The 72,089-nt window shown below is 47.2% G+C and overlaps 2 protein-coding genes across 2 annotated transcripts; one reads left to right on the forward strand and one right to left on the reverse strand.

The window, feature by feature from the left end:
- The first annotated feature begins 26,028 nt into the window (after positions 1-26,028).
- LOC136450226 (potassium channel AKT1-like) lies at positions 26,029-31,899 on the forward strand. The gene is made up of 11 exons (XM_066450593.1): positions 26,029-26,551; positions 27,799-28,164; positions 28,328-28,385; positions 28,473-28,790; positions 28,888-29,133; positions 29,229-29,327; positions 29,437-29,469; positions 29,555-29,740; positions 30,119-30,316; positions 30,405-30,480; positions 30,642-31,899. The coding sequence occupies exons 1-11, from the start codon at positions 26,355-26,357 to the stop codon at positions 31,523-31,525; spliced, it is 2,661 nt and encodes an 886-aa protein (XP_066306690.1). The 5' UTR covers positions 26,029-26,354; the 3' UTR covers positions 31,526-31,899.
- Positions 31,900-32,325: 426 nt separating this feature from the next.
- LOC136452594 (uncharacterized) lies at positions 32,326-37,026 on the reverse strand. The gene is made up of 7 exons (XM_066453199.1): positions 36,478-37,026; positions 35,653-35,960; positions 34,787-35,509; positions 34,103-34,231; positions 33,795-33,998; positions 33,130-33,330; positions 32,326-33,025 (listed from the first exon to the last, which is right to left on the reverse strand). The coding sequence occupies exons 1-7, from the start codon at positions 36,743-36,745 to the stop codon at positions 32,900-32,902; spliced, it is 1,959 nt and encodes a 652-aa protein (XP_066309296.1). The 5' UTR covers positions 36,746-37,026; the 3' UTR covers positions 32,326-32,899.
- Between the last annotated feature and the right edge of the window lie 35,063 nt (positions 37,027-72,089).

Genomic DNA, 72,089 nt, shown 5'->3' on the forward strand with positions numbered 1-72,089 from the left:
AGCTTCACTAGCATTGAAATCAATCAAGTATAGATTCTCATATCGAAAGCCTTTGAAGATCAAATTAGAGCCATCTACACTTATGATCTCTACATCATCTACCCCGAATATGCATTTGAATCTAAGATCACACAATTGAGCCACAGATAGCAAATTGAAGTTCAAGATCTCAACTAGCAACACATTGGATATGCTCAAGTCATTGGATATTGCAATCTTACCAAGCCCTTTGACCTTGCCTTTGCTATTATCATCAAATGTGATACTATCATAACCATTGCTATCATTGGTATTGATTGAGTTGAATATTCTTGCAATCATCGGTCATGTGTTGAGTACACCCACTATCAAGAACCCAATAACTTTCTCTGGCTTTGTAATTGACCTACAAAAGAAGATCAAATCTTTTTAGGTACCCAAACTTGCTTAGGTCCTTGAAGGTTAGTGACTAAGCCTTTTGGCACCCAAATGGTTTTCTTCTTTGAGCCCACAATTAGGAGTACCAACAAACTTAGCATGCACCCCATTAACACCCTTGGTGAGCAAATAACAAGAATCAAGGTTAATTGAGGATATATTTGGTTGCTTGTTCTTGTTCTTGCAATATTGCTCTACATGCCCAACTTGCTTGCATTTATTGCAAAACCAACCATTATTCTTCATAAAACTAGTCTTGTGAGGAGCAAAGGCTATCTTGCCTTTCTTGGGGGTATAGACCAATCTCTCTTTGTTGAGATAAAATCTTTGGCTACCTAAGCACTTTACCAAGTGGGCCTCACCACCATAGGCATTGCCTAAGGCACGAGTGAGCTCATTGACCTCCTTCTTTAAGGTCTCATTCTCAACCATTAGTGAGGCATCACAAGTGAAATCTTAACTACTAGATGAGGTGGAAGTGGATGATGAGCTATATGAAGGGTTAGTGGGAGCAACAACAATAGCCTTATAGAATGATTCATCAATTATGTCACATGTTAAGCCTTTGTCACATGTTACAACATGCTCCTTCTCATTTTGCTCATTAAGTAGAGAGGAATGAGCTTTTTCAAGCTTCTTGCGATCCTTGCCAAGCTTCTCATGGGATTCCTATAGCCTCATGAGATGCATTGAGCTCATCAAAGGATTGCTTAAGGGCTTTTAGTTCCTTACGCAAGTCTTTGCATTCCCTTCTCTTAATGTCAAAATGTTCTTTAGCATCTTCTAACATGTCAATTAGTTCATTTTTAGTTGATTCATTATCATCATCACTTTCACTTTCATTATCATGTTCCTCATCACATCCATCATTACAAGTTTGTACCTCAGTGGCCCTAGCCATGAAGCAAGTCAATGGAGTGTCGAAGAGAGAAGGCTTCTCATTGATGGCAATGCTTTGTCATCATCACTATCATCGTCATCACTTGAGGAATCATCACTATCCCAAGTGATTACATATGAACCACCCTTCTTCTTCTTCTTGAAGGTCATCTTGTCCTTCTTCTCTTTCTTTTCCTTCTTGTCCTTTTTCTTGCTCTTCTTGTCATCATCATCATTATCGCTATTGTATGAGCATTGAGTAACAAGATGATCCTTGATACCACACTTGAAGCACCTCCTTGCTTCATCCTTGCTCTTGGATGACTTCTTCCTTCTTGCCCGATAGCCCTTCTTCACCATGAACTTGCCAAATCTCTTCACAAAGAGAGCCATCTTCTCATCACCATCATCGTCATCCCAAGAAAATGAACCTTCATATTCACTTGATGATTCTTGCTTTGCCTTGCCCTTGGATGATGTAGCTTTGAATGCCACACTCTTCTTCTTCTCATCCTTCTTCTTATCTTTCTTTTCCTTCTTCTCTTTCTTCTCATCATCATCTCTATATATGTCATCGGTCATCACATCTCCCAACACTTGGTTTGGTGTCTTGGTGTCCAAACCACTCCTCACTAGAATATTGACCAATGTGCCAAATCTTGATGGTAAGCATCTCAAGAACTTGTGGGAGAAGTTCTTGTCCTTCACCTCTTCTCCAAGTGCTTTGAGATCATTGACAAGCACTTGAAGCCTATGGAACATCTCCAGCACACTCTCATATTCCTTCATCTTGAAGCTTGCAAACTTGTCCTTGAGGATGTATGCCTTGGCACCCTTCATGGCTTGAGTGCCCTCAAATGACTCCTCCAACTTCTTCCATACCTCATGAGCCATCTAAATGTTCTTGATTTGCTCAAATGTTCTCTCATCCAAAGCATCATGAATGGCACTAAGAGCAATATCATTGTTTTGGAGTAGCACCTCTTCAGCCGTGGTGGAAGCCTCGACATTGGTAACCTCAATCTCAGTCTCCACCACCTTCTACACCTTTCTATTGATTCACTTGATATATGTTGTCATCTTAGTCTTCCAATAAGGATAATTTGAGCTATCAAATTGGGGTGGCTTCTTGGTGTTATTGATTTGAGCCATTTTGACACACGAGGTTGTTAATCCTCAAATCACAGTGACCATGGCTCTAATACCACTTGAAAGGTCCTAATGGCTAGAGGGGGGGGTGAATAGCCTATAAAAACTTCTACAACAACACTTAAGCAAGATGGTTAGACAATTATGAAGCGAAGCAAGTTTTACGTTAGCTACTAAAAATGCAAGCCACCTACCATAATTCTAGTTGCTATAGTCTCTAAGCACACAATGCTATGTCGCTACCTCTAAGTTAGTGAGCTCTCAAAGACTAACTAAAGAGCCTCACTAACCACTAGACACGACATAAGCTAACTCTCAAAACTAATTACACTAAAGAGCTTAGCTACACTAAGAAAGTAAATGCACAAGAGTGGAAGGAGGGTTATACCGACATGGCAAGCGATGATCAATCAATGAATCACAATGAATACTAAGAAATCCTCTGGACAAGATGACACAAGATTTATCCCTGAGGTTCACTTGTTTGCCGGCAAGCTACGTCCTCATTATAGCAATTCACCCACTTGGAGGTTCACGCACTAATAGGCATCACACGCCTAACCCGTAATCGGGTGCCGCACAACCAACATAAGATGGGGATCCACAAGCTACGAGCAATCCACTAGAGTACCTTTTGGCTTACCATTGGGAAAAGGTTAAGAACCCCACACAATCACCATGATCGGAGCTAGAGATAATCACCTTCCTCCGATTGATGAGGCTCGCTGCACCAAGCCATCTAGGTGGCGGCAACCACCAAGAGAAACAAGTGAATCCCGCAGCAAAACACGAACACCAAGTGCCTCTAGATGCAATCACTCAAGCAATGCACTTGGATTAACTCTCAATCTCACAAAGATCATGAATCAATGATGGAGATGAGTAGGAGGGCTTTGGCTAAGCTCACAAGGTTGCTATATCAATGCAAATGGCCAAGAGAGTGAGCTAGAGCCGGCCATGGGGCTTAAATAGAAGCCCCCATGAAATTGAGCTATTGGGCTCTCACTACAGCCCAACTCGGGGCGACCGGATGCGTAGGTCCAAAAGACTAGACTCAGACGCCCCAGCGTCCGGTTATGCGCTGCCATCCATGTGTCCCCCCGCATTCAACGTGGTTCATCAATCTCCAACGGTCAAGTCTCTCCATGCCAGCGATCAAGTAGCGACCGGATGCAGCCAACCATGACCTAACTCTGCGCTACTGCATCTACTCATGTGTTCCACTATAGCCAACACACTAAGACTAGACGCGCCACTGCCTTCACCTAACATCGAGCTGAGCCGCATCAGATAAACTCCAGTAAGCATCCAGAGATGAAAAAACGCGACCTAGAGCCGAGGCTTCACCATCATCCTCATCATGATCAACTCCATTTGCTCCATCACTTGGAATGTACTTCCCTATTCTCATGATAACTAGAGAAAGTAGGTTAGCACATAGGGTTTCATCAATTCATCAAAAACAAACTAGGGCTTTCAGGGGCACAGCTTCCTTCCTCGGGACGATTCCATAGAACGGCACCTTGCTGGGGCACAGGCTGCTCCACGGGATGCCAATCCTATCTAGGTGAAAGGTCCTAATGGCACCATGTTGAGGAAGGAGTCAATCAATCACAAGAATGAATAACAATGAAGACCAATCACCTCAGAATCAAATGACGACACAATGATTTTTTACCGAGGTTCACTTGCTTGCCGGCAAGCTAGTCCTCGTTGTGGCGATTCACTCACTTGGAGGTTCATGCGCTAATTGGCATCACATGCCAAACCCTCAATAGGGTGCCGCACAACCAACACAAGATGAGGATCACACAAGCCACAAGCAATTCACTAGAGTACCTTTTGGCTCTCCACTAGGGAAAGGTCAAGAACCCCTCACAATCACCATGATTGGAGCCGAAGACAATCACCACCCTCCGCTCGACTGATCCTCGCTGCTCCAAGTCATCTAGGTGGTGGCAACCACCAAGAGTAACAAGCGAATCCCACAGCGAAAACATGAACACCAGTGCCTCTAGATGCAAACACTCAAGCAATGCACTTGGATTCACTCCCTAATTTCACAAAGATGATGAATCTATGATGGAGATGAGTGGGAGGGCTTTGGCTAAGCTCACAAGGTTGCTATGTCAATGCAAAATGGCCAAGAGAGCGAGCTTGAGCTAGCCATGGGGCTTAAATAGAAAGCCCCCACGAATAGAGCCGTTGGGCTCCTTACTGCACTGAACATGGGGCGACCGAACGCTCATGGTCATATTGACCAGGACGCTGGACTCCAGCGTCCAGTCGTGCGATGCACGCCACGTGTCTCTACTCTTCAAATACTGAGCGCCCGATCCCAACGGTTAAGTGATGACCGGACGCGCTGCTGCGAAGTGACCGGACGCTGGACCTCAGCGTCTGATCGTTTCTAGTAAGCATCTAGAAGTGAGAAATCACGACCGGACACGTCCAGTCATGCTTGACCGGACTCACCCAGCGTCCGGTCACTCAGTGTCTCATCTGTGCGCTACCATGTTAGTAGGACCGGACGCAACCCTCCAACATCCGGTCACTAAGTGACCTAGCATCCGATCAGAGACCGACGCCAGCGTCTTTGCATCTTCTACTGACCGGACGCGCTGGTCCAACCGAGGCCAGCGTCCGGTCACTTATAGTGGCCTCCATCTTTTCTATATAGGGCGCCGATGGCACCGTCGGACTGTCCGCACTCTAGGGACGGACACTCCGCCGGTGAAGTTTCTAACCCTTGCTCAAATGTGCCAACCACTAAGTGTATCACCTTGTGCACATGTGTTAGCATATTTTCACAAAATATTTTCAAGGGTGTTAGCACTCCACTAGATCCTAAATGCATATGCAATGAGTTAGAGCATCTAGTGGCACTTTGATAACCGCATTTCGATACGAGTTTTACCCCTCTTAATAGTACGACTATCGAACCTAAATGTGATCACACTCACTAAGTGTCTTGATCACCGAAACAAAATGACTTCTATCATTTATACCTTTGCCTTGAGCCTTTTGTTTTTCTCTTTCTTCTTTTCAAGTCCAAGCACTTGATCATCACCATGATATCGCTACCATCATGTCATGATCTTCATTTGCTTCACCACTTGGAGTGTGCTACCTATCTCATGATCACTTGATAAACTAGGTTAGCACTTAGGGTTTCATCAATTTACCAAAACCAAACTAGAGCTTTCACTAGGGTGCTAGCATAGAGTATGCTAAGGCCGCTGCCATCGTCCATCAGCACCTTGGTGAGGCACGTGGTGCCCACGATCGAGCTAACCATGAGCGGGTAGCATCCTGGTTGGGGGACATGATCGGGGTGATCCCCCTGGTCAAAGGTGATGGCCATCTAGGACCACCAGAGTCACATTAGGGTGGCAAGGGTGTGGACGGTGCTCACCTCCTGCTTAGTGATGCGGCGCTGCCAGTGGGACTCGTACGCCTAGGAGCCCCCGAAGATCATGAGGCAGCGATCGGCCTTAGGGAACTCAGCGTCGTCCTCTGGGGTGGCGTCCGGTGGTCCACTGGCCTTTGGGGTTGGCTTCTAGGCCTTGCCCTACTAGCCGAGGGTGCCATGGATGTAGCCCCTAATGGTGGCCTAGTCCTTGAGGAGGTGCTTTGCCTGCCTTCCATGGAATGGGTAGGGGGATGCGAGTGCCTTCTCAAAGTGCTCAGGGCGCGTGGCGCGCCCATGGAGTTGAGGCCTAGCGGTGTGGTTGGCCGCTGCCACCATCTCCTCCTCGTGATGCTTCCAGTCCTTGTTCCTCTTGTCGCGGCGATGCTAGGATGATATAGGGTCATCGTCGCCATCCCCGCCACTGAGGTGGGCGATAGCTTTGACCTTGCACTGAAGTTGGCCTAGACCACCTCCTCGTCGGTGGTGTACTAGGTGGCGATGTCTAGGAGTTCCCGCATTGTGCCATAGATGAAGGCGTTGATCACGTCGGCGTTGGTGATGTTGGGGAGCTCATTGTGCTTCTTGGAGAAGCGCTGGATGTACTCCCAGAGGGTCTCGTCGGCCCTCTTCCTATAGTTGCGAAGGTCCCATGAGTTCTCGAGTTGAGTGTACGTACCCTAGAAGTGACCGATGAAGACAGAGCGAAGGTCGCCCTAGCAGCTTGAACCAACCTCTAGTCGAGCTCGACAGAAGCAGGGGAAGGTACTAGACAACAAAGTCATCATCTAACCCCTAGCCCTCATGGCAAGACGGTTGTCCTTGAGCCAATGGTCCGAGTTGGTCTCACCACCGTACTTGGAGATGTGTATCGGTGGCCGGAACCGCCTAGGGTAAGGTGCCGCTCAGATCGCCACCCTAAATGCCTGGGGCCGAAGTGATCCAGGACGACACCCTTGCCCCTCCGCTCAGGAGTGCAGGACTGCATGTGAGCATGGTGCCTGGCCTCGATGGTGTCATGGACATTGTGGTCATCGCCAATCCGATGGCACATAGGGGGCACTGAGGAGAAGGCTCGCACATTCGCTCCTACCAGGGCTTGGCACCCCTGGTTCGAGAGCGATCTGAGCTGCTGCCAAAGGAGTTGCCACCGCTTCTGGCCACCGGTGGGGCATGCACATTGGAACGATCCCCGTTGGTGGTGGTCATTGGCTAGGACGGCCTGGAGGGCATGGAACGATGTCAGGAAGCAGAGCTCTCGGCCTACTGCTCTAGGGCGACGTGGAGAAGTAGCCTTGCCTTGTGTAGCCGCTCGTTGGTCTTCGGGTCTGGCACGTCAGAGATGTCCTCTAGCCAGCAGGCGACGGCTACCATGTTGTATGTCGCCCAGAGGAAGCGCAGGGTGCTAGGTGCCCCCATGCGGGCGTCGTTGTCCTTGATGGTAGGCTGTGCAGCTTGCTGCTGTGCAAAGTCTTGCCTTTGGCACTCGAACTCTACCTCGGCGGCCTCGAGGTCCACCTACCGAGCATGCAAGCAAATCACCTTCTCCTAAAGGTAGTTTGCATGGTAGCGGGGACTCAGGTCTGGCGGTCTGAGCTTGGGCACCTCATTGGTGGGAACCTCACCATTGATGTAGTAGCACATGTGCAGCAGGGTGTAGAAGTCAATGTCATCAGAGTCATACTCTGGGTCGTTCCCCGAGAGGATCTTGAGGAAGGTGCGCAGCGAGAGGACATCAACCCCCACGGCGTCGGAGAGGACGGCGCTCTATGGCTCTTCATGGCTGACGAGGCGCTCCAGCTCCAGTTGGAAAGTCGCCGCCGTATTCTGGATCCCGAAAGGCAGGTCCGGGAGGTAGTACTATAAGTGGTCAGACGGAGGGAGCACCTTGCCGGTGGTGATCTGGTAGTGGACGTTGGCCAGCATGTAGAACATCTGGCACCGATCTGACATGTTGTGGTGCGGACCCAGACCATGTCGGATCTGCTGGGCCAGGACCTCGAGATCTGCTCCTAGAGGGCCCGATGGAGGGGGCGACGCCAGGTGCTCATTGCCCATCGACGTAGCCCTATCGAGCGGATGAAGCTCGTCGTAGCAGTCGACGACATAGTCTAGGCTCCTAAAGTTGAGGACCTGGCCTGGAGCGAAGGCGGCGGTAGTGATGAAGAACTCACCAGGGAAGCGGACACCGCCGTCTAGGGTAGTGCTGCTTGCTCCGGTGATGAGGCGGGTGGCTCTGGCCACCGTAGAGCCTGAATTGCACTTGACGTTGCTCCCTACCTAGCGCGCTAGCTATCGCGGGGTCGAAACTATAGCAAGCATTGTTGTTCGAGTCGGTGTAAGAGTACGTGTCTTCGGTTACTCGGGTGGACTCAAGAACATAAGAATCACAGAGGAGACGCAATGGTTTATCCTGGTTCGGGCCGATCGGTGCCCTACGTCCAGCAGCTGATGATCCTTATACTCAAGAGCACCCAAAATCGGGGGGGGGGGGGTTACAACAGAGTGTAGAGAGATTTGGTAGGGGGTTAGCTCGGTGCTAATCCTAAGGTTGCATCGCCGCCGGTGGAGTCTTTCCCTCGCCAGAGAGGAGGAAGACCATGGGTGCGGCAGAGGAGCTCTCGGTTCCCCTCTCTGGGTTGCCCCTGCCCTTGGTGCTGAGCAGGAGCGGATCGAATGAGGAATCGAATGATTTGTCTGGGTTCGTCCTCTCCCTCTAAGGTCCGACCTTATCCCTTATATACCGAGATAGGTCGAGTACATGACAGTTTGGGAAGAGGTGTCTACGGTCTACATGTGCCGGAGTCGAGGAGGGTCTTGCAACGGTGCTCTGTGGACCGTGGCGGTGTCGTGGAGCCAAAGAAGCCTTGGGCGTCGTCCGTGTGCTATGTTCTGACACTCTACGTGTTAGGCTGTCTCGGCTTGGACCGGCCTCCCCATGTGGACCTTCTAGAGTCTTCTTGGTAGCGAAGGAGGTCAACTCCAAGGGCTAATGTGCGGGCCCGGGAGCCGCCCAGTCCCTGGAGGCCGAGGAGACTTGCCTTCTTGTGTCACGCCCCGTGCGTGACCCTGTCGCGGGAGCGTCCGGCAAGGTTGTGCCCGGAGTGCAGCGTATGGGAGCCCCTGAGCCTTGATGGCTCGGGGCTCGTCTTCTTGCACCTGGCCCTTGGCTGGTGTCGTAGGCCGGACAGGAGCCAAGGGCTGAGCACGAGCGCGTTATCGATCGGGAGCTTGAGGCTCGGACGAGCCCCCGAGCTCTGAGTGGAGGCTACGGCGTGCCCAGGCTCGGTCAGGTCTCCTCGGTCGGGAACCATTGACCCTGAGGCTTAACATACCCATATGTTAGGATCTCATCAGTAACCCATGGCCACTACATGCCCATATGGGGTTCATTCCTGAGAGCGTGGGATTTCAAGTTTCAAGAAACATTTTTAGCGTGTCTTATGTATCACGCTGTCAATAAGACTTCTCCGATGACAAGTTCTGCAAATTGTGCTGAGTCATATGATAACATGTTCATGTGCAAACATAAGTTAGGTGACACCAGCGTTCCTAAATGTGTGCCATCAGCTGCACAATGGCATAATACACAAGACATATAGATAAATGCTAGGCCTAATCATCCAATCCCGGGTGCTCGTGTCAGACTCCGCTGGACTAACACTTTATCTAGCGTGTGCTTGCACATTATTAAAAAAAAATCTAGCATATGCTTACAACATTATTTCAGCAAGCACGTCACACTCCGCTGGACTAATACCATGCAAGGTTGTCAATATCCCGATCTATATCCTAAATTCTTGTGATACCACGACACTAAGTGGACGCAATATCAATTCTACCATTTATCCCAAATTTTACATAATATCCTACATAAAATGCTATTGTATCCTGATACTACGATCCCATGATATGATACTATATAATAATCTATATAAATGACTTAGGTGTGACAAAAATATTTTTCGAAGTTGAGAGGAATTGAAAATAATGTTAATAATATGTTATCCTGGACATCTCATAATTCTCCATTTTCTGTGTTTATGGATTTAAACTTCACACGATGTGCTTCTGAGTACAGATTTCATGAAAAAGACATGGCACTATACACAATAACTGATATAACTGATTATGAAATGATGCCAAAGTGATATAGTTTTATCTTCATTGCCATTCCATTTGGTGCTATGTTCCACAGGACACAACAAGAGAGGATAAAAATATAAAAAAATGATAGTATATTATCTTATTAACTTCTTGAGGTGAAACTGGAAGGTAAAAACTAAAACGCAGGTGAGGAGATCTTACTGGACACAGCAAAGAGAGAATAAAAAATAGAAAAATAAAGTGAGGAGATCTCACGAGCGGGACAAAACAAAGAGGATAAAAAAATGGAAAATTAAAATAAAACCATAGACAAGAGGAATCAAACGATAGACCAACGCAACCTTTTGTTACATGTTGTTTACATATTTATATTTAACATAAGATAATAAAGTACCTAAAGTATTATGTAAGACTTGGGCTGTCCCACAAGGCATGGTGTGGCCCACCTTGCATACCGATATGTTGTCCTACAAATCTGTTTTTAACAATTGTCGACCAAAATCTCTTTTACATGTTCTATTAGAAGGATCCACTGGCTTCGATTTTAGACCTAATTGCAACGGTGTCGGGATCGACAAGCTCATGGTGGAGGCTTGTCAAACTTTGAAGACCACGGCAATAGAATCTTTACCTTATCGATGGCCTTCATTGTTTAGAATTGGGTCTTGAATTGTTTTTGTGTCAAAGACTTCGTTTACCTAGAACTGTTGAGTTGTAATAAGTTGATCTGATTCCTGATATGAAGCCATATTTTTTTGTTATTATAAAAAAAAACATGGTCAAACCGCCAGCAACCAACCTCTAACTCTGCCGCAATAAGAGCAGGGTACATTCAGCCTGTTCGTTTGGTTGTGGCTTATCGTAAACGATCGTAAATTTTCAAGTCAGAAATAGTATTTTTCTCTCACACAAACTAGCCAGCAGTACTTCTTACGAATCAGCAACGATACGAACCAGCCAACCAAACAGGACTGATTATCTGTTCCTATCCTACCTGGCTAGTGCCAGGTCCAGACATTCCTGGCTTCCCCTCTCTAGAGGTAAGGTATAACGAATTAAATATTCGGAGCGTCATGCAACCAAAATGTAAGGGGGAAGATAGATGAGCATAAAAAACTAGCTACTACTACCGTGGCTTACAGAGTAATCACAAGGCAATCAACCGATCATGGCATTGTAATTAAACACGCCAAACTGAACCATCGGGATACCACCACGGATCACGTTTTCACGTTTCATTCCACACATGTGTCAGCCTTCGCCTGGCTGCCCGCAAAAAGTTGCCAATGCAACTGCAATTTAGCCAACGGGAGACTAGAGTGGGGCGACGAACAACGCCACCAGCCCACTGAATCCCGGTGGGAGAAGTTGCAGCGTGCCCCGGCAACAAAAGAGATAATAATGTGGTGATGGTGATACAGGACCGATCGATCTGCCCGGCCGGGAGCATTACATGTTAGAGACGGCTCTTCAGTCAATCTATCAGCAGTCTCCGGGGATTGAGTCTGCCTCCCATTACATCGGTTAATGCTCGTGTATGCTCTACGCTGCATTATTGATCATCGATACCGGCGGATCAGTTTCTTGCTCCGATCCCAATCACCCCAGCACTGTGAGTGGATTTTTTGTGTGTCTCGTCAAGAGAAAGAGAGTTACAACTCGCTATATATCAGTGGGCGAAGGAGGGGCCGCAGCCCCTACAAAAATTTTATTGAACATAACCAGAGAACACAAACTTAATAATGTTAATTTGTATTCAAATGCACTATCCAATAATTATAAGTTTATAATCATAAACAGTATAATATAAAATAAATGAATAGTTAAGTGTAGAATGGGAGACCGTGCCACATCAAACTTTGTCTTATAAATTGGACCAAAGGGAGTATAGGTGAACAGCCTTAGCAACAAATACATCCACACAACCTGCCATCTATAGTGAGCTCAAGGTAAGTAGCCACCTTCTCGTGACCATGGCACTTGATGACTAGACTAGCGCCTTAATGAAATCCTGACCACAACTTGAAGCACAACTTCTTGCAATTCTTTTTCGACGAAGAAAACCTAGGGCCAGGTAGTGGTAGTAGTGGGGGGAAGGTCGTGCGGCTCTTGCAATCTTGATCCGATGTTGAGGCTTCATGCCAACACCAGCAATTGGAATGAACAATCTAGAGAAAAGACCAATGCTTCAAAAGAACAGTTTACTCTAATCAAACAAGCACCAAGGAGCCATTTTGGAGCATGAGACTAGGTGGAAATCTAGCACCATTGAACAAGAGACCATTTGCTTGCACTAGGAGATGCTTCGACCTAACTTGAGGCTCCAATCATGGCAACCGGTGACCATGAGGAGGTGGAACCAATTGGCAAAAGCGCCTTCTTTGTGACACCTAATGTTGCAGAATAGATGAGTGGCCACAATAGGAGGGACATAATAGAGCTGGCGATCAAAATGAACTTACATAGTTGGGCATAAGGCAATGACATCAAGCACCCTAGCTAACAACGGCCTCAAGCGAGGGCAATATCGACACTAAGTACTCAGTGAGTACAAAACTCATTGGTGGAGAGCACTCTCACCTTGCATGGTATATTGTGGTGAAGAATCACCTACTTTGCACTTTATAGTTGAACATTAGAAGGAGGAAGCCCCTCTACCGAAGGTGACAAGAGGGTGGTGGATAGGGAGGTACTAGAAGGGTCCCTTGCAATGGCAAAGACATTCACCAAGTCATCCTCAATAGTGGCATCTGGTGGCGAGCATAAGGGAATGATTAGTGTAGGAGCTCTACACAGGGAGAGGTGGTGGTGGAAGCGACTAGAAGAGAGGTAGTCGTAGATCTAGATATGGGTGAACCGGTATGAAGAAACCACTCTCCCTGTAATCCTTATCGACTGCTTCTGGTGAAGTAGTGCGAACATACAGAGAAGGATAACAAGCAAAGCGTGACAACCTAGGAAGTGGCACCACATAGGATGGTGTGGTAGTGCTGGCGACTAGCAGAGATGATCCCTTAAATCTAGTCTAAGACGACACCCCACCATAACTAAGTCATCCCTTCCATTAACCCAAATGACGATGACGACTGGAGCAACGAGAATCGGAGGGAGGGAAAGTGTCACTGTTTCGTACCATCAACTAGTGATTTTGTCACATGTTGGTTCCGATGGCTTAGCACTCAGAGACTTAGGGATTATACTAGTTTAGGCAACTGTAACACCCTGGTGTTACGATCTTGTTTAGCACCGTGATTTAGGTCTAAGTAAAATTTTCGAAGCGAGTTTCTCGGATTTTTTATTTAAAAGTACTCGATGTTAAAAAATATTTAGGAATATCGGACAACAATCCTAGCAAATAGATAGCGAATGGCTTGTTTATTTGATTGGGCATGAAAAATAATTTCTATAAACAAAAATTTGTTGAAAGTAAATTACTAAACCTTAGAGCTTTAGTTATGCTTGTACATGCATAAAGTTGTTTTAGAAAACGAATTTTTGGAAGTTAAAATAATATAAAATATAAACGGGAAAACTCATATCATCAGCAGGATACGAACCTTGTGAATATGTTGGTACGCTTGTTTGAGTGTCAATGTGATGTTGTTGGTTTAAAAATAATGACGAGGGTACCGCTGGCCATTCAGCTCGCCTACCTCAACGATACGACGTGCGCGTTAATGAAGGATTTGTCGGGCTGGCTGCCTTCGCGTCCCGCTAGGTTCAAGTCGTCCTGTCTAGGCGCTAGTGCGGCGACGGTGGTGCATCCCCATTCTCTGAACCAGTCGTCCGACTTGTTGCGTCGTCGCGTTGCCTGCCGCGTCGCTATTGCGCATGGCTGCGCGCAGACATATCTTCGTGGCGCTGCACGTAACGGTGGCCCCGGCCACAGTGATGATGGGATGCATCACTGCCTGGCCTGACCCTGCCGGCCACGTTGGGCCAGGACTTCCTGCCACGCTGTGTTTATGAAGTAAGTGACAAAGCCGCTGCTATCTCCTTCCCACTGTTCCTCCCCATCTCTGGCTTGTTGTCTTTCTTTCAATCATGTTGGTCTCTCTCGTGCTCCCGTCCTCTTCATCACCATGATCGAGTCAGTGGGGGATGTGCTGCTGCCGTTCCTTTTTCTCCACCAGACTGCCGCTCCTCCCGTCCTGTAGTCGCTCCCCAGTCCACAGTCGCTGCTTTCCACTCCTCCTTTTTTCTGCTGTCGTGGGAAGAGGCGCCCCTGCTCCTGCGCTTTCCTCCCCGTCCGGTGCCGGCCATCCCCACACGCGCACCCCGCCTCGCCTGGGCCGTGCGTCCGCGTAGGCCGCCGGCCTCCACTAGACCGCCCGCGCGCCCGTTGGGCTGGCCTGTCGCCACCGTGTCCGGGCCGCTCGCTCCCGCGCGGTGGGCCGACCGGTTGCCAACGCGCCTAGGCCGCTCTGTGCGCCATGGGCCGTGCTGGGACCACGCCCGCCATGGGCCGATTGGTGGCCGCTGGCTTTTAAGTTCTAAGCAATTGTCAAATCAGTTTTGGAAATAAACTTGTAAAATTCATAGTAAATCATAGAAAAATCATAAAAATGCCAAACCAAGTTTGTTAAGTTCCTAAAATCATGATCCATCTAATAGTGTATTTTATTCTCATAGGTTCGATATGTTTTTAGGGTTGCTCTAATTATTTTAAGGTACTTAATATTGTAAAAAATATATAAACTTGTAGGAATTTCCGTGATAAATTGGTAATAGTGTTGAATCTAAAATTTTTACAGTAGGCTCCTAGCAATATTAGGTACTCACTGTAATTGTTATAGCTTTAGAATAATTAGTTTGCTAGGTAGATAATGATGTCCTATTGCAAATAAAGATTTAATTGATAGAATAGAATAAAGAAACAATTTGGGTTTATATAACTAAAATAATTGTTGAAAAATAATGTCTTATCTGACAATGTGTATATGTAGCCTAAGTACGGTCGTCGTCAGAACTAGCTCGTCAGCTTGAGTGGCGTAAATCGTATTTTACGAGTCACGGTTGTAGTCGATTAATTATGTCTTTGCATTGCATCGCATTGCATATCATATAGGTACGATGATGGATCAACGGATCAATTGAAGGATGATTGGGAATCCGAAGATGGTGTAATGGTATTCTCTCCAGGAGATGATGCAATGAGTTTTCTATTCAGTTGATGGTGGATGATCTAAAGATGCAGATACTAACTTTTTAATATATCTTACCCAGACAAGCCTTGGTGCATAACCCCTACTTTTCTACAGTTTAAATTATATTTGTGCATTAAGTTTTAAGGAGTTGAATGAAACCCACTTGCATATATATATCTTTATCCTATGAGTCTTACTAGTATGACAGGATCGGGTAGATTGCTATGCTACAGGAACCGGTAGAAGTCGAGTGATTGCCTGTCACTTACGAGATATAGGAAATATGTTACTATATCATTATCACTTGAAAAATATAAATGATGGAAAGCAAAAATGGTGATCGGGCAGGGATATGGTTTGGGTATTGGTGGATGTAAGAGGTTGTGTCGCCGTGGACGCGGGGCATGGCTTGGTTACACTGCTTTCCCTGTCTGTGTCGGTTAAGGACCGGTTGTTGCATAGGCCATCGAGGCAAGTCACAGATTTATTATTCTGAGCACATACTTGTGTATGGGCATTTGGAAGACTTGTTGCTCTCTTGTCATGGGTTCTAGCTCTTTTCGGACTGACTGTCAGGGTTTTGTTTTGGTGGAGGAGGTCCTTGCACCGCACTGAGTCCGGGACTCAGGGGCGGGGGCTTGGAGTCTTAGTTTGGATGGGGACCTAGGACCCCAGGGCAGGAGGGTGATGGGTTGGTCCTGCTTATGCCTTGGGTACAAGCGGGACGTGTGTTTTTGGGTACCCAGCTACGGACATTTATTCGCGAATCGCCGCTGAGTCGGTACGGCTTGTTTCGTGCCTAGCACTGTAGTAAGAATTGAAATATGAAAGATGGAATAGAAAAAGGAAATTTGATTGCTTACCACCTGCTTGAAAGTAGCACAGCTGCTTACATAGAATGGTTAGTTAATGAACCAATGCGGCTATTAATAAAAATCGAATATAAGGACGAACGCTCAGTAATGCTTCCTGCAAATGCAATAAACCCACAAGCCAGATAGCCTTGCATATCCTTGGAGTCTTTTCTTTCCTCCTGTCGGGTAAGTCTTGCTGAGTACAATTGAGTACTCAGGGTTTTATTCCCCCTGTTGCAGGTGACAGGTGGATGCTTGAGCAGACTCTTGTGTGTGGATTCCTCCTGGTGAGCTCAGAGAGGATTTCCTTTACGCTGCGATCGTAGTGTTTATTTATAACTCTCATCAAATGCTTTTATAAATGAAAGTTTCATAATCTGTTGTCGTAGTTTATATATCAATGATTCATCCTGTCATTTATTTCTATTGTAATTCTAATAACCTGTTTATATTCCGCTATTGAATTAAATTGTTCATAACTCTGATAACATGTTCATATTCCGCTATTATAAATAATAAATCCTATACTCTGATAATATTATTACATTCCGTTGTTATACCATAACTATTATACTCTGATGTTGTATTAAAAGTGATGTAAGAAATGGTTAAGAATGATGTAAGCTTTATTCTCTCATTTGTGATCCTGAGGGAAAAATGTGAATTTTTGGGTTCTCCCCTGGGGTGTGCACGACGGAACCGAGTAATTTAGTTTTCTCCTTTGGGCGCTTAGTGTCTAATTGAAGACAAGCACTCCTGGAAGGCATTAGATTAGGCGGTTCTGCCACAGCAACAAGCCCTACATCCAATGGGGGGGGTCAGACATTTAGTCGTGTTCCTGAGCATTAGAGCTTAAAGTTTGCAATAGAGGTTACAAACAGGGGGTGAGAGAGTGTATAAAAGCATCAGAGCATTTGAGATGTGTGGTGCAGGGGTGCCTTAGGCGTGTAAGAAAGCATAACCCAGAGAGGTATCCCCTACCTCTTTTTATATAGACAGGAGGCCGGGGTTACAAAAGGCACTAGGGACCATGTGTCGGTCAGAGAAGGGCTTCCTTTTGCGGGGCATTTACATATTTACCATTATTACGGATGACATCTTACACTGTATCATTGACATGGTACTTTTTATACCACTCACATCATAATGATGTTAAATATGTAAATAATCCTCCTTTTGCTAATGTCGCTGGCCCTCCCCGCTGCTGGGGCATTTACCCAAACAACCATTACTGGGGCAAAAAAGTTCAATTGTATTCTTGTGCAATAATAGTTTCAAACAGAAGCTATTTATTGGTGTAAACAATCACAAAACATCCAAACAGGGCCGTGGAACATTTTACTTTTAGTTTATTTATGTATGTTACCAACCTCTATTTTGTCACTGATAAATTACTATAGCAACTTGTACCGGCTGTTTATCTGAAAAGATTTATATAGATACTTAAAAGTATATCGTACTAATATTTCATGATAAATTAATTTATTAGTAAGTTGCAAGCATTTATAACATTTTTGTTGAATAAAAGATGTGTCGTACCTTGTCAGCGACAAGTACGCCCTCCATCCCTAACAGACTGTCGCTACTAGGTCTGTGCCGGTCAATCTTTCTTAAGTTTGACTATATTTATAGAAAATATTAGCAATATTTATATCTCTAAATAAGTTTACTATAAAAATATATTTAATTTATCTAATCATACTAATTATGCACTATAAGTATTAATATTTTTTACATATATTTGATTAAAGTGGAAAGTGTTTGACTTATCGAGAAACGAGAATGATACTCTTTTAGGGATAAGGGAGATTCATTTGCATTTAATAAGCTGCCACATAAGTGCTTTTGGTGATGTGACAATGTTTTAAGAAGAGAGAAGAAGTGTGTTTTATGAGTATAAAACTATATTTACACGATTACCAACTCTCTATGAGTTATGAAATTAAATGTTTATAAAATTATAGAATAAAACTTTTCATCAAAAATGAGTGTTTCATCTATGTTTTATTTTATTCTACATGACATACAGTTTGAAAACAACGATATAAAACTTCTCGTTGAGATTGGCCTAATGGTAACGGGTGCTATTGTTTTATCTCTCATTGGTGGAATTAAGACACAGGGAGTATAATGGAAACGGGTGCTATTATTTTATCTTCTGACAACTCATTGGTGGACTTGATATCTCTTTAGACTTTATAGCCGAGAAAGAAGCATAATTGAATGCCGCACATGGATTAGTGTGCCATGTCCTTTGGAGTATTGGCTGCACTAGCGGGTACAAGGTCGGACGCCGGGTGAAGCACGTCGTTGAATCCACGACTCAACTTGGCACCTGCCACCTCCAAAGCAACAACCACCCCCACCCCACCCCCACCCCCACCCCCACCCCCACGCACCCCCGGCAGTCGAATGCATGCAGCGTAGCTCCCACTTACCGGCTCGCACACATTCGTGTAGACGCACGGACGGACTGAGCCAGCTCAACGAGTTCAATCGAAACATTTTTAGAAACGACCCACCGAGCCAGCTCAACAATACAACCTGCTTTTGTGCAGCCGTACTTGCGAGTCCGAGCACTTCAATTTGTTACTGTAAGATGGAAAGATAGGCCCCGTTCGTTCCGCTAAAATTTAGCTGCTGTTGATGTTGATGCTGATTTGTTGTGAGAGAAAAATATTATTTCTTCGCTGCTGAAGTAGTGCTGAAAAACGGTACGAGAGGTGGATGGTGTTAATTTGAAACTCACTGCTGCACAAGTGATTTCTAGAACTCCCCTTCTACTATTTTTTGAGACAGTTGACTTAATCAACCATCTCTACATATTCTTGATGCACTATAGTTTAAAAACTGACTCAACGGTTCGTTTAATAAAATTTTTCCAGAAACCTATTTTGAAAGGTGACTGTCATAAAACATATCCCTAGAAATCACAATTTTAGAGACACTTGTTATGTCAACTACCTCTAAAAATGAGTGATTTCTAATGTTAACTGTCGACACCAGAAAATGATTTTCACAAGCCCTTAGAAATTGATTCTCATGAGTGATGCTTAGTCAACCGTCCTTAAAAATAGTTGCCAAATAACTAAATTCATAAATTTCAAAATAAAGTTGGATGGAGACAAAAATGATATCAAAATTATAGAGTTCCAAGATCTAAAAATTTGTAGTTAACAACTTTTTTATTTGAGATAGTTTTCGAGTCTAAATATACATTTTAAATTATCATATTTTAAAATTCAAATCCTCGAATTTTCAAGAGACCTTGGATGGCCTATATCAAAGTCACAGCGCTTAATGAGATCTAAAGCTTTGTAGTTGATTTTTTTTACATTTGAAATATTTTAGAAGCCACAATATTCAATACAAGATTTGTACATATTAATAGAGAAAGATACATCCTATATTTGGCTGTGTGATGGTAGGAGGACGCACGCGAGGCAAGAGATCATAGTTTTAATCTCCGCAGATGCACTTGTGTGGAAAACTAAAATGCTACCCCTCAGACACAAGAAACTATTTTTTCATATATTTTTAAATAAAAACATAAAATTATTTTCAAGAACGGTTGACCAATTTTAGAGGCAGTTATGAATCACCCATAAAAATATATCATTTCTATAATAGATGGTATAGTAACGGTTTTCGAATCAAGCATATGCACTTCTATGAAAAAACCAAACCTTGTTCCTCAGGCATAAGAAATTATTTTCCCTAATCTTTACAGCTTTAAAAACTGAAAATCATTTTTAAGGATGGCCGACCATTTTTTTGTGTCGGTTGATTTAGTAAATCATCTCTGAAAATCATTCTTGAGACGTTTGAGTTTAACAAAACTGTCTCTAAAATAGATTTTATTAGCGCAACACTGGGGGACGAAGAGTCTCCACCTGAATATATTACCATAGATTCCAGACGAGGTCTGGTGGGTGGTGGGTCAAGGACCCCAAAGTTCGGCTTGGCGCCAATTACAACTCGGCGAGAGGGGGAGAGAGCAGAATTACAACACTAAACAAACACAACCTTATTCAGATACGAGCTCTGCCTAGAGACTAAAGCGGGTGCAAGCCCTACTTGCTAACTTGTGCCACCACCAATGACGTATTCTAAAGGACTCTAGCCCATATGCAGTTGTAAGGTATTGAGTTGGATCCAACATACGACAACCAGGGGCCTGTAAAGCATTGAGTCGGAGCCAACAGGCGACAGCCGTGAGTAGCATCTCCTAAGAGCGTATCTGGGCTCCAATCGATGCCCACCAACGCCATTTGGGGGAAGAAAGCCTCAAAGGGGAGGACTGCTAGGAGGAGAACGAGGTCCCCGCAACCTAGCATATGATGAGGCGGAGCACTCAAGTGATCTAGAGGACGACAGAGCAAATCATTGATGGCGAGCACCTATCAGCAAGTAGTGTTTCCAGAAGCCAAGGGGTATGATGGTAGTCAGAGCAACAACAAGAGAGAATGGGAGAGCAACCGGAGAGAGCACAAGGTCATGCCGGGCGCGGCCAAGAAAACGTATGCTTGTGTCGATGCCTTCAAGAAGGGAAATGACGTCTACGGACACCGTCATCGATGACCGAGCACCAGGCTCATAAAGGCTTTCGCCCCGAGACCTGCCCAGTGGAAACGTCAAGCTCGGAATGGCCTTCGCGAAAGAAGGAAGTGGAAACTACAGCGACGCCTCCAGAGAGGAATATGACACCATTTGCGCCATCGACGCCGACCCAAAGTAACGGCCAGGCAGGGTTTTCACCCATATTCCACGTGCCTGCAAAAGCCTATCAAGAGCGCAACACGCCAAGCCGAACCTACCGACGACGAGTCGAGCCCGAAGATTGACCAGGGATGCCGGAGCCTTGCCACGCCACCAGCCTTGTAGACGCCGTGTTCTGGCGGAGCTCGTGGGCACGGCCGTCGAGGACAAGTCCTCCGTGATGGAGTACCTTGGGAGGCACATGGCTCATGTCACGGCACGCGCAGCACGCGCCACAAGCCTACCTTCGGCTCACCACGGCCAAGCCCTGCAGCTGGGCCCTATGCTCGGACCCGCGGAGAGGCCCCGTGGCTGAGACCGCGCCTCTGACCCGCATCCCACCATCCTCGCAGCCGACGGCAGAGGTGCTCAGTCCGCGACGGCGTCCCCAGCTGCATGTACGGACCCTAGCTATAGGTACGAACACGTTGTTGGTGGAGTCGATGTCGAGCCGTAGTGGCTTCTCTGCTCCGGGCAGCAGGCCCGCGGTTGGGAGCCGTGTCGGGGTGAGCGCACGTGCCCTCGCTGACCGGCTCGCCGATCGCTCAAGTCAGTAGCCGCTCGCTCGCTGGGTCAGCCGCCATGGCCGCCGGCCATCGCGAGAGAGGATTCCGATGGCGCGCCGCCTCCGCCACCACTCCCTGCACCTCCTCCAGCCCGCTCCTGCCCCAGGGTGGCGCAGACATGGCCGGGCGCGCCAGGCCTGCAGGTGCCGTCGAGCTGCCCACGACCGCGCACAGGGAGCTCTGCGGAGACGCCGGAAGAGAGCAGGGCACGTCAGATATGGGCAAGTGGTCGCCGGATCTGGAATGTGATCCGAATGGATTATTGAAACAAAGATGTTGTTCTATACGACATCTTACGACAAACACACCATTATGAGTTTAACCGCTGGTCACAGTCTACGAGATTTATATAATTTTTATATATTCATGAAAGGCCCTAAAGTTCGACTTATATGCTCCAACTAGAGGGATGTTTTATAGCCTAGTAGAAGTAAAGGACTTTGGTGAAACTTATTTCACACAAAATTGTTAATTCAAGACATAGTTCAATGTTCGGTTGTGAAAAAGTGTAACATGTGTTCTAGGTGAATGTTCAACTTAACAGTCTTCGTTGAAACACTAGTGTACCAAACAGTAGATAATTGATAGCATTTTATGTGTCCTAGAATCTTGTGGTGATTGTTGGATTTAATTTGGACTAGGGCACCACGCGCCGGCGAGGGTCTCCACCACTTCCTCGAGGGAGGAGCGGAGGGCACGGGGAGAGGGCAGATGGCGGCATGCATGAGGGAAGTCGGAGGAGACGGAGATGTAGCAGCCGGTTGGCTTGGGAGACAATATTTTTCTCTCTAGCCTTAGATAGGGTGACGCACTGACGCGTGGGACATGAATAGTAGTATATGGTGGAGTAAAACTGGACAAACAAAATGAGATCAAACGGTAGAGGGTGATGTGTCTGCTAGTTGCCGGCGGAGCTCAACTCTTTTATAGTTTTAGAGTCTAATTTGGCCCATTTTAAATTTAATTAAAACAAATAAATCCTAACGCCCATATTAAATGCTAGATGTAGTAAATTCTTGGTCTTGTATGGGATTTTGATAAACGTTGATCAACTTAAATAGGTGGTCTAGGTGTGCACTCGTAGTGAGGTTGAGAGAGGCGAAGGGCGTGCCGCATACGTGCGGGCACTCGCTGAGCTGAGTCGTGTTGTGGCATGAGCTTCACGTGCATATGTCGAGCCGCACCATTGCGGGGTGGGCTGATTTTGCCACTTGAGTCAGTTGATGGAGCCATTAATTGGGCAGTTACCTTGAATTGTTACGGGAGTCTCTGTCCGTTACTTCGTGTGAATGCTCCGTCTGATAACATTGTCCATCCAGATTTGTCCTCTCAATTCTCTATCTCCTCCACTCGCACGTACATGAGACCACACCCTCTCTTCTTTGTTCGAGGTGTCACGAAGTAGTCCCATTTCGACATCCTGTGCACATAAGGTGGAAAGAATAGGCCTCCATCTGTGACATCTGTTTAGGTGTGCGGGCAAATCAGGTTTCTGGAGAGTGCACTTTACCACGTGACTACTCCTTGCTCGTGTGGCAATAGTGCGCATATTTGTTGTCACAAACTTATTGATAAATATTTTGGATTAAATTACGTCTAAAATTGCTTAAATTCTAACACTATACATGTCACAAAGAATGACATGTTGGTTGACTATCTATTATATTGCCGAGGATACTTTGTTAGGAGACTAACACCATGTTCGCTTGATGGTTTCAGCCAGTCCAAACCAGCCAGCCAACAGTGTTTTTCTCTCACAACAAACCAGCACCAGCCAGCCCAAACCAGCCCAGAAACCAACCAGCGAACAGGCCGCAACGTGTTGTTGTATATTACACGGTCTCACAATTTATTTTACACTAACAAAAGTGTTCGTGCGTTGCAACGGGAGAGAAAAAATACGTTAGCGGAAAATGAAGACATCAGTGTTTATTCTTTCTATTAAAATTTGAAAGTATAATATTGGTAGTAATATAACAATGTCTTGTTAGATGTATATTGAATTAAAACAAAACCTTGATAATTTTTTCTCATGTTGTAATAAGGCATAGAAATATATTGTAACTTCAATTTTCATACTATCCATGTGTTGGTGGGTTAAATTACGAGTCTTGTGACTTTCTCTGATGCCCCATCAATGCCAGATATGTAATTCTAATATCGGTTTAAATTCGCAGAGAGTTAGTTGTTGTCGTGTCAATAATTACGATGACGAAGATCTCTCTCGATTTCCACATGGGCGCTCTAGTTGAGGATTGCACTGGTATATATGCACAAACATGTTCAAGCATTGTAACAGACGTTGTGCAACCAAACTTAGCAGTTGGTGGGATGAAAGGCTACTGGTCATTGTGCTGGTCGAAAATTTGTTTGCGAAAATTTTGGTTCTTTAATATTAGGTATAGATTAGAAAATATGTTCGTGATCTTGATTTCGAGAAGCAATGCACGTGAACCAATGTATATATATCGTCTGCTAATACACGACCAATTAGTGTTTGGACACAAAGTTTTTCCGTCATTCCATCTTAAGTATCAAATTCTATATCATATCCGGACACGTTGCTTAACTTATATATAAGCACTGCATAGAGCGATGACACAATAGAAATGTTTTCTAGCTACTTTAAGAATGTGTCAAGATATGTGTGTTCAATGTCATCGGCATGCAAATGCTGAACTTGAGCTCGGAAGGCCCACGCTGGTCCACGCATGCTGCTTGTCCCTAGAGTTTTTGGTGGTGCTGTTTGTTGGTGCAAGCGCTCAAGTATGAATGCAAGCAGGCTTGCCCAAGCTAGCTGCCACTGTGGACATGACGAACAGGCTACGTGTTGTTGCATGCAGCTATAATCCCGAAAAAACTTATCGCATCAGAAGCAGTCCTCGGTGTCCGAAGCCGTGGCCCGGCGGCTGTGGGAGGGGACGAGAGGGCGGCTGCGGTGGCCGCTCGTGGAGCGCGCGAGCGACCGGGACGGTGCACTCGTGGATGACCGGGTGGCTGCGGCGGCGAACTCGCGCAGCGCGCAAGCGACTGGGACGGCGAACTCGCGGACGACCCCTCCGCCGTCACCATCGTCGTCGTCGCCTACGCCTACGTGTTCCTCATCCTCCTCTTTTGCTGCCTCCACCTGCTGGAGATTGAGGAGCACCCCCGCCGCTGCAGGGACCAAGACCAGCGCTTGAAGCACGCGCGGCCTCGGCGGGGCAACGGAGGGCGACGACACGGCATCAACGCCTTAGTTAGTTTAGTTTTGATGAAGGCAAAGCGGCTAGCAGTCTGGCACACGCATCTCGCCGACACATCTTCCCTGAGCCCACGAATTTTTTTGTTTGTTTTTTTTTGGTGCAATCACGTATTTATGGTAGTTGTTTTTCTCTATTTCTATTTGGATTCAACTTTCTATCCAATTACTTGCCTAAGTTATGCGTATTTCTCCTTCCTACCCTTGTTTGGCCTGTTATTTATTATTTTGTGCGTGTATGGGTTGTACGTGAACTTTATTTTGAGTCTCCACTAATAATGATTAGGATTAGTAGTCTGTAAAAACGCGTATAATTTAAAAGGTACCAGACCAAAAGGAGGCGACAAAAAAAGTTGGCAGAAATTTTGTTAGATATTTTGCCTTTTTAGTATTAAAAAAAAGGTATAGAAAAAAGTTTATGATCGATCGACTCTAATCGGAACAGGAAAGAACATAAATAAAATTAGGATTAAGTCTACTTTTGGCCTCTCGACTACGGTGTCGGTCTAATTTTAACCTTCAACTACAAAACCGCTTAATACCGATACCCCAACTGTCAAAATCGTTCAATTTTAACATCTGGACGGGGGCAAGGCTGTTTTGACCGATGTTGAGCGGTTTTGACACGCAACCTCCATCTCAGTGATATGTGGGGCCCACGCGTCATCGACTCAATCCCTCCCTCTCCATCCTCACAGCCATGGCTCGCCGGCAACCGGCCAGCTGTGCTGCTCGCGCCGCAGCCCAGCTCGCGTGTCACGCGCGTCGTGCTGCTCGAGCGCCACTGCCCTGCTCGCGCACCGCTGCCGCAGCCTACTCGTGCACCGTCGCAGCCTGCTCGAGCTTCGTCGCCCTGCTCGGCGCGGACGTGGGCACGTCTGGCTTGAGGAGGAGCCCGTGAGCCTATACGCGGCGTAATGCCGGTGCTACAGCTGCTCGGGGACGCAGCGCGGAGGCGAGTCGACCGGCGACGCCGGCACGGATCCCGGTGCCACTGCCGACGGGTGGAAGGAGCGCGGCAGCCGGTTCGCAACCGCGCCACCACCGCCCTTGCGCGCGGAGGGCAGCGTGAGCCCCGGTGACTCGACCGCCTGCAGGTAAAATTTCAGCCTATTTTTTAGTCATCTATTTTTTGTCCGTCTCTTTTTAACTATTAGATAATGGAGAGTTTCTTTCCGGACACTTATATATAATAATCGTGATTATAAGAGTTAAAATATCTCTCGTCAAACGTGATACGGCCGATTCTAAAACAATGTTATTTCCTCTCTGGGCTGCTGCCTTCTGGGTGCTGGCGCCTCGGCCTCGCCGCTGCCCTGTCACGGAGCGTTGGAGATAGGCAGACGCCAGCCCAGCGGCACCGCGCCGCGGCGCCCAAACGATCCGTGGGCACCCCCTCCCGCGTTTCACAGGCGGCCAAGAGTGCGCGCGAGCGGGCAGGCGCGCAGCCGGGCAAAAGGCAAATCCCGTGTCCGGAAAGCCCTCCCGTGTCATCTTACCGACTCCTCTCTCAGAAGCCACTCCATAAAACGGCGCCAAGCGCGCGCGCTTGCTCCCGCACCCAACCCAACTCCGCTGTCCGCTCCAACTCTCCTCCCACGGCCACGCCTCCGCCGCGGCGGCGAAGCTGAAAATAGATAGAAACACGAGGGGAAAGATTGACTAGACAATCCGATCCTTAGTTAATCACACACAGACAGGCTACCAGATTCGGGGGCGCTCCGACTCCGACTCCGACTCCGACCCTCCCCATCTCTCTCCCCGTAACCGTAAACCCCGGGTGGGTTTACCGCATCGCCGCCAGACGGCGAGAGGCGGTGGGGGGCAATGGCAGGGTGGGGATCCTCCAGGGTGGCGGCGTGCGGGCCGTGGGGCTGCCGCGGCGCCGCGCTGGAGAGGGAGCTGTCGCGGGACGGCAGCCACTACAGCATCTCCAGCGGCATCCTGCCGTCGCTCGGCGCGCGGAGCAACCGCCGCGTCAAGCTCAGGCCCTTCATCGTCTCGCCCTACGACCGCCGATACAGGTTCGCCGCGCCCGCGCCCGCGTCCTCCTCGTTACTACTAGTTCCCGTTCGGTTCTGCTTGCCTAGCTGTGTCATCCTGCCTACCGGTTTCAATCTCTGTGGGCTGGATTGAAACGTGGCTTGTTGTCGTTGCATTGTTGGCCTGTTGCTTTTGCATCACCGGTGGCTTGCTCTGCCTGCTCTAATTTTGGTGATGGTCGGCGAAGAGTTGCTTGGAGTATTGTAGTTCTGGATGAAGATAGCGGCCGAGCTTTCTCTTCGTATGTGGTTCACTAATTGTTGAGTTCCAAAGTGCATCACATGTTTCCATGAATTAGAAGGGGTGGCTTGTGAATTCTTTTGTTTTTTGTAGCTCAAAGTTGTTTGTACCCGTGCACTGCTTTCTTTTCTTTTTTCTTTCTTTTTTTGTCTCCAATTCTCTTCGATTGTAAACAGATAATGGATTTTTATATGTTTTTACTGCTTTCTTGGTTTGACCAGGACTGAATAATTATTTTTCCTTTTTGAAGTCAATAATTGATTTGTTTATGTTTTGCTTTTTTTAGAAGTCGCACTTCTGCTTTGATTTTGTTTACTTTGGTTTCTTAGATCGTTCGCATCAGCTTTAATTTTCCTTTAACTCCTAGAGAGACAAGAGAGGCGTGATATCGATGGTGACGTCTCTGCATTTCTTCTATTCACGTTCTGCTCTTCTTTATGCAACGATTCGTTGTCCAAAGTGCTCATTCTCGGGATTCTGGTGGGAAACCTTTTCTGGAAAACCTTTTCTGAATCGTTTTGTAATTTACTGAGTTGTTTAGTTACGGTGGGTGACATGTCTGTGTTTTCCAGGGTAGCTTTTGTTTTGCCCGTTTTTCTTACATGATTGGTCAACTTTTTTGGTGTGCTCTTTAGTTTATTACTTTATTCTAATCAGTGTCGGCTGTGTCCGATTTTTACATAATTTATTTACAAACGTAATATCGTTACAGAAGATTGAAACTCTGATTACATAATTGGTCAGTTTTTCTGCAGTGTTCCTTTTTCAGAAGGTATCATCTATATAGTTAGTAGTAATCATAGTCACTGTAGCACTACTTCAGTAGTAGTTTTAACTGACAGCAATTATGCCTTAATAGTTAACAAAACTAATTTTGCATAGATATTGTTGCTTCACCCTTGCATAAGCAGGACGATTTTGCTGGTGATAAATGATATTTTAGTTACAACACGAAGAAATGGTTCTGATGGTTATTGATTCTATGCAGATGCTGGGAGACTTTTCTCATAATTCTTGTGGTATACTCTGCATGGGTTTCCCCATTTGAGTTTGGCTTCATTCGGAAACCAACAGGCGCCCTAGCTGCAGTGGACAATGTCGTGAATGCGTTCTTCGCAGTCGACATCATCCTGACCTTCTTTGTAGCTTACTTGGATAGAATGACATACTTGCTTGAAGATGATCCAAAAAGGATAGCTTGGCGGTATACTACCAGTTGGTTTGTTCTTGACGTGGCCTCCACCATCCCAAGTGAATTTGCTCGGAAGATACTACCACCAAACCTCAGGTCATATGGATTTTTCAACATGCTTCGTCTATGGCGTCTCCGTAGAGTCAGCTCTCTGTTTGCTAGGTATGTTAACAATGGTGTATGTGCTTTGAGCGCAGGTGTATGTGTATATGAGACTAATGCTTTATTGCATGATAATCAATTTGTATAGTGCCGTTTATCACGATTTTGTCTTGTTATTCAAAAGTCTAGCTAATGTTTTCACTTAAAACTTCTTACTTTTTAGATTGGAGAAAGATAGACATTTCAATTACTTCTGGGTTCGATGCGCAAAGCTCATATGTGTAAGTAAGCAATTCATTTGAGACTCTCCTGTAAATCTTAATATTGTTGACGGATGACAGCTTATTTGCTTACCTCTGATCTTGCAGGTCACGCTTTTTGCTGTCCACTGTTCAGCGTGCTTCTACTATCTTCTCGCTGATAGGTATCCTGTCCCAAGGGATACGTGGATTGGCAATTCGATGCCAGATTTTCATCAGCGGGGTTTGTGGATTCGCTATGTAGTATCAGTGTATTGGTCAATCACTACTCTTACCACTGTGGGTTATGGTGATTTGCACGCGGAGAACACAAGGGAGATGATATTCAACATTTTCTACATGCTATTCAACCTTGGATTGACTGCCTATTTGATTGGTAACATGACCAATCTGGTTGTCCATGGCACCAGCCGTACTCGAAAATATGTGAGTTGTTTTTCACTTTTTTGTTGATGTCAACCTTTATAAGACTCATATTGAAGTTGCACCTAATAGCTTTTTTCTGTTATGTTTTGGATTAAAGAGAGATACAATTCAAGCAGCAACCAGCTTTGCACTAAGGAATCAGTTACCAAGTCGGCTCCAAGATCAGATGATCTCACATCTTAGTTTGAAGTTCAGGACAGATTCAGAAGGTCTTCAACAACAAGAGACCCTCGATTCGCTTCCTAAGGCTATAAGATCCAGCATTTCTCAGTATCAATTTTTCAATCTTGTCCAAAAGGTTTACTTGTTTGAAGGGGTGTCCAATGACCTGATTTTTCAACTGGTGAGGCTATGCAAGTTCCATTTTGTATCCATTTAAAATGTTTTACCACTGCTTCATCATGTACTTATCTTGCTTTGTGTTTTTCCATGGAAAAGGTTTCTGAGATGAAAGCTGAATATTTTCCACCTAGGGAAGACGTGATTCTGCAGAATGAAGCACCCACAGACTTTTATATTTTAGTTACTGGTAGCGCGGTAAGGATACCATTATGCATAAATAAATTTGGGGAAGAAAAGTAGTAGTTTTGCTATTGCGCAGAAACCAAATCACATGGTCATTCTGATATGCTTGTCACTTCTACAGGAGTTGATAGAGTTGCGAAATGGCGGAGAACAGGCAAGTCTTATGCGCTTTGATGCTCAAGTGGCAGTGAATTTATTGATCACATTGTCCTTTTAACATAATATGCTGGTACCTGCAGATAGCTGGAGTGGCTAAGGCAGGAGATGTTGTTGGAGAAATTGGGGTTCTTTGCTATAGGCCCCAACTATTCACAGTTCGAACAAAATCATTATGCCAGCTTCTGCGTATGAATCGCACTGCCTTTCTCAGCCTTGTTCAATCCAATGTTGCAGATGGAACAATAATAATGAACAACCTTATGCAGGTACAGGAACAACATTATTCTTCCTAATTTTCTTTGATGTTGCATATTTCAGTTATATTCGATTTGTACTTGTAGAGTTTTGACATAGAAAAGGTCAAAAGGAAGCTGAACCAACCCATTTACTCATTTAGATCAGGTTTCCATTATTATCCCTGTATTATCTTTCTTAACAATATGTGTAAGTCGACATTTTATTCTCAGGTAATCACTAGGCCGTATATTAGGTTCTTGAGTCATGTTAACTGTGGCATGACTTTTTCGTTTCATGGTCCTGATAATCACCAGCCACAACAATAGTGAAAATGTATTTTGAAATTCCATTGGTTTTAAATCTACTACTGAGATTATGATTTTTTTTCTTTTTTATTGTGGTTGTAGTTACTAAAAGAGCAGAAAGGCAACAGTGTAATGGTGGGTGTTCTGAAGGAGATTGAGAACATGCTAGCGCGGGGTCATCTGGATTTGCCAGTTACCCTCTGCTTTGCAGTAAATAAAGGAGATGATTTTATGTTACATCAACTTTTGAAGCGTGGTTTGGATCCAAATGAATCAGATAACAATGGGCATACGGCACTGGTATATGCATATCCATTGATTCATATGTGTGAGTGAACATATTTCTGTTAAGCAAGAAATTTAACAGTATTCGTTTCATTATTTACAGCATATAGCTGCTTCCAAAGGAGACGAACAATGTGCCAAGCTTCTTCTAGACTACGGAGCTGATCCCAATGCTAGAGGTACGAATAAAACTATAACTGTGATACATCTTTTACAGATTGACCAGAGCTGGTGATATTCTTGCCACCAAGAAAACTAAATTTACTAGTTAGGAATTCATGCTTCATTGATTGCCATGAGTCTTGAAGTTCACCTCCTTTTACCCTTCCATCCATTACAGACTCCGAAGGAAAAGTGCCTCTATGGGAGGCTTTATGTGAAAAGCATAATGCAGTGATAGAGCTGTTAGTAGAGAGTGGTGCAGAGCTATCATTTGGAGACACAGCCTTGTATGCTTGCATCGCTGTTGAGGAAAATGATGCTGAACTGCTTGAGAACATTATCCGTTATGGTGGCAACATAAACAGCTCAACGAAAGATGGAACCACACCGCTGCATCGTGCGGTCTGTGACGGGAATGTTCAGATGGCTGAGTTGTTGCTGGAACATGGAGCTGACATCGACAAGCAGGACAACAATGGCTGGTCAGCAAGAGATCTAGCTGATCAGCAAGCCCATGATGACATTCAGGTTCTCTTTAAATCACGAAAAGCACATAGGCAGCATGCCTCAAGTGGCAGAGTGGCACCTATGCTGATAGGGAGGTTCAACAGTGAACCCTCAATGCCAAACATGAACCATGAAGACGCCGAAGTACGCAGCAAAGTTGTTCCACAGAAGCTCCTCAGAAAGAGGGTCAGTTTCCAAAATTCTCTTTTCGGTGTCATTTCTTCATCCCAGGCCCGACAGGACACTGGCTGTCTGCTCTCGAAAGGCCTTGCTGGAACAGGTGGTCCAAGTTGCCGTCACGACTCCCTCATCAGGGTGACAATCAGCTGCCCTGAGAAGGGGAACGCTGCAGGGAAGCTCGTGCGCCTACCACGGTCGATGACTGAGCTTCTCGAACTAGGTGCAAAGAAGTTCGGCTTCAAGCCTGCCAAGGTCCTGACAATTGGGGCTGCTGAGATTGATGAGGTGGAGCTTATCAGAGACGGTGATCATATTCTTCTCGTCAGTGATGACTGGGTGCCAGATGTTGCGCAAATTAGGCCAAACCATAAGTGAGCCAACTGTGGTGCCCTTATTTCAATTTCACACAATATGGGAAAATATGCCCTTGTGATCCAAGTTGGGTAAGTATATAATAATGATTAAAGTCACCAATGAAGCTCTTCCGCATTGAAGAATTGACGACGATGTGCATGCCCACCATGGTTTTTTTCCCCTAACTGCCCGCCATGTAAATTGAAGTATATCCATGATAGTTTTGAAGCTGTAGGATGTATCTAGCTTGGAAATGAATTTGTAGTCAGTTGGTCCAGTAGACTGTAGTTTCGCCCTCTCTTTTCCAAGGGAAGGGGCCCACAAAATGTAATTACATGATTTTTTCTGTCTTTTGAGATCAAGCGTTCTATGGAAGTGAGTCAATGAATTTGTGAGATACTGATCCCATCAGTTTATTTTAGTTGCTATTTCAAATCGTTTTTTGTTATTTCAGTTTTTATTGGTTTCTGAACGGCTGAGCGCATTAGTGCTCGAGAAGCCGCCTGCAAGTTTCATTCTTGGATGGGCCAGCCCTGTATGGGCTAGAGAAGCGGCCTACAAACGCAGCATTTGAACGAGGCCTGGATGGGAAAAGCCCTAGCCCAATCTTGGAACCTTGCAGTTTGTCAGCATCAATATTCAATAGCATGGCAAATTGGCAATGCTATGTGAACTTGAGGAGTATGTTCAAAGTCATGTTAATTGAGTTCATACGGTTCCATGCTTGCAATTCTGATGAACACACCTCATACAAGAAAATCAATCCCGCGAGTGTAAACAGCCAACTACCAATCTGAAGCCCCACAGGCCACGGTGATCGCCTGTGAAGTTTGATGAACAAACTGCCAACTTCCCATCGCCTGGTGGGTGGCACAACCAAGAGCATTGGGGCTCCCTGCGAATCACAAAGCAGGACCACGTGAGGCGGAGAGGCGCTTGAGTGGAAGGAAGATCTTCAAATTTATTTGCTCAGCTACACCTCTCAACCTCCACCACTTGTGCTCATTCAAAGAACTGTTAGGCATCCCCTGCTGGATCCACAGCACATGATACCAGCCACAAAGCCAATGAGGACATGTGCTGCTGAGTACCGAAAATGCTTCACTTATCCCAGTCCTTCAAATATATAATATCTACCCAGGCTGAGGAGGAACGGAACAAAGCATGTGCTGTACAGATTCAACTTGCTTAATTGAAATCGTTCAGGGGGAAACCATTACATGTGACAAAAAAATCAGGGGAGCTCTAGGAACCCTTGAGATTTTGGGTCAGGCTCCACTACTACTTCGCGCTACATTTGCTCATACAAACTCACCAACTTGGGGTCTACTAAATGTGGAGGACGGAAACACTGGGAAAAAATCTTTAAAAAAAACGAGAAGGAACGATTATATTCTACAGTCTTTGCAACAAATCTTCTGAGGGTACCAATGTAGAGATGAAAGGAGAAAGAGCCGAGAGCAACGCCTTGGGGCACTCCTCATGCGGCAGATGTCCACACCCCGATATAGTTACTATCCTCTGCACAAGTGAAAAGCAGTGGATTGTTAAGAATACCTGCCAGACAAAATCAAGTCCCTACCAAAATCACACGCTCGACTAACAAATGGGAGCAGATTACTTACAGAATTTACAAGTTTCGAAGCCATGGCTTGTGCCGACTTCACAGAAACAAGAGCATCCTCGGAGCCCGCTACCACCAGAACCGGAAGCTCTTCCACTGATCTTAGTAAATCTGCTGCTCTTTTTGATGGTAGGACAGTAGAAAACGAAAGCCGGCCTACTTCATGAAGTGCTTCATCCCAGCCCTCAACAAATAGCGGAGCCTAACACAAAATCAATTCAAGTCGGTCAACAGTTCAATGTCCACAGAATGAGCAAAGCACGTGCATTTTAACATTGCATGTCTTTCACATGGATGGAAAACGAAGGCTACAGATACTAAATAGTTGTCCAGAAATTAGTTATTGAATAGGACTACTTCATCCGTCCCAATTTATAGATCATTTTGGCTTTTCTAAGAACATAGCTTTTTAACACGTACCTAGATATAAGCTGTCTAGATATATAATAAAAATTATGTATCTAGAAAAGCCCAAAATGACCTATAATTTGGAACGGAAGGTATAAGATGTAAGGATACTTTTTTCGCAGGACAAAATAATAGCAGTGCAATAAACACAAGATTATATGCATCACATCTGTACGAAAGCTTCCCAAAACTAGCTTGAAAATCAATGATTTGAAAAATATATTAAAGGGAGATGTAAGAATCACTAGGTGTGCTTACCTTGTATAGGTTAAGAATTTCTGTTGTCAACTTTGTGGCATCATACCATGCCCGCCGATTGATGACCTGAGTGATTTCAGTACGTAGAAGTGGCCGAACCATGTGCTTTTTCCTCAGAGGTGTATGCAGGAGTATACGAGCAAATGCAGGAATGACTTCTCTTGATAAGCTTACACCAATAAGAACTACTCCCTTCACTTCAAACTGCAAAAGCAAACAAATAACATTCACTACAACCTTGCATGATGGTTAACTTCCATCCAAAACAAAACGAGATAAAAACAAGCTAATTTCGCAAAGGGAAGTACCTTTCTATCACCTCCATAAGTTCGCAACTTCTCCGCAACTTTCAAGGCAAGCAAACCCCCATCATCATGACCAACTAAAACCACAGAATGCAAACCCATCTCTGAGCAAAATGAAATAAGAAGATCAACCTGCACAGGATCATACAAAATGTTGTTTGTAAACATGAAATAAGATCAACCTGCACATGATCATACAAAATGTTCTCTGTAAACATGATCTCTTCTCAGCTATATGCATTAGTCGATGCAGAAGCTGGGATATTAATATATTCCCTTTTCTAAAAAAAAACATGATGTCTTCTAAGTATAGAAAGGGAAAAACAATGTTCAGTGCAGGAGGTTTTTGCCCCTGGACTAAATTTAAGACAGTAGTTATTACAATAAAAGGTGTCCTCTTACAAGTCGTTAGTAGCATAAAACACTTCTTACTTCATAGACAATATATACCACCCTGAGGGTGGATGCTAGAAATACACATTCAGGTGATTATACTTATAAAAATGAAAATTAATTCTGACAGAAATGTGGCCTAGGAAGACAAGATTCCTCATGCTTATGCACTATTTTTTAATGCTCTATGAGACCTTTTATCAGTGAAGTATACACTAAGTGATAAAATACAAATTTTGACCAAATGCTGGCTGCAGTTACTAGACTTGCATTTTGAGTGGAGAAAAGGATCACCTGAGACTCCACCTCGTATGGATTCGGTAAGTTCTTATCTTCCCAGTCCTTTCTGCGAGGTCGAGATGTTAATCCCCATCCTGGGCGATCAAAGGCCATCACAGTGCAGCCCAATTGTCGAGCTAGCAAATTGGAAACATGTCTCCACGAGAATACTCCCCCTCCAAATCCATGCACCAAAACTACAGCGAATTTACCCTGCCCTCCAGCCTCAAGGTCAAAGCCCACATGATTCAAACATCCATCAGCATTGCCATCATCAAGACACATCAGAGGGATATCATCCAACAAAGTTGAAGATGCCATTGGTTCTACCAATAGTGGTGCATATAGCGAAGTATGATGATATTGATGGCTAAAGCTCCTATTCAGTAGGCGGCGGGTATTAGAGGAAGCAGATGGTGGACTCTCATGTCTTTGTCTTCTAGGAGAAATGCTTGATGAAATTACATCGTGATGAGTATCTCTCTCTGAAAAGGAGTCAGGGGATGAAGGTAGGCTGGCTGCTGGATCGGAAACTTTGTAGTGTATAGTGATCCCCTGGCAAGGTATGAACATGCTATCACTTTCTGCAAGAAAACTGATTGGCAAATCACGATCGTCCTGGATAAGTGTTTTCCTCTTTGTCTCACTTTCACTCCTTGTAAAAAGCTTTCCACTGTACGGTGTAGGAGACCGTGGAACCTTGTAGCATCCAGAAAAGGCATTCTTGTATGCTAAAATCTGAAAACAGTAGGAAAACAACAAATTCATAAATCATCAAAGTTTACATCAATCGAAGATCAAGCTGTAAAGCAAGAATCACAGCTTATTTATAAATTGATAACAAAGTGAGGTTTATAAGACCAAATGCATGGCAGTCATACCGATTCAGGGTCAATGCGGTGAATGAGAAGCTTCCGTCGAGCCCTGCAGCTTGTTCTGTAAGCAACAATAACATGGCCAAGAGCAAACACCAAGGAAGACAGGAAAAGTACAGGCATTCCCCATAGCTTCTTGAGATTGAGCTTGTGATCTGGTAATGATGGCGAGAGCTCAGGCCCAATGTCCTGCGCCGGACTATAAACAGATGCCTTAATTAACAAGATGAGCAGAGAAGCCAAGGAACAGAAAGTTGTTGTTCCAAGGTAAGGACCATGAGAGAGGCCAGAAGTATCAGACATGAGGTATACACCTGCAGAAGCAGCAGAACATTAGGTTAGTCTTTTGCTCTCAAATAAGATTATAAGAATAGAGCAGAACTTGGTAGACGCGTGCTTGAAACTGATCCGATAAGTTCCCAATTTCTTACAACCAGTCCAGCTAAACAACAGGCTTAGTTTAACTACCTCCCAAGAAAAGAGAGCAAGCAACAGCTATTCTGTGATTAATAACTGCAGATACACGCAGATTTCGCCGAAAGCTCCGTCCAAGCAAAAGAAGACAAGCACAGACGTAGTGAGTACTGTAGCTTTCAGATCACCAAATCCTCATAGAGGAATGCAAAAAGATCTTCTCAAGCTAAGACCTCACCCCAAAAATTTTGTATTCTAAAAATATAAACAGACCCTCTACATCACCAGAGCAAATAATCACAAAGGGGAGAAGTAGAAGAAGAAAAGGAAATCCAACTCAAACGAACGGGTTGGTTCTAGGTCGTTTGCCCTTTTTGAAGCATCAATGAGGAGTTAGCAGGCAGCGGGAGGGCTTACAAGTGATGACGATGGATCGAACGACGGAGAAGAGAGGTATGTCGGCAAGCGAGTTCCGGAAACGGTAGCGCTGGAGGTGGCCCCGCAGGCCGTTGCCGCGGAAGCAGCCGAGCCGCACCTCGAGCCAGAGCGCCACTGCCACGTCGCCCGCTGCCACCAGCGCCGGCGCCGACGCCACGAGCAGCGAGGCCAACATGGCGACCATGAACCAAACGGTCTTCACCCCGCGGCGCACCCGCTCCGCCCAGCCCTTCCCCGCTGCCGCCATCTCCCTGCGTTCCCCACTCCCGTCGTCTCCGGCGCTTGTACAAGCCGCCGCACTGTCCCCACCACAAATTTCCGGTGATCGCCGGCGGCCGAGGCTACCAGCCGCCGCCGCGCATGCGTCGCGGGCGAACCCCGCGCGAGTGCGGCGGGTTTAGGGTCCCGTGCGCGGGCCAAGGGGTTCGAGCCTCCGGGACGGCGGAGCGGCCCGACGGGCGAAGAGAAGAGGGGAGGCAGCACTGCGAACAGCGGAAGCGGCGGAGGGCATACGAGAAGAGGAGAAGAGGGGAGAGGCGGAACGGGAGGGGGGAGGGTACTTATGGAACAGTGGTTTGTGATTTTTTATTTATTTTTTGTTGCAGGGCATGTCAATTATTTATTGTGTTAATTCTGGCTGTGACTGGTTCATTAAATTTTTTGTTAGTGTGGTGAAGTGAGGTAGGAGACGAGGAGCCTCTGGCTTTTGGTTTTGTTGTCTGTATCCCAAAGGTTTTTATTGTTTGGTTTTGTTCGTTTCCTTGTTGCTACTGTTGGTAGAAGCAGGTTTTTTGCGTTGGAGACAGATGGAGTCCTTCGGTTACAAGAGGTCTAGCTTATGTTGGAGAAGAAATCAGCCTGCTGGGCTGTGCTGGCTGCAGCTGCAAGATCTCCGCTCACAAAAAGCTACAGCACTAGCTACAGTGCAATCAAAGTCCACCAATTAATGACTCAACTGCAAAAACCAACTACAGTGAAGCCTCATCGCTATATCTATCTCTCACTGTATATAAAAGATAGCACACATCTATGTTAACCATGTTGTGCTCTCTCTTACACATTTGGTGTGTCAAGAGTCTCATTCCTCAATAATTTGGTTTATACATCATATTAAGTTGAGTTGGCCCAAACGATTTCTACATATAGATTGTGTTTAGAACATTTTATCTTCGTTTGTAAATATATTTGAATCAATATTTTTTAATAAACCATTTGCATTATTCGCTAGAAAAGTACCCGAAGTACTAAACAAATATAGATATGTCTCAGGAGCCTAACTTGTAAACTTTTTGTGGTGGGTGAGTGGATAGGGAAAGGTTTGAACCATGTTAAGTTTGATTGGGTTTCGAAGGCAGTTCAAGTCCTTTTGTTTGAAACAAAATTCTACCTCTATTTATTAAATACGTATAAGGTGGTATAAGTCTTCAGTTTATTATATCAACATAATATACAGTTTAGTCCTCTTAGTTAAAATGCAATTAACTATGAATCTCGCCCCATTTCATGTGGGATCCATACTGATTACCAAAAAAAAATTGCCACGCGGTCATTGATATGAGGGAAGATAGTTACAATGACATGAATTGTATTGATATCTAACTTGTCAATAGACTCATTCGCAAGGGCAATACTAATCGAAAGTGCAATGCTAATGAACCTGGATCATCATCCAGACCATGTATTTATTGATTGTAAAGCTTATGTTAATATGTGCACTTTGTCTGACATACACCATTGTTAGTATGCAAGAATACGAAAATTACGTTTTTAATTTCCCATGAAAGTAATAGGAACTAAACGTTGCATCCCTTCTCTCTTTTCGATAGAGGAGTTCTTCAAAATTCCACCCTACAAGCGGGTGCAAATATTTCATAGAACCTGTCAGAACAAAACCACCCGTTTGCGCCGGCAAAAGGAGTGATCCCATCCCATAGCGACCCGTGGTGCCAATATTACCCCGGCAGCAGCACAGTACCCCCCAGCCACCAACCGGCCCCAACCCCAAACGGTCGGGACTAGCGGGAGGAGGCGCGGCGTGCACGCGATCGCAGCCGTTCGTTCGCTGCTCCCCTGCCGCGGCACGGGTGGCTCCACGCCCGCTGTCCAGTCTCGTACTGCCTGGGCTAGCCACTCCCCAGCTCCCCGTCCCCGCACCCCCATACGCTCCTTTTCCTGCAGATACGGCGCGGGCCCCGCTGCAAGCCCAACCCGGCACATGCGCCTCGGAGGCCCCACTTCCAGCGTGGAGTGATTCACGCGTGGGCCTGGATCCCCTAGAGCAGAGTAGGTGCTGGCGCTGCCTCCTGCTAGTCACAGTGCGTGTTTAGTTCGCGAAAAGTGCGAAAATTGGCTACTGTAGTACTTTCGTTTTTATTTGGTAATTAGTGTTCAATCATAGATTAATTAGGCTCAAAACGTTCGTCTCGCAATATCCAACCAAACTGTGCAATTAGTTTTTATTTTCGTCTACATTTAATGCTCTATGTACGTACCGCAAGATTTGATGTGACGAGTACTGTAGCACTTTTTGGGAAAACTTTTCGCGAACTAAACAGGACGACAATTCACATACTGACAACTGACAAGAAATAGTGTTGGCATTCAGCCCTTGTTTAGTTGGCCAGAGTTGGCGCGCGCCGGATTCCAGTAGCGCACTGTTGACTACTGTAGCGTTTCGTTTGTATTTGGTAATAATTGTTCAATCGTTGACTAATTAGACTTAAAATGTTCGTCTCGCAAAGTACAACCAAACTGTACAATTAGTTTTTTATTTCATCAACATTTAGTACTCCATGCATGTACCGTAAGTTTGATGTGACGGGGAATCTTCTTTTTGCATAGTGTTAAAGTTGGGAGTTGGGGTGAACTAAACACCCCCTCAATAGTGTTTGGATTAATTAGACGGGGGGCCAGTATAATTTGTTCAGTTTTAACCTCAGCTTTTTTTCTTTTTGAGCTCGAATGCTCGATGCTCTGTTCGCGTAGTTTAATCCCGGTTCGAGTAGAGCTTTGCGTCGTAATAATGTCTTGGCGCGAAACCCCCGTTCAACAACAGCTGCTGGATGCATGATTGTCAATTATTCTTCCCTGTTGGTTTTTTATACGTTTTGGGTTTGGTTGGCGACGTGGAAATTTTCTTGATTTGCATGGCTATGTTAAATTATTAGTGTTAAAGAATGTCAATGTTACAGCTTGTGCAGGCAATGATTGATTGATACAAAGCAAATAGTCTCGAGAAAGGAACTCTCTTTTGACAGGACTATAGGCGTTCTAGAAAAGAATGCAATTTTAGGCGCATTCTTGATTAAATATATAGTTAAAATATTAACGCATATAACGCCAAATAATTATATTATGAAAATATATCTCATGACAAATCTAATGATACTTATTTCACATCATAACTATTTATATATAGTTAGTTAAACTCGAGATACTTTAATTTGCTATTATGCTAGAATTTATATTCTTTTCCGGATGGAGGGATGAACTTCAAAATTAGTGTTTAGATCATCAATTGCTTCCTTTTAGAGACGTACGACATTAATATTCAAGAACTACTTTATTTTCAAAGTGGAAAGGATTCTAGAAAATAATTACATAATATACACTAGAGCAAAATTAGAGCCCCTCATGTTTATACAAGCTAGAGTAGTGCGTGTATAAATCTTCAAGCTGCAAGTCATATGCATAGTCGTACAATAGTTGTACGTCCTATTACAATGCATGGATATGTTCGCTAGTTAATACTCTTATCTGTAATGCACTATTACCTTTAGTACAACCAGACGAAAATTCTTATGCTTGGGGAGTGGAGGTACATACTAACCGAAAGAGAGAGTATCAGACAAAAATTTGGAGAAAGATTTTTTCTCGTTTTAATATTGTATGTATACACGTATAAAAGATAGATTAGATGGCACGTACTCTCTTTGTCTCACAGGAGATACCAATGTAAATAGACAATAACCTAATATTTCTATAAAAGTTAGTCTATAGTGTTTTTTTAGTGGGTTACCGTAGAAAGTATCTACGTGTGACCTACATTTTTGTTTATAATAATGATACTATTTGTGGTAAAAAAATCAATGCTATATTTTTTTTATAGGACCGATAGAGTAAGTTTTGAAAAATGAAGTTCATGCATTCTGAGCATATAGGAGTACTATTGTCTCCGTTTTTCTCCGAGCTCCTTCGTCATAAACGTTTTGTGTGTTTTATAAAACACGAAAACGAGAGCTTTCTTTACACATTGGTTCTACGCTTATCATCGGAGACCAAAACACGTCTAAATCATTGACCCTCGGACCTGCACCATAGTCCATAGGTAATATAGTTCTAGCTAACACGTGTGGATCACCAAGCGTTTTGTGTTGGTCTTCCTCTTCCATCTTGTGAGTTGGGCACGCCACGGTACTGACAACTGATGACAGGAGCCTGCGTGGTCAAGTAGGATTTTTTTAACACTTTTTTAAAACTATTTTTAATTCGAATACTATTTTTTTTAACTAGCACTTTTGGCCACGCCTATTCGCATGGCCGGGTGAAATCACGTTGCCGCACTATGCATGGGGGCGTGGTAGGATCAGTGACGTGGCAACGACAGGGCCGCTGAACGCTGACGTGGCCGGGGCTGCCGCGCCGTGGATCTTGGCGCGGCACTGACGCGCCACAGAGCATGGCGCGGCAAGCCCGCGGCAAGACAGGCAGGCGAGCAGAGGTCAGGAGCGGAGCGAGGTCGGTCAAAGATTTGGTCTCGTGTTTTCGGGCGCGACGTCGCGACGAGCTAGCGGCCCCCCTCCCCCCACGCCTGCATTCCACACACGATCAGCAACGCAAGACGTGATTTAACGCATGACGCTGACAGGGTGAAGATTTATACACGCACCGCTCCTACCGCGCCCCCCATGCATGGCGCGACAACGTTAGTTCGCCGCGCCATGCGAATAAGCGCGGCCAAAAGTGTTAGTCTTGAAAAAAAAATAAACATTGTTAGAATTAAAAATAGTTTAAAAAATGTTAAAAATAAAAAAAAAATCTCAAGTAGTAAGGCAAAAGACGAGGGCATATCCGGTACAGTACGTGGGATCGACGAGACGGTGAATCGACCAATCGGCTTGTGCGTCAGCGTGGTCGAATCGCGGTCTGAGCCGAACCCGAAGCCAAGTCGTAGGGCGCAGCTTTTCATGCGCCGCTAGGCACAGGCCCCCTCCTTTGCCCGCTTCCGTGTGGGCTCCTGTTTGGACCCACACGTCAGTCGCCGAAAGAGTTGAAAAAATCCTCGCGTGCACTCGTAGCCCGTAGCCCGTAGGGCCATGCAGCCGAAAGGCGCTCCCCTCCTCGGGGCTCGGGAGGCGTCAGGGATCTAACAGTAACGGCCGAAAGGACGGTGGAACGCAGCGCGGGTTGAGACGCGTTACTGCTGACTTGTGGGCCCACCCGCTGATTCCCCGCTGCTGACTTGTGGGCTCCTCCGCCGATTCCCCGCGCAGCCGCAAGTGGCGTCGTGTCATCCCCTGTTAACTAACGTACCCTTCCTGCGGCCTGCAAGCCGTTAGAACACATGCACATGGCAGTAGTACTGAGCACGGGGAAAAGTGACTCGCCTCCAGCCCTTTTTACTGCCACTGCCCCCCGCGTGAATTGACTTGCGTACTGAGCTACGAGTACTGTACTCCACTGACTGCTGGGACCATGGCCCCGGGCCCCGGGGCGCAGTGCAAGACAGCCAGAGGGGTACGGTACGCACGCGCGTGAGGGAGAAAAGCTGCCGCGGAAGAGCTAGTAGATGCCGTGGCCTGACCTGACAGTGCGATCGGGGCCGTGCGAGTTCTCTGGCACGTCGGGATTCTCACCTACTACGGTGAAACAACAAAGGAATCCAGTCACCAAGCAAGCGCTATGACCGCTCGCTGTCTTGTTGCTTTTAGTAACAACAGGAAAAGCACCACATTCGGCTTGATCGCGTTCACACAACGTCACATTTTCATAGCACACAAACCAGGTGGCAATGCTCGCATTACCTGAAACAGACGCATCATTGGAAGTGCGAAAGGTGCGGTCCGGTGCCATGTGCGGCTCGGCTCGGCGCTTGCGACATTCATGTGACCGCCCCCGGCGCCCGGCGGCACGTTCCCTAGTTTTGGAATACCCACAACACAGATCTGTGTGGTGCCGGTCCTGGGCTCCCGGCATATTATATATATATATATATATATATATATGGAAAATATATTCAGTAGCCAGCTATAAAATAAGTTATTCTGTAGCCACCTCCATTTACGATAATTTTATATACTAATTTACGATAATGTCAATACATATTTACGATAGTTAGGTTACTATAACACATAGGGATATTACCATAACGTTATAGTAAACCACTTAGTAAGAAGTTACTATAACACATAAGGATAATACATATTTTGTAGCCAGCTACAGAGTAGTAGTTCTATATATAGAACTACTATCATGTAGCTGGCTACAAAATAACTTATTCTGTAGCCACTTTGAGTTACGATAATTACTATGTTAATTTATGATATTATAGTAACTCCTTACTAAGTGGTTTACTATAACGTTATGGTAAATATCGCCATGTGTTATAGTAACCCAACTGTCGTAAATATGTATTGACATTATCGTAAATTAGTATATAAAATTATCGTAAATGGAGGTGGCTACAGAATAACTTATTTTGTAGCTGGCTTATGTTAATAACTTATTCGGTAGCCAGCTGCAGAGTATATATATATATATATATATATATATATAGCCAGGACCGTTTGATGCGCGCGCACATGCATGTGCGATCTGGCCACGCGTGCGTACGTGCTAACACGCATGACCGGTCAATGAACACCCTGAGATGTAGATTATCCCATCCCCCACCCCACCCGGGTTCTTCCTTGGGAGACGTACAGTGCATCCATATCTAGATCTTCAGGCGCTCATAACATGTGTTTTTATTTGACTATAAAACGAGATGAAACACATGTAATGATGAACCGGCCATCATGACAATACTTTAAAAACTGGCCCGGCCGGCCGCGGCCGGTCCCTGCCAAGTACGGAGTAGACCCAACGATCGAACGGAATACGAGACGGCAGCATCTAGACGGGGACCGTTGCGAGCGGTACACCCCACGTACGTTACGCCGTTCGACCCGTCCGTCCCGTCCCCGTCGCCCTGGCCGATCCGCAGCGCGTGGCAGCACGTACCAGCAGCGCGGGACCAGGCACCGGCTGCGTGCATGCGGCTCTGCTGTGCGCTAGGCTGAGGCTGCTACAGTTCGGATTCAACGCCTCGGCCTGACTCTTGTCTCATTAGAATTGCAGCACGAGCACTATATCGTCGACTGATCCAGTGCTGCCGCGCGTCTGTGCCACGAATAAACGCACACGTACTGTCAGGCCACACACAGCTCCGTCCCGCGCCACCATTCATTGTTCAGTCAAAGGATGTCGCCAAATTTGTTCTTGTTTCCCGGGCTGACGGGGCGCGCGCGCTCTCTCCATGCGTGTTTTGTGCAGTAATCAAGCTAAAAATGGATCAAACTTGACAAGTGACAGTTGAGGATGTGACGGGGGCTCAATTTTCCATTTGGTTCTCCTAAAAGGATGCAGTTCCAATTTTAGTTAGAGTCAATGCAAAATCGCATTAGCATTTAAGTATATGAATGAATAGAATCATTATCCCTTATTATACATCGAGTCAAATTTATTGGAACGGAGGGAGTGTTACTTAGAATTGAGGTAGTAACTCCATCAGGTTTAGCAGTGACTGCACTTACACTGTACATGTACCAGCACAAAAGTTTCTAAAGTGCGTAGAAATTATCATAGTTTCTACATGTATTTATTGCCCTGCCCGTTCAGCTTTTGTGAAGAGAGAGACAGAAATTTGTAGAAACTGTTTCTTCTCTAGACTCAAAGTCTACATGAAAATCGAGAGGCGAAGAAACGAAGACAACAGAGCGTTGGGGAAGGATCCATCGTCTCTATTCCATGCTTGCAGATCCCGTGCGCCCTCCCCTTCCCTCCCCATCCTCACCGCGACACCCCGGCTCGTGCGAGGACGTCCGGCGGAGCTCATGGCTGCTCGGCAGCGCTCGCTGACGTCCGTCGCCGCTGTCTGCGGAGGTCGCGACCGCCCGATGGGGCTCGCGGCCACGTCCGCCCCGATTCTCCGCGGTCGCCCAGCACATGCGCAACTGTCCGGCACCGCCGTCTGCGGAGCTTGTGTCCGTGTGCCCATGCCCCCCCCACACACGCCGTCGCAGACCCCTGCCCCAGGCGCTGCAGAGCTTGCAGGGGCTGGCGTGGCCGCGGAGCTCGTGTCGCCTCGCTGCCGTAGACCCCCACCCTGTGCGCCGTGGAGCTCGCGTGGCCACGGAGCTTGCGCCGGCTCGCCACCGCACACGGTGCTTGCACAGGCTCGCCCCATGGTCTCCATGAAGTGCTTGGTGTCAGGGACCAATACTAGAGTATCCAAAGAGGGTGAGCTAATAACCATCAATGTTGGTTCATCCGAAGCGGTCAAGAGCGCGACTACACCTTTTGCTGGGCTCCGCCTCGTCTGACCACCGAGGCCATGGGCTCCGCCCCATCCGACCCCAGAGGGTTGGCTCCGCCTCGGTGGACACCGAGCCCGCGGGCTCCGCCTCGCCCGACCCCCTAGGGTCGGCTCCACCTCAGCTGATTCCTAAGGACTGACTCCGTCTCGTCCGACCCCTGAAGGTTGGCTCCACCTTGCCCGACATCTGAGGGCTGGCTCCGCCTCGCCTGACGTCCGAGGGATGGCTCCGCTTCGGCTGACTCCTGAGGGTAGACTCCGCCTCATCTGACACCCGAGGGTAGGCTCTGCCTCGGCCGACCCCCGAGGGTCGGCTTTGCCTCAGCCGACCCCTAAGGGCCGGTTCCGCCTCGGCCGACGTCTGAGAGCTGGCTCCGCCTCGCCTGATCCCTCGAAACACGGTTCCTAACAGAAGCTCACGTCGCCGCCAACCACTACGGCCCAGAAAATACCACTCAAAGTCAAACTTCTGGCATCGTGTAGGGAGTGGTCACATCTCAGCATGACCCGTCCCCACGACATGTCACCCCGGGGAACTCACATTGCCCACAGTGATGGAAGCGTGGTCACTATGCCGCCAACTCCCTGCCTGACCACCGTCCAATGTTAGTCAACCGGCGTCAGTTGACTGGCACTCTACCGCTAGCCCCTCGCATGGCTTCTGTTAGGGGACCCTCTGACCATTCTGTCCTCTCGGATGGGACGGAAGACAAGAATGGCGAGCGACGCCCGCATGTAAGCTGTAGTAGCCAACAGGACCCCGGTACGACGCTGCTGTCACCACGATCTATAGGGCCAGCGGAATCCACGTGAAGAGGAGGACGGCACACCCCCGGGAGCCTTATTTTTCTTTCTTTTTCCCTCTTCCCTTTGGCTGTAACCCCTGCTTTCCCTTGGTCTATAAAAGGGAAAGCAGGGCATCCCACTTGAGAGATCGGCTCACCGCACCGTATAGGAGATCGATTCATCGAAAAACACACCGAACCTTAGAGACTTGGGAAGTACCTCCCTCTCTCGTCAGTTTGTAACCCCCTACTATAAACTCAGTGCTGGTAACACGAGCAGCTCAAAACTAGACATAGGGACATTTGGCCCAAACCAGTGTAATCCTTGTGTCCTTTTAGCACACTATCCGGGTCAGACGCGCAATATACAAATTTACTAGCCGGTGCTTACTCGAAACACAGACAGTTGATGTGCTAGGTAGGGCCTTTTGCGTGTTTCTACGTCAACACTAGGCCTCAGATGGCCAATCGCAACGTCAACTGGGTCCCGTGCATGCGCGTGCGCTTCGGGAACCTAGACTTCGTCATCACGACGGAGGGAGAGTTGGTGCGGTTTTCCGCTACCACGCAACCCCTCCTCTTCACTGGCCTCGATGCAGTCGCTGAGGCGCTCGAGGAGCTGCAGCTACCTACAACGGGAGTCCGCACCCCCGGAAGCAACCAGCCCCTCAACCTCAACTATGGAAGGCCCCACCGCGACGCACGTGACACCCCGATGCTCGTAGACACAAAGCACCCTCTGAACGACCCGACGAGGACGTACCGGTCCATCAGGCCCAACAGGGCGGCGAGCCGCACGCCACGGTTCTGGTGCGGGAGCATCTCGGCCTCCACCACGACGCCCGCAACACCCTCGATGCTCGTAGGCGTGCCTACGGTGACGCGAAGGAGGGGGCTAGCCGCGGTTACCATCTGCGTCGTGGCAAACACTACGACAGCGGTGAGGACCGAAGCCTGAGCCCCAACTTGATGGGACCTCAAGCCTTTGGCCGACATGCCCTCAAGGGCAAGGCAAAGCGGGATGAGGACGCCAACGAAGGCGCCTCTAAACCTCCCAACAAAAGGAAGAACAAGCGGTGGCGCGGTAGCTCGCTAGTGGCCAACGCCGACTGCACGGAGGGCCAGAAGCCTACGGAGGGTACCTTGAGCCACTTCGAGAAGCTGCTTGAAGGGCCATGTCCGAACCATGCTTTCCCCATCAAGCACCTGTACAAGGACTTCATTCTCTTGAAGCGGTTCTTGTCCGGAAGCTCTAACGAGGGTAGCATAGGACGGAGCCTAGCTAAACAAAGCGTGCGATGTCGCCCCCCTTGCTCGACCAAATATGCAAGGACCGCCACAAGCTCTTCCCGCCGTAGGAGGGACCGTACGCCGTCACGGAGATGCTCCGGCCTGGCGCCTACCAGCTCAAGACCATCAACAGTGAGGTCTTCGTCAACGCTTGTAACATCAACCGGCTATGTCACTTTTACCCTTAATAAACGCATGCTTTCTTTTATTATTAGTTTCACTGTTGAACTCCACGATCTTTTGGGACACCCGCCCCTAGCAAATGGTGGGGGTCGGGCCTCATTCAGGGGCTAATAAGAACATATCTATCCATTAGATAACCTCTATGTCAAACCCTTTTTCACGATTAAGACCCAAAAGCAAAGTCTGTGGAAATAAAACCTGAGTAAAACTGGTCGGACTGCGAGAAACCTACGCTCCAGCGGCGACGGTGCCTTTGCTCACCAGCGTAATTAGAGTTTCTTTTCCACACCCTGGGCTTTTTTAGCATTAGCCATGGAAAGGGTTGGTACGCTTTAAAAATATATCTGCCTAGCAAACATTCTCAGTGCCCGACCGCCTTTCACATTAAGACCTAGGCGCTGGGGTTGCGGGAACAAGCTGTAAGTACAACTAGTCGAACTTCAGGAAACCTATGCCCTAGCGGCTACGATGTCTTGGCTCACCAGCATGATCAAAATTGGTTCACCCGCATCCTGAGCTTCTGTGGCCTTGATGACAAAGAGGGTCAGAATGCACTAACCTTTTTATACAAAAAGGGAAGAAGAGCTAAGAAGTTGTTTGCTATAACAAAATTTAAGAGTTTGTCCATTTATTACAAGTTCTCCGCCTAGCTTACCTGCCTAACTAAATTCTTGTGCGGGATGTCCTCATCCTCTATCTCCATAGGAAAACCTTGTCCCAACAGGTAACACAAGTCAATTGGATGGCCTGACCGACACCGTGAAATGGGTAGGGAGCAGCGGAATGCCCCATGCGAGTTGTGCCGACCCCATTGCGAATAACGGACCCGATCCCGCTCAATCATATCCGGTAAGACCTTCCTGAACCCATCACTCTTGTCATCAAGGTAAAACCTATGCCTAGGTCGATCGAAAGGCTCTAGGAAGCAGCCAAAAGATGAGCGCATGCCTACCCAAATCTTCCCCGCGAAGGATTCGCCGAGAGATGGTTCACCTTCAGAGGCTACGGGCTGCCGCAGGTAAGTGGGATACAGAGCTGAAAACGCTCCTACGGTCCATTAACACCCAGGAGTTCAAAGGCTGGTCCACTAGTGGGTTCACGGCCGCTCTAGGGCACCCTTGAGTGAGGGGAGGTTGAAAACTCTAGTTTGGTTTTGGTGAATTGATGAAACCCTAAGTGCTAACCTAGTTTATCAAGTGATCATGACATAGGTAGCACATTCCAAGTGGTGAAGCAAATAAAGATCATGACATGATGATGGTGATGACATGGTGATGATCAAATGCTGGGACTTGAAAAGAAGAAAGAGAAAAACAAAAGGCTCAAGGCAAAGGTATAAATGGTAGGAGCTATTTTGTTTTGGTGATCAAGACACTTAGAGAGTGTGATCATATTTAGGTTTGATAGCCGTACTATTAAGAGGGGTGAAACTCATATCAAAATGCGGTTATCAAAGTGCCACTAGATGCTCTAACTCATTGCATATGCATTTAGGATCTAGTTGAGTGCTAACACCCTTGAAAATGTTTGTGAAAATATGCTAACACATGTGCACAAGGTGATACACTTGGTGGTTGGCACATTTGAGCAAGGGTTAGGAACTTCACTGGCGAAGTGTCCGCCCGTAGAGTGCGGACAGTCCGACGGTGCCATCGGCGCCCTAGACAGAAAAGATGGAGGTCACTGTAAGTGACAGGACGCTGGTCTCTGAAGGACCGGCGCGTCCGGTTAGTAGCAGTAGAAAAAGCGCAGCGTCGGTCATCGACCGGACGCTAGCGTAGAAACGACCGAACGCTAGCTGGCTACGTCCAGTCACACTGACATGGTCACGCACAGAGGAGTCACTAAGTGACCGAACGCTAGGTGTGTCCGGTCGAGCATGACCGAACGCGTCCGATCATGAAAAGTCGTCTCTCGATGCTTACTAGAAATGACCGGACGCTAGGGTTCAGCGTCCGGTCACTTTGAGCTGTAGTGTCCAGTCATCACTTGACCGTTGAGATCGGACGATCAACATTTGAAGAGAGGGGACACGTGGCACGTATTGCGTGACCGGACGCTAAGGTCCAGCGTCCGGTCAATATGACCAGAGCGTCCGATCACCCCGCGTTGTGCCCAGTGAAGGGGTACAACGGCTCTATTTTATGGGGGCTTCTATTTAAGCCCCATGGCCGGCTCAAGCTCACTCTCTTGGCCATTTTACATTGACATAGCAACCATGTGAGCTTAGCCAAAGCCCTCCCACTCATCTCCATCATTGATTCATCATCTTTGTGAGATTGGGAGAGAATCCAAGTGCATTGCTTGAGTGTTTGCATCTAGAGGCACTTGGTGTTCATGTTTCACTATGCGATTCGCTTGTTACTCTTGGTGGTTGCCGCCACCTAGACGGCTTAGAGCAGCGAGGATCGTCGAGCGGAGGGTGGTGATTGTCTCCGGCTCCAATCGTTGTGATTATGAGGGGTTCTTGACCTTTCCCCGGCAGAGAGCCAAAATATACTCTAGTGGATTGCTCGTGGCTTGTGTGATCCTCATCTTGTGTTGGTTGTGCGGCACCCTATCGAGGGTTTGGCGTGTGATGCCAATTAGCGCGTGAACCTCCAAGTGAGTGAATCACCACAACGAGGAGTAGCTTGCCGGCAAGCAAGTGAACCTCGATAAAAAACATTGTGTTCATCATTTGATTCCAAGGTGATTGGTCTTCATTGTTATTTATTCTTGTGATTGATTGGCTCCTTTCTCGACACGGCGGTATAACCTTCTTGCTCACTCTCTTTATATTACCGCATACTAGTTGCCAAGCTCTTTAGTGTAGCTAGTTGTGAGAGCTTGTTAGTTTGGTTAGTGTGGCACTTTAGTTAGCCTTTGAGAGCACATTAACTTAGTGTAGTGACATAGCTATTGTGTGGATAGAAACTATATCAACTAGAATTATGGTAGGTGGCTTGCATTTTTAGTAGGCTAGCGCAACACTTGCTTTGCCTCATAATTATCTAATCGGTTTGCTAAGTGTTGTTGTAGAAATTTTTATTAGACTATTCACCCCTCCTCTAGCCATTAGGACCTTTTAGAGGTTAAGGATGGGCCCGCTAGCGGCCAGTACCCGAGGCGCACGGAGAGCCGTGGGCGTCCTGACCCTCGTTTCGAGTCTTGGATGATGCAAGGTCCATGTTTTCCCCCAAAAAAAAGACATCGAGCCCTCGGACCGGTCGAACGGATCCGGGAACTATATGAACCAGCCACCAAGAATCTAGAGTTAGTCACCAGCTGACCTCAAACTGGGCCCCGCAAAGGGGATGCTGGGGCTCCACTCGAACAAGCCTGTTAACAACTCACCGAGCACCGTGCTCCATCCAGTGAGGAAAGCACAGCACGACTCAGCTCCTTTGTTCTAGCGAATGAACACATGAGGAACGATGATCACAAGATGAATCGACCCCTCGGCCGGACCCCTGCTACGCGCGGGGGCTGTAACACCTCTAGTGTTACGAGCTTGCTTAGCACGGAGATTATGGCCTGAGAAATAGATCTATAAGTATAGTGAGTTAGTTTAATCAAATGCGATAATGAAAAACCTAATCCCTAGTTATATGGATAAGTTCATAGTTTGACTTAAAAAGTGATTTTTATAAAGCAATAATAATATAGAACGTGTGTTTGGGGTTTTAATAAAAATTGAAGTGCAAGTCGAGTAAATGAAAACGCGACTTGGGTTTTGAAAAACAAATGTTGTTGATTAAGGTTTTTGCTAGCTCAAAAATCAAATTGGAAATTAAAATTAGCCCTTTTCATTGAATCGGCAAGAATTTGAAGTTGTGCTGAAAGTACACTTTTTGGCGATTTTTAAAATGCAAAAATAGTTATATAACACCCTGATATTTTGGTTCTATTGTTTGGTACAAAGTGCGTGTTATGCCGTGAAATGATTGTTGATGAAGTTTGGTAAAGGTTTGACCATTTAAAAATTCAACCAAAAGTGCTTAGGAACATTAGTTCTAACTGAAACCTTGAATTCTTTTAAGTATGAAATGATAGTAGACAATGCCATTTTGGCATTCGATTTCCAACAAAAATGGTAAAGTACTACATCTATGTTTTCGCACGATCGGTTGTAGTTAGGTGTATACTAGGACGTGGTGCAGGTCGTGGTTACGTTAGAGTTACGATGCTCACGCAAAATTGACCGAACTTCGCTAGAACGCATTGAACCGTGTCATTGGTGCTCCATTCGTGAACCGGCACCTGTAGCGAGCGATCTCAGCTGCTCACCTCAACTACCTCGCCCCGCTCGCTCTTAGCCGTTCATCCCACCTACTCACCATGCTGCTGCTACCCGCATCCTTGCCATGCTGTCTGTCTATCAGTGCTGTCCTTGCCCCACTCCTCATCCTTGCCCTCGCTCCCTCCAGCAAGAGGCGCCGTCATCGGGTCCTGCAGCCGCACTGCAACCGGTCGTGGACGTGCCATGACTGGCCTGATGCCCCACGTCAGCACTGCGCCATGGCCACCTCGAAGTGCGCTTCTCCCTTGACTCAGTCACTACGAGATCCTTCTCCCTCCCCACGATGTGCACTCTGCCATTGGCCTCTTCCTCACCCATGGATAGGGTAGCCATGCCACCAACTCCAGCCCTTGGCCTTGGCCTTGCCTTGCCATCGCACTGAGCCTCGCTGACCCAGCCTCACCCTTTCTCTCGCTCTGCTGCTAGCACGCAGCCACCATGGTAGTCACGAAGCTAGAACTCACCACCGCTCGGTGCCTTCCCGCGCTCGACCACCTACCTCACTGCCTCCGCTCGCTCTCACGCTCACCTCTGATCTCTCTCTCTCTCTCTCTCTCTGCTTGATTCTACCACTGGAGGTTGCAGTCGTCGCGCCGTGCCTCCCGCCCGCCATCACCCGGCCATGGCATGTGAGCGCGCCCTAGCCGCATTGACCCACGCTGCTCCACCTCCGTGCCGCACCCGACAATGCCCCCATCGTCGACTGCGCCATGGCCGCCCACGCGTGCGGCCGGAGCTGCCGATTACGCCACTACCGTGCGCATGGCCAGCTCACTGCAAGCACCTATGGCCACTCCGTGAGCAGCAGGCAGTGCGGTCAGCCACCGCGAGGCTCGCCAACATGTCTCCTCTCCGCCGGTCTAGCTCGCCGCGCGCATGAGCACCGCTGCCTCCCCTACTGTGGCCGCCGTGCTGTGCCCCGCCTCGGTCCGCTCCATGGCCAGTCCTGGGTCCGGTCATGGTCTGCGCACCTCCTCGCGCCGCCCCACGACAGCACCACCACCGATGAGCCTCCCCATTGGCCGGTGGAGTGCTTCCCCTACCGTGCTATGCTTTTGAGGAGGGGGAGAAGGTGAGAAAGCGTAAATAGAAGCTTTTCCAGGGGGCTAGGTGTGAAAAATGTGACTCATATGAATAGTGGTGCATAGTGCCTAAAGTACGGTGGGTTGATTTGAGGCAAGCTCAAGGGTGTCTTCGCAAATGTACCACCGTCGCCTTCCCCTGCCGCATGGGCCGGCTTGTTGGGCCACGTGTCCGCGTGGGTCGCCGGCCTCCTCTGGACCGCGTGCGCGCGTTTCGCGCTGGGCCGAGGCCGAGCCCAGTGCAACCCTTTTTCCTTTCTCTTATTGCAGAAACTTCATAAATCCACCAAAAATTGTAGAAAAAAATCACAAAAATGCCAAACCATTTTTTTTGTTAAGTTTCTAAAATCATGATCTATCTGATAGTGTAATTTGTTCGCATAGAATCTGTATGTTTTTAGGGTTGCTCTAATTATTTTAAAGTGTTTAATATTGATAAGACATAAACTTGTAGGAATTTTCGTGATAAATCGGTGATAGTGTTGACTCTAAAAATTTTACAGTAAATTACTAATATTATTAGCTACTCACTGTAATTTTTGTAGCTCCAGAATAATTAGTTTGCTAGATAGATAATGGCGCCCTATTTTGAACAGTGTTTGCCTACACGGCCGTGTAGACCGATTACTCGGCGTGTAATCGCTACTCGATAGCCGAACATGCAGTTTAGGCCATAAACGGTAGGTTACACGGAATCGCCGTGTAAACGGTAAAAAACGGTCGTGTAATCTGTCTACACGGGCGTGTAGGCGAACACTGGGTAATATTTTGAAAATAATTTATCTATGTTATTTTCAAAATATTACAAATGTTTATGATGTGTAATAAGTACCATTAGATTAGTTGTGGTATATACTTTCATAATAAAATTATTTGAATATACAAATATTATCTATGTTATAGGAATATATACACAGGTTATTATAGTTATTTTTACAAATAAAGTAAAAACGAGTAATCCGTGTAAAACCGTGTACACGCCGTGTACACGGTCTAAACGCTACACGAGACCTCGCCGACTGTCTACCGTTTACCGTTTAGGAAAACATTGATTTTGAATAAAGATTAAATTGATAGAATGCTCACTGTAATTTTTGTAGCTCCAGAATAATTAGTTTGCTAGATAGATAATGGCGCCCTATTTTAAATAAAGATTAAATCGATAGAATGGAATAACGAAACAACTGGGTTGTATAACTAAAACACTTGTTGGGAAATGACACCTTTCTCGATAATGTTGATGCGTAGATTAGTACGTTAGTCATTAGAGCTAGCTTGTTAGTTCGTAGTATGTACTCTATTTTAAGAGTTGTTGTTGCCTTGTAATTAACTGTTGCATCATCTCTACATCGCATTACATACCATAATAGGGACGATGATGGATCGTGGAATCAACTAGTGTAACTGAAAAGATGGTGCCAGGAATCATGTCACAAAGATGGAATGCTAACTTTTGGTTATATGTTACCTAGACAAGCCTCGGTGTATAACCTCTACTTTTCTGCACTTTATATTATGTTTGTGCATTAAGTTTTAAGGAGTTGAATGAAACCCACTTGCATATATATATATATATCTTTATCCTATGAGTCTTACTAGTATGATAGGATCATGTAGACTACTCTGCTATAGGACTTCGGTAGAAGTCGAGTGATTGCCTATCACTCGCGAGAGATAGGAAATATATTATTGTTGTTACTATATTATTATCACTTGGAATATATATATGAATGATAAATGGAGACCGAGCAGGGATATGGTTTGGGTATTGGTGAGTGTAAGAGGTTGTGTCCTGCGGCCAATAGGGCATAGCTTGGTTACACTGTTTCCCTGTCTGTGTCGGTTAAGGACCGGTCGTTGCATTGGGTTCTAGGCAGGTCATAGACTTATTATCCTAACCACATACTTGTGTATGGGTGCGGGAAGACTTGTTACTCTCTTGTCATGGGTTTTGGCTCTTTTCGGACCAACTTTCAGGGTGGTTTTTGGGTGGAGGTCCAAGCACCGCACTGAGTCTGGGACTCAGGGGTGGGGGCTTGGAGTCCAAGTTTGGACGGGGACCTGGACCCTGTGATAGGAGGGTAGTGGGATAGTCTTGCTTGTGCCTAGGGTACAAGCGGGGCATGTGTTTCAGGTACCTAGCTGGGCACATTGATTCATGAATTGCTAGGCGATCCGGTATGACTTGTCTACAATCTAGCACCGTAGTAAGAACTGGAAGATGAAAGATGGTAAAATGATTCTGATTGCTTACCACCTGCTTGAAAGTAGCACATGTGCTTACATAGAATGGTTAGTTAATGAACTAATGTTCACTACTAATAAAATTGAATATAAGGACGCACGTTTAGTAATGCTCCTACAGATGCCATAAACCCACAAGCAAGATAGCCTTACATATCCTTGGAGTATTTTCTTTCCTCCTGTCGGGTAAGTCTTGCTAAGTACAATTGAGTACTCAGGGTTTTATTTCCCCCTGTTATAGGTGATAGGCGGATGCTAGAGCTGACACTTGTGTGTGGATTCCTCCTGGTGGGCTTAGAAAATATTCCTTTACGCTGCGATCATAGTCTTTATTTATAACTCTCACTAAATGTTTTATAAATGAAAGTTTTATAATTTGTTGTCATAGTTTATATATCAATGCTTCATCATGTCATGAATAGATATTTATTTTTGCTATAACTCTGATCACATGTTTATATTCTACTGTCAAATCAAATTGTTCATAACTCTGATATTGTATTAAAAGTGATGTAAGAAATGACTAAAATGTTGTAAGCTTTATTCTCTCATTTGAGATCCTAGTGGAAAAATGTGGATTTTTGGGTTCTCCCATGGGGTGTGCTCGATAGAACTGCGTAATTTGGTGTCCTCCCTTGAGTACTTAGTGTCAAATGCAAGACAAGTACTCCTGGGAGGTATTAGATTATGCAGTTCTACCATAGGGACTCACGGGCTCGGCATCGCAAAGAGACCGAACACGTGGTCGTAGACAAACAACGAGTCACCACTGGCTGTGGAAACCAAGGATGGGGCGATGCATGAAACACGACCGACCCTTACCGAGCCTCATGAGGCTCGGGGCTCGAGCCGCCCGATCCTAAAATCAGGAGACCAGGGTTCAAAGGCCAACCCACGGAGGGCCCAAGGCCACCTTGCGTCAAACAAGAGTCAGGGGAGAAAAATGTAGGTGAGCCCATGCAACCTCATCTCGACCGTCTTGTTCGATCCTAGCCTCTAGCTGAACCCATAGAATCCCCATTGAGGGGCATCTGTTGGAAGGTGGGTTAAGGAGCAGCGAAATGCCACATGAGGGCTTTGCCGACCCCGTCGCAAATGACAGAACCGGATTTCGCTCGAACATACCCGTTAGCGAGCTCACCAAGCGCATCACTCGGACCATCAAAGCAAATGACGTTAACTCAACCCCTCCGGTTATGAAAACCGTGAAAGGGGCAACAATCACAAAGACAAGCTGACCCTCGACCATACCCCTGCCCTGCTCAGCGGCTCGAGGAAAGTTGGACTCACAAGGAGACCGAACACGTAGTCGCAAAACGATAGCTTGGATCCAAGGGAGGGGGTACGTATGAAAATAAGAGATATTTTCTCCCACTAATCTCACTATCCTCTCCATGATCTTTAGTGACACCTGACCCCAGCAACGGCAAGGGGTCGGATCTCACTTGGGGGCTGATAAGGGTACATATACAGCCTTTCTAAAATAGTCGCCGCGCCTGACCTCTTCCTCACGTTAAATCTAGTGGCAAGGTCTGTGGAAACAAATGATTGAGCAAGGCTGGTTGGACTATGAGAAACCTACACCCTTGTAGCTATGGCACTCTTACTCACCAGTGCGATTAGAGTTTCCCTCCTACACCTTGGGCCCCACGTTCTTAAACAAACGGAAGGGTCAAAACACACGAACCCCTTTCCACACACAAAAAGGGAGGAAAAACAAGCTTAGTCAAACAAAACAAAATAATAAGTTTGTGCGATAGTGCAGAAGGGTCAGAGTTTGTATGCTTTTTACATGAACGATTACTCGACCTATCTGGCTAACTAACCCCTCCAGGGTAGAACTGTGTCTTCCATTTTGCCTACCAGGTGCCATGAAAGAGGAGCCATCGCCGCATCTATCTCATCTAGCTCAGCATCAGTATAGCCAGGCGCGAAGCCAAGGCTCATCGTCTCCAGGTCGATGCTGTCCCCATAATGAGAACGAGCAATCATGAAGGATTGATGGACCCTAGTGCAGAGGGCATCCTTCTTGAGCTGACGCACCCACACCATGATCTTAATGGCATGGGCCACGAGTGAACTAGTCCCCTCCGACAACACCACCTCCAGATCGTCGCAGACCACTCCAAGGGCGGCGCTTAGGATAACGAGCTCATCGTTCTCCGCATGAAGGTTCCTCCTTGCCTCAGCGAGGTCCACGGCTAGCTCGGCAGAGATGCCCTTGGCTTTCAGCCTCTGAGTCATCGCAGTTCCAAGCTTGGCCTAGAGGGAGCCGATCCACTACTACGTGTCGCCGCGCTCTCCGAGGGGCCTAGTCGCGCTCCTCGTGAGCTGCACCATGCTCCAAGTGAAGCCTCTCCGTGGTTCAGAGTAGCTCGTCCTGCTCCTTGCATAGCCAGGCGACCGCCGTAGCATCTAGACTTGCCTTCCCCTCTATGGTCGTGATCTTCTCCTCGACCCCCAGCTTTAGCTCCCGCTCCGTCTCAACCTCGGCTAGAAGATTAAGGATCCGCTAGTGGGTCTTGGTGTCCTTCTAAAGTAGCTCATCCCTCTCCCCCCTAACCTTGGTGGCCTCCTCATCGTCCTCCCACGACCTCGCTGATAGAGCCTCAAATGCCCTCTTGGCCTCGTCCGCATCTCGACAGGCCTTGGCCACGCACAATCGGAGACTGTTCGCCTCCTCGGCAATGGGAGTCAGCTCGGGCACCTTCTGCTAGGCAGCAGCAAGCTAGGCCATCACCTCCCCATGCAGCCACGCCTCCTCGATGAGGCGGTCCTAGGTTCCCTTTTTCTCATGAAGGAACCGCGACTTCCCTCGGCTACGGGCAATAAGGGACTGGAAGAAGACGATGGTCAGAATACAAGAATATGCAGAGAAAGGAAAAAGCGAGAACGAGGACCAAGCAAGTACCTGGCCAGCAGGAATGACAACGTCGGCCAAGGCACCCTAGGTATGGTCTAGACCTTTGAGCATGGATGCGACTCCCACGTCGAGGCTCTCCCGCTCCATGCTCTCGGTGGCGTCATCGAGGGTAAAGGACATCGACGTCGGGTCCTCTGGATTTGTCCACCGGAGCAGGGGTTCACCCCACATGGGCGAGGGGTTGGCCCCGACGTCAGGACTAGGGATGATTCCCCACCGGTCCTCTCTGCCACCGCGATGATGTTCGGAGACCCCTCGGCCGTGTCCCCCTCCGTTCGGCACGTGTCGAGCGCCGTCTCTTGGGCCGTTGGTGGCGCGGGTTGCGATGCTACCTCGAATGCCGCCATGGTTGCGGTCGGCTATGGCCTACCTATCATAGCCACACCCACTTCTGGTTGCGTCGGTGGGGCCTAGACCAGTTGCGTCACGCCCGCTGCGGTTGACGCCACGAGCACAGACGGTGGCTCCATCCGTCTCGTTGTCGACAGTAATACCACTTCCACCGCCGGTAGCTTGGCGACCTCTAAAGGCGCCCCTCGAGCCCCTATGGCCGCTTGTCCCCCTGAAGGCACGAGTGCCACCGCGGGCGGCGCCTGACCGGCTGGCGATGTGGTCACACCAGCGCCGCTCTCACCCAAAATGGGCGTGACGTCGACCGACGGTTGCTGCCCTGCTTGAAGGGCGACGCTCTCCTTCTACGCCAGCGTCAATGGATTATGCCGCTTCATGACACTACAGAGAAAGAAAGGCATAAGTCACGATGAAAATTGAGAAAAACAGAGGTGATGATGACTTATATTAGCGTTGTTGGGTGGTGGAAACATTTGGGGGATGAACCCCTAGACCCCTACTCTGCCTCATCGGGGCAGGACCATTTCAAGTTCGCCCCCTGCTCTTAGGCAGAGGGGCTCTCTCCCCTTGCATCTTGGGGCGCGACGGTGGAGCCGTCCTCTTCCACTGGCACCTCAGGCACGACGGTAGATCCACTCACCCCTATTGGCTCCAAGGGCAGGCCGATGGTCCAACCCATCTCCGCCGGCCTCATGGACGCACTCTCCCCTCCATGGAATGGGAAGGGTCCCAACTCCTACAAAGACTAGCGAATACCTATCAGCACATTCTTGCTCTCTGGGTCATCCCACTCGGTGTCATCAACTACCTCCTTATCATCTTCCTCATCATCATTGTCACTGTCAGTGTCCTCCCCTCGCTCCCACGCCCATAGTTTCTGCTGCCTCTTCTTCCTCTTCTCCTCCTTCGCCTTCCTCAGTCGCTCGACCTCGGTGTGGTTCGCCTCCCGCACGGACGGATCCATCAGCAATGGAGCCAAGTGATCCATGAGGACGTAGTTCCTCAGCTGGTTCCCCCATCTCAATGTTAGTGTCGAGGGGTCAGGAGATCGATTGAAGAGGAGGCATGAGGAAAGGAAACTTACGAAGATGATGTAGCCTAGGTCCAGTCGCATTGGAGGGTGCCCTGGCACCTGGTACATGAAATCAAGGGGAGCGCCCATGATGTCCCGTGAAGGCTCCATCACCTCTTTGATACGTTGCGCAACTTCAAAGGGGGAGAGCCCTCCCTTGGCAAGCGTCATCCCTTCGAGTGATGCCCTAGGCGCCATCGCATACAAGCGAAGCATGCGCCTCATCAGCAGCGCCACCTTCCTCGCATGGTAGGCCCTGATGATGCGTGACCCCTTTAGACCCCTCTCCTTTAGGATACAGATGGCGGCAAGGTGGTCCTGGATCTTCTTCTTGTCCTTCTTCGGGATACCCCACCTCCACGAATCCGGGGCCTCTTTGATTAGATGCTCGAAGAACTCCAGCATAGGGGCGGTGGCATCGTTCTTGAGATAGAACCAATGCGAATGCTATCCCTTGTTGGAGGTCGACAACTGCATCGACGGGTACTCACCGACCCGGTTGTTCCGAAGGTGGATGCCGGCGCATCCCATCGGCGTATTTAGCTCCTGCTTCTTCTCCATCTTCTAGAGGGTAACGGCGAAGAAGTGCCGCCACAGATCAAAGTGGGGACTAATCCCTAGGAATCCCTCACATAGGGCGAGGAACGCCGCCATGTGCTGGATTTCGTTGGGATTGAGGTGCTGCAACTCTATCTTGTAGTAGTGCAGTAGCCCCCAAAGAAATCCATGAGCGGGAGTAGCGAACCCATGCTCATGGAAATGCGCGAACGACACGACATAGCTGACAGGCGGTGATGGCGTGTCCTCCTCTCCAGGCAGCAGCGACTCCTCGGCCATGGTTCGAGCACAGAGAAGACCACGGCGAATGAGGCCCTCCAAGCGCTGGAAGGTGATGTTTGAGCGGCACCATGGATCCATTGGAAGATGGGGGTGGGTGGATGCGAGCTCGACGATGGCTGGGATGCGGAGGCAGGGAGACTAGGCGATTGGCAGCAGAGATTGGAGATGCGAAGGCAAGAAGGCAAGGTATGAAACCCTAGGGGCGAACCCTTTGATTTTATAGGGGCGATAGATGCGAGAAAACCAACCGTCCGCCTAGATCTCCATGCCTACCATGATTAGCCACAATGTCACACCGTGGGATTTGTGCACGCAATCGCTATCCTTTCCATTGGAAGACTCGCCAGACGTTTCGCCTCCCCAGCCGAGCCGCGACTCGTCATACAGATCAGAAAGCACCCCTACGGCCTGTTTGGACCTCGGAGTTTAGAGGTTAGGCCCATCAACAGGTTCGACAACCGCTCCATGCACCCTTAGGATAAGAGGTGGGCCCATGAGTGGCCAGTACTCAGGCGCATGAGCGCCGCAAGCATCTCGACCCTCAATCAACGCTTAGCCATGCTGACCTTGACCTGATCCCCACGAACGAGATGCCAGAACCCCAATCGAACGATCCAGCTAAAGAACCACCAAATCTCATGGCCATACCCGCGAAGGGTGCGACCTTGGCAAGGAGTCATCGTTCCCGAGACACACCATGGGCGATAAATTAAGGCCAGGGACCTCAGAGTCCTCCCTTTTTGACAAAACCTCCGAAGGAGTATTCTACTCCTCCACAGGCTCGGGGGCTACACCCACCGGGTGCGCTCGCGCGCACCCACTGGCAAGTCGAAAAACCCCCAGGTGATTCCACCCGAATCGCCCGGGGGCTCGGGGGCTTGTCGGATATCTATACCTAGGTATCCAAGCCTAAGGGTTAAAGAGCATCGCGGCACCTCATCCGATGGTTAAAGACACAACTATAGTCTCGTCCGACTCCGAGGGCGAGGTTTCCGTCTCGTCCGACCCCCAGGGATCGAGCCACGCCTCGTCTGACGCCGAGGACGAGGTTTTCGCCTCGTTCGACCCCCTAGGGCCGGGCCACGCCTCGTCCGACACCAAGGACGAAGGTTTCCGCCTCGTCCGACCCCCAGGGGACGGGCCACGCCTTGTTTGACGTTGAGGACGAGGTTTCCGCCTTATCCAACCCCTAGGGGCCGGGACACGCTTCGTCCGGTCCCATGGGGAGGGCCCCGCCTCATCCGACCTCCGGGGGTCAAATTCCGTCTCACCCGGCTCCCAGGGAGAGATTTTCGCCTTGCTCGATCCTTGGAGATCAGATCTGCTACCAGACCAAAAGCAGTGGCCCCAAGAAATATTCGCGCATGGTTTCCTTGAACACCAACGGGACGCCTGGCACTGTAGTCATTGTGGATCTTGCTCGCTGCCGTCTCGTGGACCTCGCGCGCCGTCGACTACCACGATGAAGCTGTTCTACCCAGCCACACGGAGAAGCCACCACAGAGGATTTGGTGGGGAGAGAAACAAACGGGAGAATGATTAGTCCAATTTCTAGCTGGGCTCTCCTCAAAGTGAGAGAATAGTTTCTAGGTGTGGAATCCTATGACTTATAAATTGCTCGCTAGTGTTAGAGCAAGATAAATAATAGAGTCAAATACTTGGCTATAAGTCATGTTAGAGCAAGTATAATAGCAGGCTGTAAGCCGACTAAATGCTGAGGTGGAGGAGAGAGGGGAGGAGAGAGAGGAGAAGCAGGCTGTAAGCTTACAGCCGGCTTGGGCACAAGAACCAAGAAAGTCGGTGAGAGAGACAAGTGGGCCATGTATTAACTGTAAAGAGCTAACAACTGTATGAGTGGGCTAAGAGAAGGCTGCAAGGAACCTTACAGCCAGCAAGCCGGCTGTATTATTAGCCTTGCTCTTATAAGAGGCAAGTTCTACAATAGTTGTCTGCTATTTATCTATAAAAAAAGTTTTATTATTACTCTATGGTATCATGTCTTACTTTCTTTTTTTCTACTTCTCCTCAAATATATACTATTGTTTGGGTCCACGTATACCTATGCTTTCGTTCGGTGCCCAGTTTAGTATTAGAATAAAGAGTCAAGCTCTCTTCAATCCCCTCCCTTCTCCCCTCCGTTACTGTACTCGCTCTTAACAGACTACTGATTCAAATACGTACCACATCCAATCATTGATCGTACAGGTAGCACGCTAGGCTCGCCGCCACAACTGCCCAGCAAATGAGACCACGGCTGGTAGCTGCAACAACCATCGGCCATCACGGCCAAGTGCGACCAGCCTTGTGGACGTGTAGCGTCTAGCCCCTCGACCGTAAAACTTGGTCCAAATGTCAGAAGCATGCAGCTATAGATTATTGCTTGTAGCATTATTATTCCTTAATTTATGAATATGTCCAGCTGCTGAGTGATGCTTTTTAGGTCGTCGTGTCGAATAATACGACTCCTATTTGGCACCTAAACTCATCTGGTTCGGTGCTTTGCCCCAAATGATGGGGCATGTACTCTGTGGCCGTGGGCCGTGGCCGGACACGTACACAGCATAAACCCGCCCAATGCAGATTAAAGTTTGCTCTCTATCCTATTTCCAACAATGCGGTGTCATACACCCGAGCCGAGAATTGCATTGGATAGGGTGACAGCTAGACAAGAGATTGTGTCTGAATCATCGCCCTGTCATGCCCACTACCAGGACCGGTTGGTGGTGCGTGAGCGAGGGGACGGGATTGGAGCCCAGGCATATATGATGATCCTCCATCTTTGTAATGACAGTGAAGATGTCAATGATAATCGAATTTGTTAGAAGGATCGATCTTTTCGTTTGATCTCATGGGTCCCTGGGCTTATTGTTTAAGCGTTCCTCCACCTGGTCGTCGCGTTGGATCATGGTCCCGCGACATTTTTGGCCTTTTGGGGTCCTTGAGTGCTGAGTCCACACAAATGGGTTGTTAATGTTGGAAGAAAAAAGGGGCCAAAAATACTTCAGTGGACGCATGACTAGGGCAGACTTTGGGGTCCTTGAGTCTTGAGTCCACACAAACGGGTACTAATAGGGTAGTACATTACATGCATGGCACGGGAACGAACCAATTTAAATGGAAATATGGAATGCTCTCGCTCGTATTCAGTATTCTAGCAGTAGCAGCTAGCAGTACCATAGTAGTAGTAATAAAGTCAATCGCCACACAGTAGGATTTTGTTTAAGGATTGAAAAAGGTCTACTGCTGGCTTGTTTTAGCTTGTTCTCTCTCACAGAACACTATTTTATCATCCAAAACGAGCCAAAATCTACTGTTCATCAGATCAGCCGAACACACGCCATTATACGGCCCTAGAGCTAGAGCCATATGCCCATATATGCATGCATACGGACTGATATGACGGATCAGTTTTGATAACAACCCTTATCGTCGACAGAATAATAAGTTCCCCGATCCAGCTAGGTGTTTCGACCTCAACGGGGCACAGGCACAAAACATAAGCAAATGGCCAACTGGGTTGTGATTGTGTTCCCCAACATAATCATGGGTTCAGAGAACGGATTACAAGCACGTAGGGGCTTCCCAAGTCCCTCCTGTTCCCTCAAAAAAAAAAAAAGGATTACAAGCACGGTCGTGATCCGATGGAACACATACTGCTGGCGACGGGCAGTGCACATCACCTCATCTTCCTCGTTCTGATGCGAAAGCTGCTGGTCTTCACAAGAGACGGTGATGCATAGTACTCATACGGTGGAAAATCACTACAACTACAGCTCAGTCGTGTCCAACTCCAACCACACATAGTAGTTGAAAAGCTTACTGCCATTGCGACCATCAATACATCGTCACACAGAGTTTCGCTTTTCCCCATCCGTGAGTCCGTGACGCTGAGCTAGGTAGCTGCTAGTTGACTCACAGCCACAGGCTCACAGCATCTCTGCTACGTACGCTAATTAAGGCCCGTTATAAAGATCATTCCGAGTTTATCCGACCCTAAGACGTCTCACACAACTTAATGCTGCAGCATCCTGTTATTAAGTTATTTAGCCGCCGGCTTCACTAACTATGCCTCATGTGCTTACGGCGCCGTGTCGCGTACATGAATCTCCAGGTGTCCCCAAGATAATACTCGGTCTTTGCCAACCACGATGGACAACATCGCATAGGTAATGCTCCAGATACAGTGATAGCTTCAAAGTTCATCATGTTCAGCTGCACCGTCGTCGTACCCACCGGTCTCCAACACATGCATCCTTCAAATTCGCTTGTCATGTACAGTGCATGGCTCCAACTCCAAGAGCATGAACATAACAGCAGTAGGTTACTCTAAAGATTTTGTTATTACGATAGGGAGGATACTACCTTCCACATGTCCTCGTATGGTGTTGGGGATAATCTATAGCTGCAGGCGCAGGAGCAAAGCAAGCAGAGCAAGCTTTATGCCGATCAGGTTTTGGACGCATCCGTCGTCCACCCTCCACCGCGCCACATGCGAGCAAATACACCGTGGGAGATCCCAGGAAAGTGCCTCGGAGGTTTGTTTAGCTCCAGCCTTCCAGGCCCATGATTAACCCGTTGCTGGAAAAGCGGGGGAGGTGTCGCCTGCAAATCAGGGGTTTTTCTCTCTGATCAACTACAGGGAGTATATGTGTATCTTATCAAGGTTTGACCAAACCTTAGGATCGGAGTAGTAGTGTGGAATGTTTAATGATACTATGTAGTCTTACAAACGTTTTGGACGTATCGGCATTCAATTTCTAACGATCTAGCAAAACATCTGAGTAGCATGGCAAAAGGTAATGCAAAGTAGTGTGCTTATTTCAAACTCCAGGGGGTCCGCGCCAGGAACGTTTAAGCTGGCATGCTAATTTGAATTTTCAATTTTGTAGGTAGATAAAGCCAATACGGCAGTCTAGCTAGCTACAACAGCAATGAGATGATGGATTCAATCATCCATCAAACATATACAAAAACCGGGGATTCCTGCTGCATCACTGCTGCTGCTGCTACTGGTCTCTCTCTCTCTCTCTGAATCCACTCTTGGCCCCTAGTATTGCTATTGCGTACCAACAAGACAGCAGGAGCCAGGAGCAGTAGGAATCTTCTCTGTGCAACTGCAACTCATTGCAAATCATAAGAGAAGAGAGAATCAGTACAAGAGTCGTTGCTTTTTTTTTATTTGAAAATAAACATTCCAACAACTTATGCTGTTATTGGTGTCTTTATGTCCATCAGGGACAGAGAGAGAGAGAGAGGAGGTGTGGCCACTGGACAGTGCCCAAGATTTCAGCAATTCTTGTCCATAAACAGTGTAGCATTCCAATCGTGTCACAGAGCCGTGCAGATCGGACAGGCTAGCGCCGTATGCCTGCTCGGCTGCTTTGCTCGGTTACGATTCTTCTGGCAAGGGCGCCCAATGCTGAGCAAAAAGAACAGGATATAGGCTGTTGATCCCCTTTTGTTTTCCAAAACATCTCTGTGAGCCTTTTTCTTTTTTTTTGGTGTAATCGTTTCATATGGATTACGATGACTTGGTATATTCTTTATTCTAGCTGAACAGGAAGTCGACAAAAACAAAACAAGGTATCTATGTCTATCCTCGTCGTATCTCTGTTGAACGACAGCGGCCATGGGCTGAATTTAACGGTGGCGGGCTCTGGTGGGCATTTATAGGATACCGTGAATCCGTGGATGGGCCTAAGCCCGATCCTTTGAAATAGTCACCCGAAGTCCATTTTCAGGTCCTCGAGTTAGGGCTGGCTTTGACAATCCGCATAGGAGCTTAGTACATGACGCCAGGCAGTTACTACTTTTGTTCCCAGACAATTACTACAGGTCGCTGGCAGCTGGAAATTACCGAGAAAAAGGTAAAAAGTAGTAGGCGCAGTCAGTCTCGCATGCTCTCTGCGACTTTTAACACTCGGAGGTTTGCAACCTGCCTACTCCTGTAGTGAACAAAAACCACACTGTCAAACGCCTAGGATGGCCGATGCGAGAGCGGCCGGCAAGCTCACGAGTTACAGTGCGTATCGTATCCCGTCGATTCCAAGGGTGGATGGACTGATGGAGGCAGCCTTTTCGATCACGAATCACGCGTCTGGACTCTGGACCCTCAGCTCCCCCACCGGGCATGGGCATGGGCATGGTGGAACTGGAGCCACGGGTGGCGGGGTACGGTCTGGTGGACTTACCCGTGGGCCGGGTGGCGTTACCTGTACTTGGCCCCGCCTCACGATGCACGGCAGGCTAAGGTATTGCATAGCGATGGTACAGTAGGATTAGGATCGAGTGGAGCGGCTAGAGCACCAGCGAACACGCACGAAAACAACGTCGAGGAGTGTACGGTGGGACTGCTGATTGAGCACCGCCGAAGGCTGGATTCGTACTCAGGTGGCGACCGGCACAGCCCAATCGAGTAGCGACGGACAAGCCGCGGTTGCCTTCCAGCCCAGTTTCGTCCCCCCGGCCTGCTGTAGTGCGAAGTTTTGAGAGGCCCGTCGCAAGGAATGGGCTCAGACACTATTAGCCCATACCCAAAGGCCTAGGAGCACGCGGGTTCGTCTCAGTTAGGCATGGCCCATTTCGGCAACCAGCTGAGCTGACGGTCAGACTGTCTGGAGTGTCTTGTTCATATGATCGGGCATCACAAGCCCATGTTTAGTTCGAACTCAAAATCCTAAAAAATGCTACATCGAATGTTTGCGGTCCGTGTATGGAGCATTAAATGTAGACGAAAAAAAACTAATTGTACAGTTTGATGGGAAATTACGAGACGAACGTTTTGAACCTAATTAGTCCATGTTTGAACACTAATTGTCAAATAAAAACGAAGTGCTACAGTAGCCCCTAAATTCCAACTTCCTACCACTAAACACGGGCAAACACGCTCAGGTCGCCAATCTCAGATAGAGACAAATCTCTGATCGCTTAGGCGTTATGCCTATGAGTCAGTGCAACTGAACGGCGTTCCATATGACCTGATAAGAGCGATTTTTTTTTTATCATATCATATCGTATCATATCCTATACTCTTATAAAGCTAAACCCTACTAAATAATTTTTCTCTTTATGTAAGATGTCCACATCATTTTCCACTAAGTAACCCATTAGATATTTCATCTCTTCATGCAAGGTGTCCACTTCATTCCTCGCTAAGTAAATGTCATCCCTTGTTAATTTTCAAAAATATCAATGTCATCTCTATCATGTGCAATACTTTGTTTCATCGCATGTTCCTCTATAATTAATTAAATATTCTATTGATTTTTCTTCTATTAGCTTATCGATTTTTTACCAAATCTCATATCATAAAATAACATGCAAGTCAAATTCATATATATACACAGTATATAGAATGGCATATAGTAATGCTACATATATAATAGATTTATGTTTAAGAAAATCCAACAGCAACGCGCGGGATAGTCTTCTAGTCTTTAACACTTTTTAAAAGAATTTTTAAATATGACACGGTTAAACTTTTTTTTTAAAACTAACACTTTTGGACGCGCCTAGCTCGCTGGCATGGCAAAACAACGTCGTCGCGCCATGCATGACGGCGCGGCAGGCCTGCCTGCGTGGCAGTTAGCCACGCACTAACTCGCTGATGTGGTGGGGCTGTCGCGCCATCGACTTCGGTGTGGGCCTTGCCGCGACATCGACACCGGCGCGGCAAGGCCGAATACATAACCGCACTCGACTCCCTCCCTCTCCTTCACTTCTCTACTTCACTCGTAGGAACAGGCACCGCCGGCCCCTCTCTCCCTCCCTCTCCTAAGCGCATCTGTCCCCTCTCCCCCCCTTCTCAGCGCAACCCCCCATCTCTCTCTCTCCGTCGTCCCCCTCTCTCCCTGTCTCCTTCAATTCTCCTCCCCCTCCACTCTACACTATTCATGTCAGCGAGTCAACGCGTGGCTGACTGCCACACTGGCAGGCCTGCCATGCCGCCATACATGGCGCGGCGACGTTGTTTTGCCGCGCAAGCGAGCTAGATGCGTCCAAAAGTGTTAGTTTTTTAAAAAATGGTTTAACCCTTTCATATTTAAAAATTGCTTTAAAAAAGTGGTAAAAATAAAAAAAACATAAGAGCAAGGTCAATAATAAAGCCAAGTGTTTGGCTATAAGTCAAGTTATAAGAGCCAAGTTATAACAGTTGTCTCTTATTTATCTGTAAAGAAGTTTTTTTTTCTAATTTCTCACAACACTTGCTATTTGGGCCCATATTACATATGCATACGTATTTACTTGCATGATAGCCAAGCTCTCATCTCTCTCATATTTTCTCTCCTCCACATCAGCATTAGCTTGACTGTAAACCTATTATTGTACTTGCTCTAATGGATTAGGATCCTAATCGATATGGACAAATTTAATTAAACCTGAGTCTAATCCTACTACAATACAAAATGACTAATTAATATCCAATATAATTGTTTTTAAGTCCAAATCCATCCACCATGATTTAATAACACTAAAACTATTATAATTACATGTTGGCCCTATGCCAAAAACTGGACCTTATTTAGAATTAAAAGTTCAAATGCTTCTGTTCACACCTTAAAATTGTTTAGCGAAATTGATTAAAATTTGCTAGAGATGACTCAATATGATTGTTCGCTACTTTATATAGATCGGTGCAATTAGATATATGTGTGCGTGCCACATCAATAGCTAGACTCTAAATAAAAACCGAATTCACAACTTAATTTTCTAATGAAATTAACAAAAAATTGTTAGAGATGACTCAGTACAACTGTCCGCTACTTTATACAGATTGGTGTGACCAGTAGATATAGTTGGCCCTCCTCCAATCGATCAGACTCGAATATATAGAGGCCATCAATTCCTCCGAGGCGCACTAAAAAGTAAATCCTAAAAATTATCATAAAAATCACAAAGATCTTGCCATTAATACCCTAATTACCATTGATAATAGTAGCATCTAATCGACTATAAACAATTGATTTCATTTGGAAAGTGTCGGATATATGGGACCAGGATAACTCACCGCCTGTATTAGTATGAGGCCCATGTACGCTGGGCGTGACAACAAACGTGATACGGACTAGGTCGAAGACAACCAGTATGAGTCCCATGTCCGGTGGGCGTGATAACAAACGTGATGATCAAGTCAGCTGATCAGATCTCATGTAACCCTATCCCCAGGCTATAAAAAGAGGGGTAGGGACCCCATCAGTACCCTTTTACATCCATTCTAGCGCATAGCTACCATCAGCGACCCCTGTAACTCAAGCATACAAACAGATAGAGATCTACTTCAAACTAGACGTAGGATACCACGTACCTGAACCAGTATAAACCCTATATCTTGTGCTACCCATTTGATTCCCTGTGCGTAGATACACTGATCCGTATTACCAGAGTAAATACTTTCGACAGGAAGAACCGGTAAATTCTACGTACAAATGTTAATCTTCATTTTGGCTCGATCAGTCAAATTCGAAAGATTACTCCCGGACTGCTCTACTGATCTTCTCACTTCAGACTCACTAAACCTTCTCAAAGACTCCTTTTGCACTGAGAACACAATTCAACATTTAAGTTACCCACCTATACTATTATGAGAAATAATATAAAGTACCCTCTCCACCCCCACCAAATTTTCTTCTAATTCGTCGCCTTGCCATTATGAAAGATAATATAAGTAACGTATTAAGTTCTATCTTGGACTAAGAACATTTGTCTTATAAGATAGAAACATTCTATCTTAGACCTAGAACATATCCTATAGGCTATACACATTAAAAGAAAATGTTGTATCTTCATTAGATAAATGGGGTCTTGTTTTGAAGAATTTATTGCAAGAAACACGATGGATGGTGTAATTAAAATTTAATTTGGATACTTATTTGGTAACTGTATCTTTTTAAAACTTGGTACAAATGGTGGGCATACTTTTCGGCCTGCTAACAGTAATTCGATCAACGAAGCAATGTAGTATTAACTGTAGAATTCGTACTGGTTCATTATAATTCATTTCGGCCCACTATATTTCGATCAACGACGCAATCAGGGGAAAAAAAATTGGCGGCACTCTTCTCGCTGCCGAGTGGCCAGCGTATAACACGTCCCATGTGCTGGCTTATATTACCACCGCTAGAGATGAGAAAGGGTATCGAGAGAATTATAATAACAACTCACATATATATGGTTCAAATACAATCCTGTCCTGTGTCCTCGCTTATCTTCCTTCCCCTCCCTGTTGTGTTGTGCTGTTCGTCTGCTCCGATTCTAATTCGATGTCTTCTCTTATCCTACCTTGCTAACAGATACTCAAGGCGTTTCCTCGTATTGCGGCGGCGAGGGTGGCTGGGGAGCGCCACCGGATACGAGTGGTGGTGGACATAGCAAGGTTGAGAGGGCGTCATGTGGTGGCTCGCCAACAAGAAAACGTCGGAGAGGATGAAGAAGCCCTCTATGGCAGAGGGGGCCGCCGGGAGGACAGCAGGTGATGGTGTATAGACAGTTAAAAAAACGTGTGCACATATAGCAGCAGATTTCTCCTCCCAGTTGCCTTTGCTAAGCCATGCCACTCCAGTGTTTTCTGGCGCATGTGTCCTTTGCCTGGTCCAGATAATTGCAGGCTTGAAGCGTCCGCGAATCCCACTTTGCTGTCGAATAAATCTCTAAGAAAATCCCACTTTGCCGCGGAAAGAGACCGCCGCTCTGGGCCGCGCACCACCTGCGCTGCCTTTTCTGCTGGATCAGCGTCGCCAGTGGTCCGGCCTCATTCCTAAGTCCCCACCGTACCGCGCACGCAGGCGCGAGGACTGCGCGCGATTCCTGCACCTCCACGTCGCGCGGCGCACGCTCGGCGGCACAAGAGCGCGAGGCCGCTGCGGCCACTGCCATGAGGTCCCGGCGCCCACACGATTGCTGACTGTGCTCGCCCGGAGCCGCGGAGCCCGTGCCGCGGGGCGCCATGCACGCAACGGCCTAGCCCATGCACGTTCCCTGCTGCGCCGCGCCGCGTGCCGCCACACTGCCCGCGCCGCCGGTGCGCTATAAAGCCCGAACCACACGCGGCCACTCCCTCTCCGTGCAAATCGAAACAAACACCAGCAACACCACAGGTAGCTAGCACTAGCATACACAGCTCCCATCAGCCACAGTAGCAGCTTCTTCCTAGAGAGCTAGCTATCTTGGGCCAAGCAAGAACTTATCTTTGGTAGCTTGCAATTCGCTCGATCGCACACACTTAAACTGCGATGGCACCAGTGTCGGAGGCGGCTAGCTACCTCGAGCTCGTCCAAGGCGGCAGCGTTGCCTCCTCCTCGGTTGCCGTTTACGCCGCGCCTTGGGACGGGTGCTGCAGCGCGCGGGGAAGGATGGCGGAGACCGACAGTGACGACGACGACGACGACGACGACTGCGCTCCTGCTGCCTGATCGAGAACCCGCCGCGTTCTGGTGAAATTGATCTGTGTTTCTGAGATAATGAGATATGCTGCGCGTACGTAGGCGAAGTGGCGAACCGGCGAAGAGCATGTAGTAGTAGTACGTACTATATTACTCCAGAATAGATAGAGTACGTGCCGCTGCTTCAAGCTAATAATTTGGTTGTTTCTACTCTTTAGGTAAGTAGGTATATATGTATTTCAGGTAGCTTAATTATGAGCCAGTGTGGTTTTCGTCCCGGGATTACGCTAGAGATCAGATCATGCAGCCTAGATTATGTAAGCAATAAACACTGGGTTAGATCTATCTGTACTTCGGATCCGATGACGCAATAAACTGTTTTTTTCCCTTAATCTACTTTGTACTTCCCTTACATACATCACACTTGTTGCTCGCTTGTTCTTATAGATGACCATTGGGGCCGCCCGGCCCGGTAGGGCACGGCACGGCAGAGCACGCCGTGCCGCCCTAGTCCACCGTGCCTAGCCGACGGCCCAGGCACGACCCGTCGGGCCACTTTTCGTGCCGGGTCGGCCCGGAAAGCACG

Source organism: Miscanthus floridulus, chromosome 5 (genome assembly GCF_019320115.1).
Source record: "Miscanthus floridulus cultivar M001 chromosome 5, ASM1932011v1, whole genome shotgun sequence".
In the NCBI taxonomy this organism is placed as follows: Eukaryota; Viridiplantae; Streptophyta; class Magnoliopsida; order Poales; family Poaceae; genus Miscanthus; species Miscanthus floridulus.

Excerpts from the sequence above, each read along its gene's own strand:
- LOC136450226 (XM_066450593.1), top strand. The coding sequence starts at position 26,355 with ATGGCAGGGTGGGGATCCTCCAGGGTGGCGGCGTGCGGGCCGTGGGGC. Across the intron at positions 29,134-29,228 it reads ATGACCTGATTTTTCAACTG|GTTTCTGAGATGAAAGCTGA; the intron begins GTGAGGCTATGC and ends TCCATGGAAAAG. Across the intron at positions 30,481-30,641 it reads AGCTGATCCCAATGCTAGAG|ACTCCGAAGGAAAAGTGCCT; the intron begins GTACGAATAAAA and ends CATCCATTACAG.
- LOC136452594 (XM_066453199.1), bottom strand. The coding sequence starts at position 36,745 with ATGGCGGCAGCGGGGAAGGGCTGGGCGGAGCGGGTGCGCCGCGGGGTG. Across the intron at positions 35,510-35,652 it reads ACCGCATTGACCCTGAATCG|ATTTTAGCATACAAGAATGC; the intron begins GTATGACTGCCA and ends TACTGTTTTCAG. Across the intron at positions 33,999-34,102 it reads CTTATGGAGGTGATAGAAAG|TTTGAAGTGAAGGGAGTAGT; the intron begins GTACTTCCCTTT and ends TTGCTTTTGCAG.